The sequence below is a fragment of the Bubalus kerabau genome, chromosome 14 (assembly GCF_029407905.1).
Source record: "Bubalus kerabau isolate K-KA32 ecotype Philippines breed swamp buffalo chromosome 14, PCC_UOA_SB_1v2, whole genome shotgun sequence".
Lineage (NCBI taxonomy): Eukaryota > Metazoa > Chordata > Mammalia > Artiodactyla > Bovidae > Bubalus > Bubalus kerabau.
The window spans coordinates 19,775,229-19,847,317 of record NC_073637.1 but is presented as its reverse complement, the minus strand read 5'-3'; the positions used below and the strand labels follow the sequence as shown (position 1 = coordinate 19,847,317).

At 38.4% G+C, this 72,089-nt stretch overlaps 1 pseudogene; it reads right to left on the bottom strand.

Annotated features, from left to right (window-relative positions):
* Window positions 1–39,333: 39,333 nt before the first annotated feature.
* Window positions 39,334–57,244, bottom strand: LOC129626881 (metalloendopeptidase OMA1, mitochondrial-like; annotated as a pseudogene).
* Window positions 57,245–72,089: the final 14,845 nt, after the last annotated feature.

The window sequence follows — 72,089 nt, the reverse complement described above, 5'->3', positions numbered from 1 at the left end:
AATGGCACATATCAAACTAATAAACACTTTAAATTAAAAGTACAATGTAATAAAAATTATGCTGTGAAATCTCACAATATATCAAATAACCACAGTAGAAAACACTCTAAGTTATACAGGGGCTTGTAGGCAAGGCACTGGGGAAAATGTCGGCATTAGTTAAGTGAAGTGGAAGCGATGGACATAGCCTGACCCTGTGTGTCATAGTTCAGAGACCTGAGACCATATGACCTAAGAGAAAAGGTTTGAGCAGTCATCCCTTGGTAGCTGAGGGGGATTAGTTCCAGAACCCGTTTAGGTACCAAAAGCTGAGGATGCTCAAGTCCTTATATAGAATGGTGTATTAATTGCATATGGACTTGGCCAAGTGGCTCAGTGATAAAGAATCCACCTGCCAATGCAGAAGACGCAAGTGACACAGGCTTGATCCCTGGGTCAGGAAGATCCCTTGGAAGATGAAATGGCAACCCACTCCAGTATTCTTGACTGGAACATCCCGTGGGCAGAGGAGCCTGGAGGGTTACTGTCCATAGGGCTGCAAAGAGTCGGATAGACCTGAGCAACTGATCACACACACATACATTATTTGTATACAACCTGTATACATTCTCTCACATACTTTAAATTATCTCTAGATTATTTATAATACCTTACACAATGTAAATGGTATCTACGCAAATAGTTGCCAGTGTGCAGAAGATTCACATTTTTGAAAGTTTCTGGAATATTCTTTCAAATATTTTAAATCTAAGTTTGGTTGAATCCAGGGATGAGGGCACAGTGGGTATGGAAGAAGGTTGACTGCAATCTGGTTTGGCTGGAGGAAAGCAAACATGTAAGAAAAAGAGATAGCAACTTACCCTGTTATTCAAGGAACTTCATGTAGCATTCTCCTATTTTATCTTATAATTTATCCTAGTTTGAAGTTAGGTACACTTATTTTTGCTTAGTTCCTTTCTATCTTCATCTATGATAGATATTATAAAATATTTATTCATTTGAACATTTCTTGAGTACTTGCTGTATAGAAGAGAGCTAAGGCTTATGAAAACATAAATCTTATAAAATCCATATTCCCTGTTGTCTACATTTTATTATATAAGAATCTCTTCTTGAAGTTAAATCTAGCTTAGTCAACAACAATTTATTGAGTTTCTGTTATCTGTCAGGCCACATGAAAGGCTCTTGGAGTACAAAGATAAATACACTTAAGTTTTTTCATTTATATCCATGGATTCTATTTATCAATGTTTTATCTTTTCTTTGAGTCAGCCCTGAATTCTTCATGGACATCTTAAGTTACATATCTCTGAACAAGATACATTGCTCTCCTCAGTGTCTAATAAACAGAATTTATTACCAATACTTAACACTAGTTGGATTCAATAAACACTTATTGAACAACTCTATGTGTGAGGCAACAAAGTACACAAGGGATGTAAAGATAGAGAAGAGGCCATCCCTTCTTTATTTTAAAATATGAAAGAATAAAATGATGGCAGGGAGATTTCTAACACTTATTCCCTCTAGAAACATCAACTTAAATAACTATCCACATGCAATAATATCCTCTCAAGAGGCAAGGATTCCAGGTGAGAGATCACAGCACCTGGATGAAGCACAGAAATGAAAAGATGCATTGAGGAGAGCAGAAAAGACAGATTCACACTAGTCCATCATTCTTCCCCCAAGACCAGGCAGCCCATCTTCCAGTGGGAGACCGAGAGTGAATTTAGCACCTTATTTCACCACTGATCCTGCGACCAGCTTGCCCAGCACCAAGTTGACCCCTGCAGTTCTCAGTGACTCCCTATGTGCTCCTGCAAATCCAGACCCCCAATCACTTCACCACTTACTGGCCCCAGTGGTCCTAGTTATCATCCTTGGCACAAGATTCCCAGCAGCTCCTGTGGATCCAGGACCCCAGCCTAACTAGCCCCTGCCATCTCCAGCTGAACCAGGCAACTCTAGCAGCCCAGGCAGCTCCTGTGGCATCAAGCTCCCAGAGGGCTCCTATGAATCCAGGCCCCAGGATTGATCCAGGACTTGCAAGCTTCAACAGACCCAGGACAGTTCCACAGCTCCCAGGGGTTTCCTCAGCCCTAGGTTCCCAATTCACCTGAGCACTGGCCACCTCCAGGAGCCCCAGAAGGCTCCTGAGATCCCAGGCAGTTTCCAGGGACACTGGGGTCCCAGCAGGCTCCCATAAACTCAAGTTCCTGGCCATTCTAGTGCCAGCCAGATCCTACAGCCCAGGGTAGCGTCTGTAGTGGTAGGATCTCAATCAGCACCCAAAAACTCATGTTCCAGGTGGGCACCAGAGAACCAGTCTCCCACTCAGGCCCTCTACTAGGCCAATTACCATAGATGCACACTTTAAACCCATAGCCCGAAGTTTCATGCCTAACCCTATGTCAGGCTGGCCACATTGACTTCGACTTCAGATAACTCTGATGACCCAGGTTCCCAGCCAAATCCATCACTAGGCCAAACCCCCAGTGGCCCCAGCATCAGACTGGCCCCTGCACCCCCTGCCCCCCACCTCTAGGTCTACCCCTCAGCCCCTAAGTTAGTGGCCTCACTTTTATCATCTAAAAAAGGGAATTGGACACAGAACCTCTTTCTCAGATAAACTGGTTGTGCAACAAGCTACTATAGCTAAAGATTTTTAGAATGGCATTTGGTACTAGTAGTCTAGAGTGAAAGTCACTCAGTCGTGTCTGACTCTCTGTGACCCTATGAACTGTAGCCCACTAGGCTCCTCTGTTCCTTGAAATTTTCCAGGCAAGAATACTGGAGTGGGTTGCCATTTCCTTCTCCAGGGGATCTTCTCAACCCAGGGATAGAACCTGGGTCTTCTGCCTTGGGGCCAAAGTCTTTACCATCTGAGGAAGCCCTTGGTACTGGTAAAGGTTCAATGAAAGTTGGCTATTATAATTAATTTATCCTAAATATTTTTTCAAATTGAAAGATTTACAGATGCAGGATTATGATTTTTAAAGAAATACATGTCCACATTGTTTTTATTGTTCTCAGAGACTTAATAGTTTCATCCATTTTCCTTATAAGGACTGTAAGTTCTTAAAAAAGCATTTGCTCTTGGCCCGGAGGTGAGTAACAGAATATGGAACAACATATGAGTGTTGAAGACCTTAGAGGTTGTGAATCATATTGCCTAGAGGAAAGTTTCTGGGCTATGGATTTGTGGTGATTCACTTAACTTGAAGGAGACAGGAGTGGCTCATTCCCTGAGTAACAAAGATGTGTGACCACACATGTGACATAAGTTCAGGTACTATGGCACAAGAATATCTGGGTACTCAACAGTTAGAAACTGGGTTTTGGGAGCTTCAGGAAAAGTTTCAGTAGCCAATTGGCATGGACAAAGTGGTTTCTGTGGGCAGCATAGAAATGGCACATCAAACTGCAAACAGGCCAACAAAGCTTTGACAATGCTATTTTTATGTCAGCAAAATGGATAGAAAACTGTAGAGGCTTTCCCAAGAATGTTCTGCATTGCATAACCCCCAGCATATATGTGTTTGCTGTGAATCAGAATCATAGAGAGAGCCTGAGTCTCCAATGCATGGATGAAATACAATGTCCTGCCAATCCTGAGAAAGATTTGGTTTGATAAAGTACAATAATGTGATTTGTTTTGAATCTAAGAATTGTGGAGTATAATTATTCCTTTTAACTACCTAAGGGCTTGAGGAAAATACTCTATTAGACCCAGACCAACGTCATGTTATAGACTATGGCTTGCTTCACTTTGTGTGTCTGTTCTTTATTGTGATGATTGGGTAGATGAATGGAAATGAGACTAATAACATCAAATGTTCTTTCCACAAACACCAAAACAGAGATTCAATAAATTGGAACCATGTTGGGTCCAAGGTCATGCTTAATTAGAAGGAAGGAAGCCCTGGAGAATGAAAAAGATCCTCATACAGATGAGTAATTCAAAAATTAAATGGTCACATGTGAAAAAAAAATTGACAGCACCAGCAGCCATGTTGTCATATTGCCCCAGGAAAAGTTTTACCAACTAGGTTTAATAGAGAAGTCTATAGATGACGCATTGAATTTTGAATGTGCACAGGTGGAAGCTGTTGCAGAATACCAGCATTTGAGAGTCTGGAATGAGTTTGAATCCCAACTCTACCATGTATTAGCAGTGCATATTTAGGTAAAACATTTTATCATATTCAGTGTCCATTTATTCTGCAGTAAACACTGGGATAATAATGACCAATTGGGCAGAATTATAAATAGTTACATAACTAATTCACATAGGAAAGTCCCTCACTTGGTACTGGAAACTATTCATGAATATATATTCATAGATCTATAAAGGAAAAAAAAATCATGACTTTTAATAAAGAAAGGAATCTCTAGCCTGTGAAATGAAACTTCATAGTGAAACAAAGAAAATATTTAATATTAAAGAATTTTGTTCATAATTCACCTTGTGAAAATAGAACACACACACATATGTATCATTTTTCACATCATTTTCAAGTTACTAGAGCTAAATTTAGTTGAATAATTTTGAAAAAACAATAGAAAATAATTATCCAGAAAAAAAAAAACACGGAAAAAATCAAATGGAACATTCAAAGTGTTAAGAAAAATACTATCAACCTGGAATTCTATACCCAGCACAATTCTATACCCAGTATATCTACATCTGTACATGTATGAATACATATTCATGAATAGTTTCCTTCTTTTAATTTGTAACTGACATAAAGTAAAACATATAACAGACTGGGATGAGACTGAGCAATCACAATTAGCCCACCAAGCTTCTTTGTCCTTGGAATTTTCCGGGCAAGTAGATTGGCATTTTCTTTTCCAGGAGCTCTTACCCCCTCAGGGATCAAACCCACGTCTCTTGCATCAGCAGGCAGATTCTTCACCACTACACTACCTGGCAAGGATTAAAACTTGTTCACATAAAAATAGTGTATGAATTGTTATCTTCCCAACCCAGGGGTTGAACCTGGATCTCTTGCATCTCCTGAATTAGCAGGCAGATTCTTTACCAACTGCACCACCTAGGAATCAATAGCCAGTATATCTACATCTATAGATCTATGAATATATATTCATGAATAGTTTCCATCTTTTAATTTGTAACTTCATAAACTAAAACATATAACACAGACTGGGATGAGACCCTGAGCACTCACAGGTAGGAAGAGGGCTGGATTAAATATGCTAGAGGACAGAGAGCAAGATAAACATAAATAGAACATAATCTTTGGTGAAGAAATAACGATAGAATGAAGAAGACATGGGATAGTACTATAGAGCTGTAAAAGTGGTTGTGGGAATATGAATTCATAAGCGGTTATAAAGAAGAGTGAAATATATATGATGAAATTAATAGAGAAAGTAAAATACAAATATATATTTATACATGGGTTTATATAAGCAAAATAGATATGTTCCAGAAATAGGCAAAGTTTTAAGTACTGTTTGAAAAAGTGAGAGAAAACTGAAAGGCTTTTCTTGGTAAGTGTGATTATGTTTAGGGAAAAACATGACAAAGCAAAGCTATTGAAATTTGAGTAGAGATCCTCCAAGGGGCAATGATATTAATAGCAGATATTCTCTGCAGTGGCTGAGGGAATCCAACAGGAAGTCATGCAAAATAAAATTGGAGACGAGAAAGGGCTAGAATAGAGGACCTAATGGCTGCCCAACAGCAAGGTTTTAAGAGGAAGATAGAAATATGAGCAATAGAATAATGCAAATAAGTCATGTTAGAGGAAATTTATTCTCACTGCTGTTTCACAGATTTAGAAGTGAATTATTATACCATAAAAGTTGATCAAGTAACATTTTGGATGAGGGACTTTGGTGGGTAGCTTCCTCTCCCTTGCAATATGTTTTCATAGTGAGGGAACATTTATTACTGCAATCCCCTGGTCTCCTTATCTACTTTCCATGGAAAAGATGATTTATTTGATTAGTGAGGTTTATAAAAGGTACTGAGCATGCATGGCTGAATTCCTTTTTCCCTTTGGTATTCATATTATAAGAAGCTCATCTCTGACTCTCCATAGTACATGTTTATGTGAGTGGACCTCTAGGAAGGGATTTGTGTGAGTGGGTATATATTTAAATTTGAGCTTTAATACTGGGCAAGCTATAGCTACCATACTCCATCTGCTTGACTCCTACATTTCTCAATATTTTTGAACTTTGATGAGGAATAGGATCCTTATTTACTATCTCCATCAAGTCCTAGGACAAATGAATTAAAAATGAAATATAGGATATATCTTTTTCTTTTTTAATAATCCCACAATAACCTGGGATTCTTTATTTTTTATTTTTTGAGCTATAATTCACATACCATACAATTCACTTGCTCTACTTGTACAATTCAACAATTTTTGGTATATTTAGAGTTGTGTAACTATCACTATAGACATAGAGTTCTTGCTTTTTGTCTGTGGCCACACAGCATACGGGATCTTAGTTCCCTGACCAGGGATGGGATGCCACACTCTCTACTTTGGAAGCACAGAGCCTTAACTACTGGACTACCAGGGAAGTCCTTAGCCTCTTTCATAAAATACTCCCGTTTTAGCTTCAGTCTTGAATGTCTATTAATCGGCAATATTCTGGAAAGATGTTAGCATTAGTTACGTAAACTGGGGAGTCATTGCTTATTTTATTTCTCCATTTTTCTCTTTCAGAAGTCATCATGTTCTAATGGTGGTATATAACTTGTCCTAGTGAAGAGATGAATAAAGAGTCGAAAATTTTTTTTAAATTAAGAGTTCACTATACTAAGACAATATTAGCTGCCTCTTGAGAAACCTATATGCAGGTCAGGAAGCAACAGTTAGAACTGGACATGGAACAACAGACTGGTTCCAAATAGGAAAAGGAGTAACGTCAATGCTGTATATTGTCACCCTGCTTATTTAACTTCTATGCAGAGTACATCATGAGAAATGCTGGGCTGGAAGAAGCACAAGCTGGAATCAAGATTGCCGGGAGAAATATCAATAACCTCAGATATGCAGATGACACCACCCTTATGGCAGAAAGTGAAGAGGAACTAAAAAGCCTCTTGATGAAAGTGAAAGAGGAGAGTGAAAAAGTTGACTTAAAGCTCAACATTCAGAAAACCAAGATCATGGCATCTGGTCCCATCACTTCATGGGAAATAGATGGGGAAACAGTGGAAACAGTGTCAGACTTTATTTTTTTGGGCTCCAAAATCACTGCAGATGATGATTGCAGCCATGAAATTAAAAGACACTTACTCCTTGGAAGGAGAGTTATGACCAACCTAGATAGCATATTAAAAAGCAGAAATATTACTTTGCCAACAAAGGTCCACCTGGTCAAGGCTATGGTTTTTCCAGTGGTCATGTATGGATGTGAGAGTTGGACTGTGAAGAGGGCTGAGTGCAGAAGAATTGATGCTTTTGAACTGTGGTGTTGGAGAAGACTCTTGCAAGTCCCTTGGACTGCAAAGAGATCCAACAAGTCCATCCTAAAGGAAATCAGTCCTGGGTGTTCATTGGAAGGACTGATGCTGAGGCTGAAACTCCAATACTTTGGCCACCTGATGCTGGGAGGGATTGGGGGCAGGAGGAGAAGGGGACAACAGAGGATGAGATGGCTGGGTGGCATCACCGACTCGATGCACATGAGTTTGGGTGAACTCTGGGAGTTGGTGATGGACAGGGAGGCCTGGCGTGCTGTGATTCATGGGGTCACAAAGAGTCAGACATGACTGAGTGACTGAACTGAACTGAACTGAAAACAATATTTGGAGTTATGAGTGATTCAGTTTGTCCAAAAAGGAGATCTGGAAGATAAGAGGACACAGAGAAGAACTTTGCAGTTGAAGTCATGGACTGAGGGGCAGGGAGTAAACATAGGAAGTGTCTATTTATAGAATGGAAGAAAAGTGGGATGCAAAGGACATTAGGGGTACTAAGGAAGTAATAGAAATGGGAGAAAAGATGAATAGGTTAAAAAAGTCATCTAGGCATGGGTGTGTATGTGTTTGTGTGTGTGTGTGTGTGTGCTTAGTCATGTCCTATTCTTTTGTGACCCCAAGGACTGTAGCCTGAGAGGCTCTTCTTTTCATGGAATTCCCCAGGCAAGAATACTGGAGTAGGTTGCCATTCCTTCTTCAGGGGATCTTCTGAACTCAGGGATCTAACCTCCATTTCTTGCATCTCTTGAATTGGCAGGTGGATTCTTTACCACTGTGCCAATCTAAGCATGCACATATTTAAATGTAGACTAATTCAGAGTGAGGCTTAGGTAATGGATATGTTCCTTGAAGTAGTCACTGGAGTAGAGTGATGGTAACAACGACTGGTGTTGAGGAAGACCACCACTGGTACTAAATTAATGAGTTATCTCATTTACATCCTTTTAATTCAGGATGATGGCCAGATTTTTGTGAATTGTTTAGATCTTAGCTATATTTAGTTATGATCTTGTTGTTGTTCAGCCACTAAGTCGTGTCTGACTGCAACCCCATGGACTATAACATGCCAGGATTCCCTGTCTTCACTGTCTCCTGGAGTTTGCCTAAACTCACGTCCATTGAGTCAGTGATGCCATCCAACCATCTTATCCTCTGTCACCCCCTTTTCCTACCTTCAATCTTTCCCAGCATCAGGGTCTTTCCAATGAGTTAGCTCTTTGCATCAGATGGCCAAAGTTTTGGAGCTTCAGCATCATTTAGCTATGATCTTAAAGAATGATTAACAGTCACCATATTTCAATTGAGCTTTTGCTAAATGTCAAACACTATTCTAAGGCACTCTTTTTTTTTTTTTTTTAATTTTATTTTATTTTTAAACTTTACATAACTGTATTAGATTTGCCAAATATCAAAATGAATCCGCCACAGGTATACATGTGTTCCCCATCCTGAACCCTCCTCCCTCCTCCCTCCCCATTCCATCCCTCTGGGTCGTCCCAGTGCACCAGCCCCAAGCATCCAGTATCGTGCATCGAACCTGGACTGGCATCTCATTTCATACATGATATTTTACATGTTTCAATGCCATTCTCCCAAATCTTCCCACCCTCTCCCTCTCCCACAGAGTCCATAAGACTGTTCTATACATCAGTGTCTCTTTTGCTGTCTCGTACACAGGGTTATTGTTACCATCTTTCTAAATTCCATATATATGCGTTAGTATACTGTATTGGTGTTTTTCTTTCTGGCTTACTTCACTCTGTATAATAGGCTCCAGTTTCATCCACCTCATTAGAACGGATTCAAATGTATTCTTTTTAATGGCTGAATAATACTCCATTGTGTATATGTACCACAGCTTTCTTATCCATTCATCTGCTGATGGACATCTAGGTTGCTTCCATGTCCTGGCTATTATAAACAGTGCTGCGATGAACATTGGGGTACTCGTGTCTCTTTCCCTTCTGGTTTTCTCAGTGTGTATGTATGGCACTCTTGAATCAACAATAAACCAGGCTGACAGGATTCCTGATTTCCTTGAGCTTATATTTTAAAGGAAGAAAGAAATATTGTGAATAAACAAGAAAAATGTCATATAGTGATCTTTCCAAGAGGATAGTTTATAAAGAGGGATGTGATGAAAGTGACAGTCTGAGTTCTTTAAACTGGTACTTAGAGAGGCCTCTGTTCATGTAAGGTTGTCCTTTAGGTGGCCAAAAGATAGTGATGGGTTGGGCAGAGTGTGGCATGAGCCACAAAGGAAGATGGGTTCTGATCCTCCAGTCCTGCTGTGCCAGGCATCATCCACAAAAAATGTTTCTTCCTTTCCCTTCTAAGAAGGCAACCAGCAAAAGCTTCTTAATTTGGTCTTGTTTAGTTGTAAGCCAATTTCTCTATATACAATTATGTTCCCAACAGAGGAGAACTAGATGAGCACATACATTAAAATCAGAAAGAGGAATAATTATTCCATCTTTTTAGAATACTAGATGCCTGTATCATAGCAAGTTATATATTGTAGCTTAAGTTGGGCATTTTTTCCATTAACTTTGAGTTGAGGAAATTGAGTCCTTGGGAAAAAAAAAAAAAATGAGGCATTTAAGGCTTCATGTTGATTCTGGGGCTCAGCCCAGGGCAAGGTTAAGTCTTCTGATTCTAGTTTAAAGCTTTGGAATAGTCAAACTTCTCTAAGTTGAAATGACACTGTTGGCTAATTTTGTATTACATATTGAATGCCTATATTGTAGTGGCCACTGGATGGATTGACAAAGAGAAATTAGACAGGCTTTTAGAATATCCAATGACTGACTAACCACTAAAATAGATTCAAGGAAAACAATGTCAAATACTCAGAAATATGCAATTTGGACTACATTTTAAAGGCATGTTGTGGGCACATCTCAGAGAAACAAAATGGCAGCTCATCAAAAGCATACTTATTTGGGCTTTAGCCACAGAGAAAAATCTGATTCCAAAGGCAATCACTCTAAGCACATATGGGTTTGTTTGTTTTCTTGTTTCAAACCCTTCCTGCCTTTTGCTCAGTTTTTAAAGGTAGCCTCCACCAGCAAAGAGGAAATCATCAGAATCATGTTTTCCAGATTATTTAAAGCTAGCGAAAGCAAAGACTATCTTTGTTTCACCAAAGTCCATAAGTGCATCAGGAAAATTTGTCATCTCTGCTGAGAAAGTGGATTAATTAATGATCTGAAAGTCTGGCAGAGACTTAGATAATGATAGAAAGCATGGACTCTTGATGCTTATTTATACAGATTACAAAGAGGGCTTGAAACCACTGTATGAGGATTTTGATGGGCTTGAAACAAAAAATAAAAAGCAGGATATTGGGTATTATGAAGAGTCCTTCACTGTTGAAGAGAAAGGGTGAAAGATTTTGGTAGAAGATATTTCATTTGATTCAGAGAAGGCAGCTGATAATCCCAACAAAAGGAAAGGAGTGGGAACTGTTCAGCAAATGCATATTTAAAGCATATTGTGTGTTTATCTGAGGCACCATAACAAACAAAAACTAATTAGATGTGATCTGTGCTCTTAAAGTGTGCAGCCAAAAGGAGATAAGGAGATATATCATAAGGAGATCTATCTTCTCATAGGGAGACATAGCAAATAAAAGATGGACATGGGAATAAGAGAAGATTGCTGAGGTTAAGGAAACAGAGACGGCACAAAGAGAAGTCAGGGAAGATTTACTTAGGAGGTTATGTATTAGCAAGAGTTTGTTAATTTTTCCTCAAATTGCTTTTTTAAATTAACTTTTATTGGAGTATAGTTGATTTACAATGTCATGTTAGTTTCTGCTGTACTGAATTGCTTATGCATACGGAATGAAGCAGGGCAAAGGCTAATAGAGTTTTGCCAAGACAACGCACTGGTCATAGCAAACACCCTCTTCCAACAACACAAGAGAAGACTCTACACATGGACATCACCAGATGGGCAACACCGAAATCAGATTGATTATATTCTTTGCAGCCAAAGATGGAGAAGCTCTATATAGTCAGCAAAAACAAGACTGGGAGCTGACTGTGGCTCAGATCATGAACTCCTTATTGACAAATTCAGACTTAAATTGAAGAAAGTAGGGAAAACCACTAGACCGTCATGTATGACCTAAATCAAATCCCTTATGATTATACAGTGGAAGTGAGAAATAGATTTAAGGGACTAGATCTGATAGATAGAGTACCTGATGAATTATGGATGGAGGTTCGTGACATTGCACAGGAGACAGGGATCAAGACCATCCCCATGGAAAAACAATGCAAAAAAGCAAAATGGCTGTCTGGGGAGGCCTTAGAAATAGCTGTGAAAAGAAGAGAAGCCAAAAGCAAAGGAGAAAAGGAAAGGTATAAGCATCTGAATCCAGAGTTCCAAAGAATAGCAAGGAGAGATAAGAAAGCCTTCCTCAGTGATCAATGCAAAGAAATCGAGGAAAACAACAGAATGGGAAAGACTAGAGATCTCTTTGAGAAAATTAGAGATACCAAGGGAACATTTCATGCAAAGATGGGCTTGATAAAGGACAGAAATGGTATGGACCTCACAGAAGCAGAAGATATTAAGAAGAGGTGGCAAGAATACACAGAAGAACTATACAAAAAAGATCTTCACAACCCAGATAATCACGATAGTGTGATCACTGACCTAGAGCCAGACATCCTGGAATGTGAAGTCAAGTGGGCCTTAGAAAGCATCACTATGAACAAAGCTAGTAGAAGCGATGGAATTCCAGCTGAACTATTTCAAATCCTAAAAGATGATGCTGTGAAAGTGCTGCACTCAATATGCCAGCAAATTTGGAAAACTCAGCAGTGGCCACAGGACTGGAAAAGGTCAGTTTTCATTCCAATCCCAAAGAAAGGCAATGCCAAAGAATGCTCAAACTACCGCACAATTGCACTCATCTCACACGCTAGTAAAGTAATGCTCAAAATTTTCCAAGCCAGGCTACAGCAATACGTGAACCGTGAACTTCCAGATGTTCAAGCTGATTTTAGAAAAGGCAGAGGAACCAAAGATCAAATGGCCAACATCTGCTGGATCATGGAAAAAGCAAGAGAGTTCCAGAAAAACATCTATTTCTGCTTTATTGACTATGCCAAAGCCTTTGACTGTGTGGATCACCACAAACTGTGGAAAATTCTGAAAGAGCTTACTCCCTGGAAGAAAAGTTATGACCAACCTAGATAGCATACTGAAAAGCAGAGACTACTTTGCCAACAAAGGTCCATGTAGTCAAGGCTATGGTTTGTCCAGTGGTCAATTATGGATGTGAGACTTGGACTGTGAAGAAAGCTGAAAGCCAAAGAATTGATGCTTTTGAACTGTGGTGTTGGAGAAGAGTCTTGAGAGTCCCTTGGACTGCAAGGAGATCCAACCAGTCCATTCTAAAGGAGATTAGCCCTGGGATTTCTTTGGAAGGAATGATGCTAAAGCTGAAACTCCAGTACTTTGGCCACCTCATGCGAAGAGTTGACTCATTGGAAAAGACTCTGATGCTTCGAGGAATTGGGGGCAGGAGGAGAAGGGGACAACAGAGGATGAGATGGATGGATGGCATCACCGACTCGATGGATGTGTTTGAATGAACTCCGGGAGTCGGTAATGGACAGGGAGGCCTGGCATGCTGCGATTCATGGGGTTCCAAAGAGTCAGACACGACTGAATGACTGAACTGAACTGAACTGAATAATTAGAGATTTTGAACATCTTTTCATGTGCTTTTTGGCCATCTGTGTGTTTTATTTGGAGAAATGTCTATTTAGATCTTCCATTCGTTTTTGATTAGGTTGTTTGTTTTATAAAGTAAGTTAAAGTGAAATCATAGCATCCATGAGTGTTTATAATAGGAAAGACTCTTAAAAATCATGTATTGTTCCCAGATCAGAGAGGTTTAATTCATGAGTCCGGGTGACAGTGACAATAGCCAATATAAATTGAACCATTACATAGTATGTGAAGTTCCAGACACATTTTCACAGGTCCCTGGAGGGCAATCAAGCTAACTGCTTAGTAATGCATTTTGTTTGATTAAATTTCATTAACAAATGAAAGTCAGTGAAACTAGGGAATGAGAAAATCATTCCACCACTCTAAAGGTGGGCTTTCAATATATACTAGGACAACTTGACTGTATTTAAAATGTAAAATTGTCTTTCTTGTTACTCCAAGACTGTCCTTAACTGCAGCCCTCAAAACTGATTTCATTCAACCTCATTGATTTAAATGTCTATTGAACTCCCCAAGCCTCTCAGTCAACAAATAAATTTGGGGCATAGCAAAACTTTTCCTCAACCGATCTTTAGTATAAGAAGAGAGAAAAGCTTTGCATATTAGTTCAGAAACAATTGAAAATAGACATATAAGTACACATGTATTCTCCATACATTAGTTCTCAGAGGATTATACAAATGTGTTTAGTATTTAAATTTCAGAATCTGCTAGGTATCTGCTTCCTCCTAATAGGAATAAAGAGTTCCTCAACTCAAGTGCTCAGGTCCAGTAGTTTGGTAAGAGTTGCATAAATGCAGGAGGACTTACATTGACCTTACTAAACGCAGGACTTACATTGACCTTAAAGGTAAATTTTTTTGAGTTTTTAGCTGGTTTTTGACTTTTGAAACAACTAAAGAAAAATTCTTTTCATACATTGTGTTGGTTTCATACTGGTGTTATAATGAATTATCAAAAACTTAATGGCTTCAATCAATGCAAAGTTTAATCTTACAATTGGAGCATCAGAAATCTGAAGTGAATCTTGGGTGTATGTTAAGTCATTCCAGTGGAGTCCGACTCTGCAACCCTATGGACGGTAGCCCACCAGGCTCCTCTGTTCATGGGATTCACCAGGCAAGAATACTGGAGTGGGTTGCCACATCCTCCTCCAGGAGAACTTCCCAACCCAGGGATGGAACCCGCATCTCTTATGGCCTCTGTATTGGCAGGCTGGTTCTTTACCACTAGCGCCACCTGCTGCTTTTGCTGTTTAGTCGCTAAGTCATATCCCACTCTGCGACCCCAGGGACTATGACCTGCCAGGCTCCTCTATCCATGGGATTTTCCAGGCAAGAATACTGGAGTGGTTGCCATTTCCTTCTCCCACACCACCTGGGAAGCCCCAAAATGAGTCTTACACAGCTAATATCAAGGTGTCAGAATTCTGCTTATTCTGGACGCTCCAGGACAGAATCTGCTTGCCTTTTCCATCTTCCAGCCTATCGTCCTTTCCTCATGGCCCTTTATCACTCCAACCTCTGCTTCAGTTGTCGTCACATGTCTCTGTCTCTGACCCTCTTGCCTTCCTCTTTTAAGGACCCTTGTGATTACACTAAATCCACTCAGATAATCTCTTCATTTCAGCATCCTTAATTAATCACATTTGCAAAGTCATTTTTTTTGCTGTGAAACATAACATTTTTGAGGCTTGACTGTGCGCTTCTTTGGGGATCCATTATTCACACTACCATAGACATCAAAAGCTAAAAAAGAAATAAATAAATAACTTTCAAGAAAGTAATAATTTTGAAAGTAATAGCTTTTTTTTTTTTTTTTTGGAAAGCAACAGCTTTCAAAGGACATGTTTTTTGTTCCCCTTTTTTCCAAAAAAATAAAAACCCAAGGCATCCGAATATCTTTATAACTAACCCAATATGAACACAATATAAAATAAATGTAAGATTTTAAGCTTCTTCCAGAAAGTAAATGAACTTTTGCCAAGTAAGTCACAGTTTCTAATTTCTAATGTGGTCAAGGACAAAAAAAAAAAAAAAATCTACTGTGCTTTATGGAGAAGCTATTTAACACACACATAGAGAGGAGTTCATTTTAAAACACATTATCTGCCAAAATAAAATTGCAATTTTAACCTACCAACCTGAAATTACACAGAAATTTCAAAAGTAATTTAGAATCATGAGCTGGAAGGGATTACGGGCAACATAATACCCTAAATGTGCATGACAGATGCTTATTTGTGCCAGAGGTCAATGCTCAATTATATGCTGTATGTCATCAGCTGAGCCAAAGAGGGGATGCTCCAAGGGGAAAAATGGATTGAATGAGGATGATCTGATATTAAGATATATATATATATAAAAGAATAAAAATCAAACAAATTTTAAGAATCTCTTAAAGAAATGATAAAGAGGAAGAAAAACAAAACTATAAATAATTTTCTACAGGGCCAATTCCTAAATATACAAAAACAGGTAAGGCACTGATGTTTGTTGAGCATTCTATTGTGTATTTGACACTATCATCCACTATTTAATTCTTTTGGAAACTCTGTGGGGTAGATACTGATACTCATTTTATAGATGAGGATCCTAGGAAACAAAGCTCTATTGATGGAATGAAGGTCACAGAGCAAATTTGGCAGTGGCCAAAAAAAAAAGTCCCAAATTGAATCTTTGTTTCCAATGCCCTTTTTAGCCTGTTATTCCTGCTAGTTTCTGCTGCTTTAAATTTCCTGGAAAAATGCTTCTTCATTATGTTTAGTGTTTTTTTTTTTTTCCTACATTAGAAGACATGACCAAGACATAGTATTTTTCTCAAGGTAACTAAAGTCATGTTTTTTAACTTTTTAGAAATGATATTGTGATGGGTAGATAGGGTACCTAATATGTTATGCTTCCCTGGTGCTCAGTCAGTAAAGAATCTGCCTGCAGTGCAGGAGACCCAGGTTCCATCCCTGGGTCGGGAAGATCCCTTGGAGAAGGAAATGGCAACCCACTTCAGTATTCTTACTTGGAAAATCCCATGGAGAGGAGCCTGGTGTGCTACAATCCAACAAGAGTTGGACACGACTTAGCAACTAAACCACCAACATGTTGAAAAAGCTAACTTTTGCCTGTGTTCTCAAAACAAAAATATTCAAGAATAAAACATCAAAAATCTCTACCAAGAGCTTGTCACTGCTCTAGGAGTTAAAAATCCACCAATGAACAGGGTGGGCAGAGTCCATGCCTATATGAGGCTTACTGTTTAAGTGGGGAAGAAAGGCAACTGATTCTATCAAAGTTGAGACTATGGGGAGATGAGTATTATGATAAGACAAGTTGAGTTAATATGGGTAGGCAGAGTAAGGGCACCTAACTTAGTTTCTAAAAAATTAGAATAGGGTTCCCAGAAGAAATGGCATTTGTACTTAGACTCAAGGGACAGTTAGGAATTAGCTAGGATTATTCTGCTTTATAGCAGTTAATCTTAAAGGAAATCAATCCTGAATATTCACGGGAAGGACTGATGCTGAAGCTGAAGCTTCAATACTTTGGCCGACTGATGTGAAGAGCCAACTCATTGGAAAAGACTCTGATGCTGGGAAAGATTGAAGGCAAAAGGAGAAAGGGGGCGGGCAGAGGAAGAGATAGCTAGATAGCATCACCAACTCAGTGGACACGGATTTGAGCAAACTCTGAGAAATAGCTTCCCAGGTGGCGCTGGTGATAAAGAATTCACTGCCAATGCAGGAGACAAGAGACACAGGTTCGATCCCTGGGTCAGGAAGATCCCCTGCAGGAGGGCATGGCAACCCACTCCAGTATTCTTGCCTGGAGAATCCCATGGACAGAGGAGCCTGGTGGCTATGGTCCGTAGGGTTGCAAAGAGTCTTCAGGACAAGACTGAAGCGACTTAGCACACACACACAGGAACGAAGTGAAGGACAGGGGAGCCTGGTGTGCTGCCGTCCACGGGTCTCAAAGACCCGTGGGCACAACTTAGCGACTGAACAACAACAATAGCAAAAGTAAAGATTGGTTAGGGGATATTATCTAAGGAATCTTTATATTTCAAGCATCGTTAGTTCAGTGCCTGAAACATTTAGGTTCAGTGAGCACTTGATAAGCTGATTTTAAGAAGGAAATTTAAAACAATGAGCACTATTCATGGTGGCAGTTAAGAAGGTTTATGATTAAAACCTGCATGGATGTTGAAGCTGTGATAAAAGGAAATGCAAATTCTCACTTATGTCTTTCTATAATAGAACTGAGTAGGGCCTGGTACAAGAAACTCTGAAAATAAAGATCACTTTTTGATGTTTAGCAGCATTAAGAAACTATCAACTTTGAAACACTATAGTAGGCTCAGTAAGATATGTTTTATTTCTTTTTAAATTCCCAGGGCATAACAAAATCAAGTCATTTGTAGTGATGTGGATGGACCTAGCCTCTGTCATACAGTAAGTCAGAAATAGAAAAGCAAATATCATATATTAACACATATACGTGGAATCTATAAAAATGGTACAGATGAACCTATTTGCAGGGCAGGGGGAGAGATGCAGATGTGGCAAACAGACATGTGGAGGTAGCTGGGGAAGGGTGGGTGGGCTGAACTGGGAGAATAGCATTGACATATATAGACTGCTGCTGCTGCTGCTAAGTCACTTCAGTCATGTCCGACTCTGTGCGACCCCATAGATGGCAGCCCACCAGGCTCCTCTGTCCCTGGGAGACTAGCATGTGTAAAATAGATAACTAGTGAGAAGTTGCTGTATAGCCCAGAGGGCTCGGTGCTCTGTGATGACCTAGAAGGGTGGAATGGGGTGGGGTGGAAGGGAGGACAAGAGAGATGGAATCACCCATATAACTGATTTGCTTTATTGTATGCAATATTATAAAGCAGTTATACTCCAAGAAAAGATATAAATATGTAAACAAATAAATAAGTCAATTTCCAGAGCATACCCAGCAATTCACCCAGAATTTAACTAGTGTCCCTGTGGCTCTAGAAGAGTGTTGTCCAGAAGTTGTTGCCAGGATGGAAATGTTCTATAAATCTGCATTATCCAGTATGGTATTTGCTGGCCACATGTGGCTATTGAATCCTCAAAAAGTGGCTAATGTGACTGAACAGCTACATTTTAATTTAATTTTCAGAAATTTTAACAAAAATCTAAACAGCACAGACCTATAGCATGAAGGGATAATAAAGTATATTATTTCTAAGAGAAATCTAAGGTGAAAATGTAAATGCATTCAGATGACTATATGGTATTATTGCTAACAAAGGCTTTCCTGCTGGCTCAGATGGTAAAGAATCTGCCTGAAATGCAGGAGATCTGGGTTCAATCCTTGGGTCAGGAAGATCCCCTGGAGAAGGGAATGGCAACCCATTCCAGTATTCTTGCCTGGAGAATTCCATGGACAGAAGAGCCTGGTAGGCTACAGCCCATGGGGGTCACAAAGAGTCAGACGCCACTGACAGACTAACACTTTCACTTTCACTCCATGTTGAGTTCAAGGGAGCTATCATGTTGTCTCACAATAGACTTCTAAGTGTCAGAGTCAAGGACAGAATATTACCTAGAAGACAGCAGGTATACAGTCCTGTGGTATCGTATGAGGACTAGCCTTTATCTAAGTGACAGTAGTATACAGCCACCTTGGATTAACCTTTATACAGACCCTGAATATCTATAGATTTTTGATAAATCTTACAATCTCTTTGAGTGTCAGTGCCATAACTTGAAAAATGGGGATATTAATAAATACACACAAAAAATACCGTGTATTGTTGGGCAAGTTCAGTATCTGTCATATATTAAGCTCTTAAGAGAAAGGAGTTGATTACCCTTACCAGAAACATCTAACTCATTTGGAAGAATAACATGAACTTTGGGCCTCATTTCATATTGAAGATTCATTTACGAGTACTTTCTGACAAGTCAATGAAACTCGAATAGGAGTGACTATTAAGATGTAGACTGTGAAGAAAAGAATAAGACAACTGGTTAATTTCAGACTATCCCAAAGAGCCGAAATGGAACAATAACTGCATTATCTATTACAAATCATGACTGAAGTTAAGCTGCTGCTAATCCTTAGAACTATTCAGACTTTCCAAGGGCCGGGAGGTGGGAGGATAAAGAAAGAAAGAGAAAACCCACTCAGCTCTAGGTAAAACTTTGCAACTGTTTACAAGACGAAAAGGAACTCTCTATAGAAACCAAATATAAACAGCATATGTTATTAAACTCAAAACACATGAAAGAATAAAAGAAAGTTACGTATATTTTCTCAGTGTGACAGAGTCTGAGGCAAGTCTTGGGGGAAGTTGAGTAAGGCCACAAAAAAGGCTTTAGCTTCTTTCAAAAATCATTAAAATAGCCCCATCCCCCCATAAAAGGATTTTGCCTCTTTAATATATGGATGCCACTCAGAAGCCCATAGAATACATTAAGCTCTTAGAGCATACATTCATTATCATGTGGTGGAAAGCAACGATAGCTGCATAACGTGAATTCATAATTGGATAATGAAGCTCTTTCCTGATGAAACCCTGGAAACAGATGGGAATTGTTCCCTGGACTAACTTTTCATTTTAAATGTTTCATTACAGTTTCATTTAAGAGGATGGTGGTGGTTTAGTCTCTAGGTTAGTCCGACTCTTGCGACCCCATGGACTGTGGCCTGCCAGGCTCCTCTGTCCATGGAATTCTCCAGGCAAGAATACTGGAGTGGGTTTCCATTTCCTTCTCCAGGGGATCTTTCCAACCCAGGAATTGAACCCGGGTCTCCTGCATTGCAGGCAGATTCTTTACCGACTGAGCCATAAGGGAAGCTAAGAGGATAGTGAGTGGCATTTATTTTGGAATTGGGCTGTTTGAAAAAGTATGTATCATCCTGAATATTGGTCTGCTACTGGCTGGATGGCATCACTGACTCGATGGACGTGAGTCTGAGTGAACTCCGGGAGTTGGTGATGGACAGGGAGGCCTGGTGTGCTGCGATTCATGGGGTCGCAAAGAGTTGGACACGACTGAGTGACTGAACTAAACTGAACTGTTAGCACAAATTTGAGGGGTTTGAAGCAACACCATTTATTAGCTCAGAGTTCTGTAGGGTTATCTGCTTGGGATCTCACAAAGCTGATGCCAGGATGTTTGCTGACTGCACCATATCTGGGGTTTGGGGTCCTCTTCCAAGTCACTCCTACTGTTGACAGAATTCAGTTTCCTTACCAGCTTCTGCTAAGGGCCTCTCTCAGCTTGTTTAAGCTCTCACATTTCTTCTCCAGTGATTCCCTCCATCTTCACACCAGAAACAGTGAGTCAGATGCTTCTCAAGCTTTGAATCTCTGTGACTTCCTCTTTCTACCACTGGCCAGAGAAAACTCTCTGCTTTTAAAGTGATTCCTGTTGGGACTTCCCTAGTGGTCCTGTGGTTAAGACCCCATGATCCCAGTGCATGGGCATGGGTCCGATCCCTGGTCAGGGAACTCAATCCTGCATGTTGCAACCGAGAGCCCACATGCTACACTACGACCTGCTGCAGCTGAATTAAAAAAAAAAAAAAAAATCAGTTGATAAAGTGTCTCATTAGATTAGATTAGGCTTGCTTTTATCATAAGGCTGACTCTGCTGTATGATATAACATAGTAACCAAAAAGATATCTTACATTTAATGTGTTCCAGGGATTAAGCCATTTCTGGGGAACTACTTCTGGAATTCTTCCTGTCACACTGTGTGTCAGATTCAAAGGGCATCTTCTGATGAATACAAGAAGTATCAGCAGCATTAAATACTGCCCATAGAGTTTGCTCTTTTAATTAAGTAAACAGGACAAAATATAACCCATTTTCCTGTACCACATCACTCCTAGAAGACTGGCTTCTGGGTTAGTTCCTCTAATTCTGAATATATTCATTTAGACAAAACTCTATTTAACAACACTAGGGGACAAGATATGTGCTGATTTCTCTAGCTATCAACTAGAAGAAGACAAGGTCTGTGGCCCATAAAAAGTTGCATTTTAATGCAAGAAATGGATACACGGATCACTATGTTAAAATGTGCTAAGTGTTTTACTGAAGGACTGAATGAAGAATCACTGCCTAGCTGCTCCTCATAGGTGAATAACAGTATCCTGGATGCAGTGTGCTGCTACTGCATGCGTGCATAACCCTTTGTGTTGTGTGTAACCCTTTGCGACCCCATGGACCGTAGCCTCCAGGCTCCTCTGTCCACGGGATTATCATGGCAAGAATACTGGGGTGGGTTGTTGATGATGGAGTGTAGAAAGCATACAATTTTTGGAGACCACAGAGGGGATTCATAGTTAATTCAACCTTGGGATGTTTGCTTAACAAATATTTTGTGGCACTAACTGAACATACTTCATGCATTTGTTGGAGGATTATAAATAAAATAACATATGAAGGCATGCATGTAGCTCATAGCATTTAAATGTCTTTTTCTCTTTCAGAAGTCTCTATGACCTCTACCTTAATGCAAACCACAGAAATTCAGACAGAAAGTGACTTAAACAAATAAATTTATTTTCAGGCTCTTGATTGTCTAGGGGAAGATCTTCCCCAACCATTACCCTACCTTTTGGCCCCTCAGGCTTCCATTTGTGGTATTTTGACTAAGATTCGATGCTCTACAAGTTAATATCAGTATCATATGGAGCAATAAATACTCACATTGTTTTGCCTTTCAAAAGCTTTCAGATTACTCACAGATAATAACCGCCTAGCATGTCATGACAATTATCTTAAAATAACAAAACACCAATTAACAACACAGTTGTTGGAAAGGGACTTGAAAACAGTAGGTCACTTCTTGTATGTCAGATATCTCATGAGAACTCTTATTTTCACTACAGATTTGCTTATCAGATTTTTCTTCACAGGCAGATAAAAAGATTCATGTCACATAGAATGTTTGAATGCCTCCAGATTCTAAATTAATGGTGCCTGAATCAGTAAGATATTCATCAGTATGCATGTTCCTTCAAGTACTTTTCCACTAGGGTTGTTTGCGAAATTGCAGAATTCATCCCACAGAAGACCATGGGAGGCTTACTGCTGAGAACTATGAACTTCCTGTGTTTATAGTAAACACTGGGAATTTGAGAGGACTGGGCTCTTTGACAGTCTCATGATGAGTGACTTTGAAAAAGGTGAACAGATCCAAATGGGAGATAAAGCCAGGAGGGTTGGATCATGTATTAGTTGCCTAAACTTTGTCAATTCCTGAGATTTTACTGTGAAGGTAATTCACAGCTAACCACAGTGGGATGCTTGCAGTAATTGACTGATCCTGGATTTAGAAAGAACCTTGATTAGACAAAAAACAAAAAACCTTATCATATTTCAATGTTTCATTTTTCATCATATTGAAAAAACAATTTTTAAGGCAGCATATACATGACATATGGATCACATGACTGTGTGGATCACAATAAACTGTGGAAAATTCTGAAAGAGATGGAAATACCAGACCACCTAACCTGCCTCTTGAGAAACCTATGTAGGTCAGGAAGCAACAGTTAGAGCTGGACACAGAACAACAGACTGGTTCCAAATAGGAAAAGGAGTACGTCAAGGCTGTATATTGTCACCCTGCTTATTTAACTTCTATGCAGAGTACATCATGAGAAACACTGGGCTGGAAGAAGCACAAGCTGGAATCAAGATTGCTGGGAGAAATATCAATAACTTCAGATATGCAGATTACACCATCCTTATGGCAGAAAGTGAAGAGGAACTAAAAAGCCTCTTGATGAAAGTGAAAGACGAGAGTGAAAAAGTTGGCTTAAAGCTCAACATTCAGAAAATGAAGATCATGGCATCTGGTCCCATCACTTCATGGGAAATAGATGGGGAAACAGTGGAAACAGTGTCAGATTTTATTTTTGGGGGCTCCAAAATCAGATGGTGACTGCAGCCATGAAATTAAAAGACGCTTACTTCTTGGAAGGAAAGTTATGACCAACCTAGATAGCATATTCAAAAGCAGAGACATTACTTTGCCAACAAAGGTCCGTCTAGTCAAGGCTATGGTTTTTCCAGTGGTCATGTATGGATGTGAGAGTTGGACTGTGAAGAAAGCTGAGCGCTGAAGAATTGATGCTTTTGAACTGTGGGTGTTGGAGAAGACTCTTGAGAGTCCCTTGGACTGCAAGGAGATCCAACCAGTCCATCCTAAAGGAGACCAGTCCTGGGTGTTCATTGGAAGGACTGGTGCTGAGGCTGAAACTCCAATACTTTGGCCACCTCATGCGAAGAGTTGACTTATTGGAAAAGACTCTGATGCTGGGAGAGATTGGGGCAGGAGGAGAAGGGGACGACAGAGGATGAGATGGCTGGATGGCATCACCACCTTGATGCACATGAGTTTGGATGAACTCCGGGAATTGATGATGGACAGGGAGGCCTGGCGTGCTGCAATTCATGGGGTCACAAAGAGTCGGACATGATTGAGCAACTGAACTGAACTGATACATGACATACGAGTTCCACTCTTGATTTTCAAAGCTCCCTGCCCTTCACAATAATCCCACTGATCTCTTTTATTTTACTTAATAGATGATCAATAAGGGTTTAACACAGAGCAGTTGAAGAAGATATGAAAGTTTCCATCATTTTCATTACCTGGGGAAGACTGTTAATCCACCCTTTGTCTTTCCATATATATGGATATATATGTATGTGTATATATATACATATATGTGTATATATATATGATATGAAAGAAAATGAGGTTTAAAATATATCTACTTCTTCCATGATTCTTAAAGGATTAGTCTGTGCTAAACTATGTCCCCACTGTTTCTGAAAGCAATTATGTTTTGTAGCTTATTTTGAATTATTTCTTGGTTGGAGTATCTCTCCTGTAATTCAGCAAACTCATCCAGGATCCATGAAGTTTATATTTAGAATTCTACTACAAGCACATAGCCCAGGACCTTGTGTAAAAAATGTGCATTGAACTGAAATGAAATTATGGTCAGAGTTGTTAGTAGTAAATTCATGTATCTGAGTCAATCAACCTTTCAATATATACCTGTTCCTTCTAGGAGGCCCAATTTATTGATACATCTCTGGGTCTAAAATAGAAAATAAAACATTAAAATTGCTAATTTTAGTATAAAAGCCTAGAAAATATGTTATCTTAGTTGAGGCTGAATTTGTAGAGGAAAGTATCTATAGTGAGCATAGATACTTTCTATTATCAGAGATTGAAAGTATCATTTATAGCTTCTTGCTTTTTCTTTTCAGCTTCACACATGATGGCCACTTCTCTGATAAGTAGTTTTTTCCCTAAGTGGTAAATACAAAGTAGTAAAAATATAAACTATTTTATGAAGACAATGACTTTAGCAATTAAAATATACTAAGTAATTTACCTATGATATGTTTATTTAGCAATACCACAGATTCTAGAGCTACATTAACAAGAATAAGAACATAAGTCTGAAAGTGCATGTTACCCTTTGAAATGGAACCAACAAAAAAGATGTCCTTGTCAAAATTTCTGAGTCTTCACAGGGCCTTTTTTTCTCGTTCTTGTTTATTTTTTAAATTACAAAAGTATAATAACACATTTAAAAGGTAACACTTGGAAAATATAGAACAAAGTTGCATATAGTTTCACTATATATTGCAATTATTTTTTTAAGTCAATAAATTAAGATTTTTAGTTGTAGTTTCAGTATCAAACTCTCAAAAATTAATAGAATGAACATACAGAAAAATAGAAGGATATAGTAGACTTGAAAGCATTGTGAACCAATTCAACATAATTAAGATTTATGCAATTTTCACACAACAGTAGGATATAAATTCTATTCAAGTTCCTATAGAGTATAAACTAGGAGACACTGGAATAAATCTAGGGCCATAAAACAAGGTGCAAACATTTCATGGTCTGAAGGCATTGAAATTATACAGAGTCTGTTCTCTTATCACTGTGAAATTATGTTAGCAATCAATATCAAAAGCTATTTGAAAATAACCCACATATTTTCAAGTGCAATGTGACATTTACCAAGAGAGATCTTTGACTTAGACATTAAAAGTGTCATTAAAGTTAGAAGACTGAAAAAACACAGAGGGTGATTGCAGAGAAGAAAGCATTTAAATGAGAAGTTAATATCAAAATGAGAAATTCATATAAAAGATACTTCATGTATTTGGAAATTAAATATCTGCTTTTAAAGATGGGTATATCTAAGAAGCCATAAGAAAGAAAATTAGAAAATATTTCACAGGGTCTTTTTATTGTAATAGGATGTGAGATGGATCTTGTGGTTTCAAAGATGTGTCAGAGGTGAGCTCCTTGACTCTAGAAATGAAGATGCTAGGCACTTGGCATCTTGTTATTTCATATCAAGACTGGCTCTTGAGGAACTTTGGAGATATGAGCAGGATGAAGAGGGGCTAATGACTGTCCTCCAAGAAAGATACCCCCCCTCCCCTGCCCATGGTTAGGTGGGATAGTAGTTTGCTTTATAGATTTAGATCTTTTTATTTTAAAAGATTTTAATGTTTATTAGATTTCTAAAAGGAGTCACCATTTTTTTTTTTTTTTTTTTTTAGGAGTCACCATTTTTTTAAATTTTTCATAGAAGTTTTATTAGGCAGCTTGTTGTGATTGAGCATTGTGGGGGAGGGGCTGCAACTCTTTTCTCTTAACTCAGCCCAACTTCCCATTGCTTATTTTTTAGAAAGCCCTACGGACTTGCTAGTCATCAGATATTATTGAAACCCCATGTAAAATAACCAGAACATTTGTATTTTGTTTCCCTATGGATTATGCAAGTGTTTCCAAAATAATGCAAAATGTATTTGGCTTGCACTTTGTGAACCTAACATGAAAAAAACCCACAAAATAGTTTTTTTTTTCCCCCACAATATATGAACCTAGAACACAGCTGGTTTTGTCAGTTAGGCCACTAATAAGGAAATGATAGAGAACCAAAAGCCCAAAGAATGGATCTTATTTACAAACAAACAAAATGCCCATCTATCAAGTAGAATGATTATAGTCAGAGAAGTGCTTGTAAAACAATATAGTGTAGTCAGTGAGGCCTGTGCTTGAAAGCAGACAGACTGGGGCTTCAGAGTTGCTTCACCTTTCCCTAACCATACTACTGGCAAATTATTTGTCCTTTCCAAGCACTGCTGTTTTTCTTTCAGGTATAAAAAGAGGAATAATGGCAATTTTCATTTATTTATATTCTCCATGTGTTGAGCGCCTATTACAAGCTATTAATACATACTCTCCTGGGGCCAAGGAAATAGTGGTGAAGAAAACAGATGAAAATCTGTCTTTGTGGAAAGCACCTTTTAATGAAGGTGAAAAAAGATAAGCAGAACAATTTAATAAATACAGAGTGTACTGAATGATGACAAAGAGATAAGTCTGTAAGATAGGAAATACTAGGGAAAGTTATTTCAAGTAGTGTGGTTAAAACACCCTATCTATAATAGTAACAATTGAGCAAACTATTTTAAAGATGAGGGAATGAATAGATCACAATGGGTGAAGACACTTCAGGAAAACAGAATGTGGGTCTGTTTCTTTTGGCCACTAAGCTGCTGTTCTCCAAAATAAGAACACTTTGCTCCTGTTTGCAATGTCCCATTAGAATCAACTTGGATGTCAACTTCAGTGAACCTGGATTCAAGGTTATCCTTCCCATAAGGGACAGAATTAGAGGTTTCTCCAAGGGGGTGGTGTTGGAATTAGTAGAAAAATATATGGACTATAACCAAGATCCATCATATGTGTTGTAGGATAGAAACAGTTGAGAAATGGAGAAATGGAATTTAAAATTCTTAGACTGGTAATTCTCCTAATCTATAATCAATCATGAGAGCAGGAAAGAAGAAGAAGAAAAAAAGTGTCAATGGTGTTCTGAATACATGTTTAAAAATTAAACAGAATCACAAACACTAGGCTCTGGAGATTCATTTTCCAGGTGTTTTCCTTCACAAATAATGCTTTTTTTGATTCTCTAGAAAAAATCATGCTAAGAAAGACCATATACTGGAAAGTCTAATTTAATATCAATACTATTAAGTTAATATTAAGTCAATTTATTAAATATTATTAAACTTATACTACTATTGAGTTGAATATTTAGTTGATTATTAAATATCAAATTTGGTTAGAGCCTACAGGATAACCTTCATTTTTGATTTGTAGGAAAAGCTTATCAAATACCCCCTGCCTTACTTATAGGCATCCGATAAACTTCTCTGGTTATTTATCCACTGGTTATTGAATGGGAACCTGCTATGAATCACTTTGTAAAGCAAATCAAGTGCTCTGAATGCTTGTATATTTATATATTGGATTTTTCCAGAATGGGGAATATCTGTTTCTCCAGCAAGAAGGACAACTCAGTGCTACAAAAAATAAAACTAGTTACTTCATTTCTTTGCTTCACTCTGTCTTGCTCAGGTTAGTTCCTGTGTGTGGTCCAGGGAAGACTGCAGCTAAAACCACTGTTAGAATGCATTGCACCCATCACTGGGGAAGTGAGCGAGGACTGGCCTGTTGTTTGCTTTGTTTCAGTTTTCTTTGCAGTTATCCTGGTGAACCAAGAGGCTGGATAAGTAGCCCACGTTAAATAGCTCGTGTTCAAACCATGACCCTGGGAAGCCTGTTCCACCTCTCTGTCACACAAGAATCCAGGTGTGTGCGGCTTTTGCTCTTTGCTTTGCTGTGAATTTCTCTTCCACCTGTCCCCAGTATTGTAGCTTTTCCCTCCAAAGCATGAATACTTGATCCTGTCCTCCAATTTAGCCGAACTCACTTTCCCTGTGCAAGCTACAATAGAAGGAAGCTCTGTTGTGTGTGCAACATAGCAGAAGCAAAAGCATGCTGAAAAAAGAGGCTGTGGAGAAAAAGGACTCCTATACTGCTGGTGGGAATGTAAATTGATGCAGCCACTCTGGAGAACAGTAGGAAGGTACCTTAAAAGAATCAAAAATAGAGTCATTATATGATCCTGCTATCCCTACTCCCAGACATATATCCAGAGAAAACCATAATTTGAAAAGATACATGTACTTCTATGTTCATTACAGTACTATTTACAATAGCCCAGACAAGGAAGCAACCTAAATGTCCATCAACATATGAATGGATAAAGAAGACGTGATATATATGTATATATATACAATGGAGCATTATTCAGCCATAAGAAAAAATGAAATAATGCCATTTGCAGCAACAAGGATGGACCTTGAAATTATCATACTAAATGAACCAGATGGAGAAAAATAAATATCATTTGGTGTCACTTATATTTGAAATCTGAAAGAAAAAAAAGAAACAAATGAACTTATTTCCAAAGCTGAAAGAGACTCAGACACAGAAAACAAACATTTGGTTACTAAAAGGGAAAGGAGAGGGAGGAATAAATTAAGAGTTTGGGATTAGCAGATATAATCTACTATATATTAACTAAACAGGAAGAAGTTCCTGTTATATAGAACAAGGAATTATACTGAGTATCCTGTAATAAATCCTAATGAAAGGAATAGGAAAAAGAATCTATGTTTATTATATACATATAACTGAATCACTATGCTGTATACCTGAAACTTATGTAATATTATTAATCAACTCTACTCTCAATTTAAAAATTGTTTAAAAAAGCAGAGGCTTTCAGTTTTGTGCTGGACCATTTGTTGCCCCATTTGTATCAGTTCAGTTCAGTTCACTTCAGTCACTCAATTTTGTCCAACTCTTTGTGAACCCATGAATCGCAGCATGCCAGGCCTCCCTGTCCATCACCAACTCCCGGAGTTCCCTCAAACTCACATCCATCGAGTCAGTGATGCCATCCAGCCATGTCATCCTCTGTCATCGCCTTCTCCTCTTGCCCCCAATCTCTCTCAGCATCAGGGTCTTTTCCAATGAGTCAACTCTTCGCATCAGGTGCCCAAAGTACTGGAGTTTCAGCTTTAGCATCAGTCCTTCTAATGAACACCCAGGACTGGTCTCCTTTAGGAGACCACTCTCCACTTTCACTTTCAACAAGAGGCTTTTGAGTTCCTCTTCACTTTCTGCCATAAGGGTGGTGTCATCTGCATATCTGAGGTTATTGATATTTCTCCCGGCAATCTTGATTCCAGCTTGTGCTTCTTCCAGCCCAGCATTTCTCATGATGTACTCTGCATAGAAGTTAGATAAGCAGGGTGACAATATACAGCCTTGACGTACTCCTTTTCCTATTTGGAGCCAGTCTGTTGTTCCATGTCCAGTTCTAACTGCTGCTTGCTGACCTGCATATAGGTTTCTCAAGAGGCAGGTCAGGTGGTCTGGTATTCCCATCTCTTTCAGAATTTTCCAGTTTATTGTGATCCACACAGTCAAAGGTTTTGGCATAGTCATTAAAGCAGAAATAGATGTTTTTCTGGAACTCTCGCTTTTTTGATGATCCAGTGGATGTTGGCCATTTGATCTCTGGTTCCTCTGCCTTTTCTAAAATCAGCTTGAACACCCAGATGTTCACAGTTCATGTATTACTGAAGCCTGGCTTGGAGAATTTTGTGCATTACTTTACCAGCATGTGAGATGCAATTGTGCGGTAGTTTGAGCATTCTTTGGCATTGCCTTTCTTTGGGATTGGAATGAAAACTGATCTTTTCCAGTCCTGTGGCCACTGCTGAGTTTTCCAAATTTGCTGACGTATTGAGTGCAGCACTTTCACAGCATCATCTTTCAGGATTTGGAATAGCTCAACTGGAATTCCATCACCTCTACTAGCTTTGTCAATAGTGATGCTTTCTAAGGCCCACTTGACTTCACATTCCAGGATGTCTGGCTCTAGGTCAGTGATCACACCATCGTGATTATCTGGGTCGTGAAGATCTTTTTTGTACAGTTCTTCTGTGTATTCTTGTCACCTCTTCTTAATATCTTCTGCTTCTGTTAGGTCCATACCATTTCTGTCCTTTATCAAGCCCATCTTTGCATGAAATGTTCCCTTGGTATCTCTAATTTTCTTGAAGAGATCTCTAGTTCCCATTCTGTTGTTTTCCTCTATTTCTTTGCATTGATCACCTGGAATAACAGGAAAATTTAGCCTTGGAATATGGAATGAAGCAGGGCAAAGGCTAGTAGAGTTTTGCCAAGAGAACGCACTGGTCATAGCAAACACCCTCTTCCAACAACACAAGAGAAAACTCTACATGTGGACACCACCAGGTGGTCAATACTGAAATCAGATTGATTATATTCTTTGCAGCCAAAGATGGAAAAGCTCTATACAGTCAGCAAAAACAAGACTGGGAGCTGACTGTGGCTCAGATCATGAATTCCTTATTGCCAAATTCAGACTTAAATTGAAGAAAGTAGGGAAAACCACTAGACCATTCATGTATGACCTAAATCAAATCCCTTATGATTATACAGTGGAAGTGAGAAATAGATTTGAGGGACTAGATTTGATAGACAGAGGGCCTGTTGAACTATGGATGGAGGTTCGTGACTTTGTACAGGAGACGGGGATCAAGACCATCCCCATGGAAAAGAAATGCAACAAAGCAAAATGGCTGTCTGGGGAGGCCTTACAAATAGCTGTGAAAAGAAGAGAAGTGAAAAGCAAAGGAGAAAAGGAAAGATATAAGCATCTGAATGCAGAGTTCCAAAGAATAGCATGGAGAGATAAGAAAGCCTTCCTCCGTGATCAATGCAAAGAAGTAGAGGAAAACAACAGAATGGGAAAGACTAGAGATTTCTTCAAGAAAGTTAGAGATACCAAGGGAATATTTCATGCAAAGATGGGCTCGATAAAGGACAAAAATGGTATGAACCCATTTGTATAGCTCTCTGTGCATTCATACTTAACACTTATATCTGGCCACTTTTAACAGAGGATGCACCATAAATAGCATGTCAGCCTGGAAAACTCAGAATTATGAGTTACTATACAGAATGTGGGCTGATGCCCCTTACTCCCATCCACCACCTCCATTTCTTGGTCTTAAAAGAGCCACCATGATAAAGCCACATTCTATCTGTTGGTATGGTCTTTAATTTTTTTTTTAATTAATGCCTTAATTTCACCTGCCACAAAGTTCACTTCCTAAAAATAGTGAATTTTCTGAATAATTTTTATAATGATGGCTGTAAATATGGTAAAGCATAAACTATTAATATTCACATACAAGGGTTAACTATATAAGGGGATTCCTTGGAGGCTCAGACAGTAAAGAATCTTCCTGCAAAGCAGGAGACCCGGATTCAATCCCTGGGTCAGGAAGATCCCCTGAAGAAGGGAATGGCTATCCACTCCAGTATCCTTGCCTGGAGAATTCCATGGACAGAGGAGCCTGGTGGGCTACAATCCATGGGGTCACTAAAAGCTGGACATGACTGAATAGCTACAGAGTTATAGGGATTTGCAGTAAGCAGATATCCATGTGTAGAAGTAAATTTGAGATGATATGAGTGAGGCACATTTCTTTCTATCTTAATGCTATTGTCCCACTCATGTCCACTGCCACACCAACTCCCATGCCAGTAATCTCTAGATTACTTAGAAATTTAGGAATGCCTCCATCAGGGCTCAATAGTGTACCCTATGTAGAGATGCTGAGATGCTTCCTTCAGCTCCCTGAACACAGTAGTCTCTGTCAGGTGGAGAAATGGAGAAAATAATATTTCTACAAACTCTGTACCCCCACGCCCCAAATTGTTATGATTTGAAACCCTCCTACCAGATCCACCCAATAATCTGTTGGGAGTTGAAGTAATAAAACATCTGGTGAATTAGAAACCAGTAGAATAAGCATCTTCCTTATTGAAGACCCCAGAGACTGAGAACTTCCTTTCCATACAGTTTTGACAGCCTCCTTTGAAACAACCTCTGGTCAAAATACAGCAGCCCAGGTGTGTGGCTTAATCATGGAGCAAAGTATTTCATATTAATTTTAGATTTTAAAAAATGGAAATGAGAATTTGCATTAACTTTCCAATTCTTTTTCTTTTCTTCCTTCTTGTAAATTGGGATTGGAAGATCAGAGGTCCCTGTCTCTCTATTCCTTGAATTGGCATTAAATGGCATTCTGCTAAAAAGCTCAAGGAAAATTCTGTGGTTGTCTTTTCAAATGCATCCCAAGTTGACAGTGTATTTTTTTTTTAATTTTATTTTATTTTTAAACTTTTTAAAGCAGACAAAAATTTAGTGATCTGAGTTCAAGCCACAATCTGACTTCAAATCACTTCACCTTTCTAAGAGTCAAGTTATTTATCTATAAATCAGATAAAGGTAACACTCTTGCAAGATAGTTGAAAACACTAGATGATGTGTTTCAAATGTGTTTAGAATATATATATATATGTATATTTATACACACATACATATATATATGGACTTCACTGGTGGCTCAGGTGGTAAAGCGTCTGTCTACAACGCGGAAGACCTGGGTTCGATCCCTGGGTCAGGAATATTCCTTGGAGAAGGAAATGGCAATCCACTCCAGTACTCTTGCCTAGAAAATCCCATGGATGGAGGAGCCTGGTGCAGGCTACTGTCCATGGGGTCGCAAAGAGTCGGACAGGACTGAGCGACTTCACTTTCACTTTCATATCTATACATAGAAGTTTATTAGTTCCTCCTTTAGTTCTTGAACTGTCTTTGTTTACCTAAAGTAAATAATTTAACCTTATAGCTATTGCATCTATAAAAATGAATTGGATTATGTTAGTGGTTCTCAACTAGGGCAAGTGGTCATTTGTCATTGTCTGAAGACAGTTTTATTTGCCACAATCGGAAGAAGCGTGCCACTGTCATGGAGTGAATTGAGGACCAGAAATGTTGCTGAACATCTTACAATGTATAGGAAAGCCTCCCACAACAATTATCTGGGTCAAAATGTCAGTAGTGCCAAGACTGAGAAATCCTGGATTAGATGACCACTGAAAATGTGTAATAACACTAAGACTTTCCCCTGACCCCCTCCCAAGATGTTATTGCTTCAATTACAAATAGTTGTTGAGTAACAATGGCCTCTCATTACAGATGAAGGAAATCTAAAAATCTTGGCCATGACCTACAAAGTTGTATGTGATCTGGCCCTGGCCTGCTTCTGTGGCCCCATCTCAAGCTACTTTCATCAGTAGTCACTCTGGTCTACACACTCTGGCCTTAATGCTGTACCTTCAATATAGCCCACTGTTGAGGGATTTAAATGTTCATTATACTAGAAATCTTGTCCTCTGGTTTCTGCTTTTTCATCTTATTTAGTTCACAGCTCTGCTCAGATCTCACTGTATCTGACCTTCTGATGTGAAATGCCACCATGTTTCAAGTTTATCCACCTATGTTTTGACTACTTTATTTTTGTTAACATAGTCATTCCTGGTGCTGACTATGGAAAAGGTGCTCAAGAAACACGTGTCAAGTGGAAAACTTGGGGTCTTATGTCAGACACTTTTGGTCTATGTTCTTTGAAATCTTTTCTACTTTTAAATACTGGTTTTAATTTTGTAATTGTAACATGGAAGATGTCAGACATTTTTCACACAAATAACAGTTAAAGGAGAAAAGATCATTTAAGGATTACAAAGGTTATTGATTTTCTTCTCACAGAGGTAAAAGGAAATAGTGCTTTTCACATAATTATCATACCACAAAGATAATATAGTTTAATTAGGGAGGTAGAAGTTTATAGGAAAAGGTTCAAGTTTGTAGTATTTATTTGGGGAACTAATAATTTACAGAATAATACATTTTGTGTGCTTTTTTTGTTTGTTTTATTTTGCTTTGGTTTGTCTCACAGTGCAAGTGTTTCTCTAACCCTCTCTCTCTCTCTCTAACATAGCATGTTAGGATCCCACCACCTACTATGAGAGCAAGGCCAGATATTATATCTGCTTGTGTTCAAATTCTTGTCACTAGGGCAAAGATTTCACAGCATTTATTAATTTAATAACCATCTGAATCAGTGTGATTCATTTGGTGTTTTCTTTTATCTGCCTGTTTATTTATATGAGTACAATAAGAGTTGCTGATTAATACACAAAGAATTTCTTAGTGTGTGGTTAATAAAATGGTCCTAAATTATACTGAGATTCAGGGGCTTCCCTGGTGGCTCAGACGGTAAAGCGTCTGCCTGCAAAGTGGGCTACCCATGATTGATTCCTGGCTCGGGAAGATCCCCTGGAGAAGGAAATGGCAACCCACTCCATTACTCTTGCCTGGAAAATTCCACGGACAGAGGAGCTTTGTAGGCTACAGTCCAAGGGATCACAAAGAGTCAGACACGACTGAGCAAGTTTACTTCTTCAGAAAAATATTCTATTTTCAGGAGATCTTATATATCCTCTGGAGTTACAACTTTTATGTCAGAAATATCTAATTGTCTCTATCAGTTTGCCAACAGATATCAAGAAACAATCATTACTCAGTTTACTTCTCCAGGTTTAGCTTGACCATTGCAGGAATATTCTTTTAATTCTGAGATCTCCTAGTTTGTCTGTATTCCTGGCCTACCAGAAGGGAACATTACTTAGATTCCTGTAAAGCTGAGAGTTCTTTGGTGATAGACCAGATAACAAGACAATTACCACAGGGGACATTTTTGGTATCAATTGTGACATCTAAATTTTCTATATTACTCCAAATTACTAAAATGAACCCAGGTTTCTTCTGCACACAGAAAGCATACATAGGGACTTCTCTGGTGGTCCAGTGGTTAGGACTTTGCCTTCCAACACAGGGGATGAAGGTTTGATATCTGATCAAAGAGCTAAGATCCCACATGCTTTGCAGGGCCAAAATACCAAAACATAAAAGAGAAGCAACAAAAACTTTTATATATAAAATTAGAAAAAAGATCAAGAGAATGAGAAGACAAGTCACATACTAGGAGAAAATGTTTACAAAAGACATATCCAATAAAGATTGTTACCTAAAATAGGGAAAGAACTCTTACAATTCAGTGATAAGAAAATGAACAAACCTGACCCCAAAAATGGGCAAAATCTATAAAATGATATCTCACTAAAGAAGATATACAGATGGCAAACAAGCCCATTTAAAAATAGCAATAGGATACCACTACATAGGGTCACACAGAGTCAGACACTACTGAAGCAATTTAGCACATGCACATACTTCTTAGATTGGCCAATACCTGGAGCATTAACAATACCAAGTCTTGGAGAGGAGATGGAACAACAGAAACACTCATTTATTGCTAGTGGAAAAGTCAGATGGTACAGCCCTATTAGAAGGTTGGTTGTCAGTTTCTTGCCTAATTAAACATAATCTTACATCATTCTATCCAGCGATCACCATCAGTCAGTTCAGTCACTCAGTCGTGTCCGACTCTTTGCAACACCATGAATTGCAGCACACCAGGCCTCCCTGTCCATCACCAACTCCCGGAGTTCACCCAGACTCATGTCCATCGAGTCAGTGATGCCATCCAGCCATCTCATCCTCTGTCATCCCCTTCTCCTCCTGCCCCCAATCCCTCCCAGCATCAGAGTCTTTTCCAATGAGTCAACTCTTCGCATAAGGTGGCCAAAGTACTGGAGTTTCAGCTTCAGCATCACTCCTTCCAAAGAAATCCCAGGGCTGATCTCCTTCAGAATGGACTGGTTGGATCTCCTTGCAGTCCAGGGGACTCTCAAGAGTCTTCTCCAACACCGCAGTTCAAAAGCATCAGTTCTTCGGCACTCACCCTTCTTCACAGTGCAACTCTCACATCCATACATGACCACAGCAAAAACCATAGCCTTGACTAGACGAACCTTTGTTGGCAAAGTAATGTCTCTGCTTTTGAATATGCTATCTAGGTTGGACATAACTTTCCTTCCAAGGAGTAAGTGTCTTTTAATTTCATGGCTGCAATCACCATCTGTGGTGATTTTGGAGCCCCAAAAATAAAGCCTGACACTGTTTCCACTGTTTCCCCATTTATTTGCCATGAAATGATGGGACCGGATGCCATGATCTTCGTTTTCTGAATGTTGAGCTTTAAGCCAACTTTTTCACTCTCCTCTTTCACTTTCATCAAGAGGCTTTTTAGTTCCTCTTCTTTTTCTGCCTTAAGGGTGGTGTCATCTGTATATCTGAGGTTATTGATATTTCTCTCGGCAATCTTGATTCCAGCTTGTGTTTCTTCCAGTCCAGCGTTTCTCATGATGTACTCTGCATAGAAGTTAAATAAGCAGGGTGACAATATACAGCCTGGACGTACTCCTTTTCCTATTTGGAACCAGTCTGTTGTTCCATGTCCAGTTCTAACTGCTGCTTCCTGACCTGCATATAGGTTTCTCAAGAGGCAGGTCAGATGGTCTGGTATTCCCATCTCTTGAAGAATTTTCCACAGTTTGTGGTGATCCATACAGTCAAAGGCTTTGGCATAGTCAATAAAGCAGAAAAATGATGTTTTTCTGGAACTCTCGCTTTTTTGATGATCCAGCAGATGTTGGCCATTTGATCTCTGGTTCCTCTGCCTTTTCTAAAACCAGCTTGAACATCTGGAAGTTCATGGTTCACATATTGCTGAAGCCTGGTTTGGAGAATTTTGAGCATTACTTTACTAGCGTGTGAGATGAGTGCAATTGTGCAGTAGTTTGAGCATTCTTTGGCATTGCCTTTCTTTGGGATTGGAATGAAAACTGACCTTTTCCAGTCCTGTGGCCACTGCTGAGTTTTCCAAATTTGCTGGCATATTGAGTGCAGCACTTTCACAGCATCATCTTTCAGGATTTGGAATAGCTCAACTGGAATTCTATCACCTCCACTAGCTTTGTTTGTAGTGAATCTTTCTAAGGCCCACTTGACTTCACATTCCAGGATGTCTGGCTCTAGGTCAGTGATCACACCATCGGGATTATCTGGGTCGTGAAGATCTTTTTTGTACAGTTCTGTGTATTCTTGCCACCTCTTCTTAATATCTTCTGCTTCTGTTAGGTCCTTTATCAAGCCCATCTTTGCATGAAATGTTCCTTTGGTATCTCTGATTTTCTTGAAGAGATCTCTAGTCTTTCCCATTCTGTTGTTTTCCTCTATTTCTTTGCATTGATCGCTGAAGAAGCCTTTCTTATCTTCTTGCTCTTCTTTGGAACTCTGCATTCAGATACTTATATCTTTTCTTTTCTCCTTTGCTTTTCACTTCTCTTCTTTTCACAGCTATTTGTAAGGCCTCCCCAGACAGCCATTTTGCTTTTTTGCATTTCTTTTCCATGGGGATGGTCTTGATCTTTGTCTCCTGTACAATGTCACAAACCTCATTCCATAGTTCATCAGGCACTCTATCTATCAGATCTAGGCCCTTAAATCTATTTCTCACTTCCACTGTATAATCATAAGGGATTTGATTTAGGTCATACCTGAATGGTCTAGTGGTTTTCCCTACTTTCTTCAATTTCATTCTGAATTTGGCAATAAGGAGTTCATGGTCTGAGCCACAGTCAGCTCCTGGTCTTGTTTTTGCTGACTGTATAGATCTTCTCCTTTTCATGTCCATGAAAAGACATGAAAGAAACTTAAATGCTTATTACTAAGTGAAAAAGCCACATCCTGTATGATTCCAAATTTATGACATCCTGGAAAAAGCAAAAGTTTGAAGCCTAAAAAAAAGTCAGTGGTTGGGACTTCCCTTGTTGTCCAGGGGTTAAGACCCCATGCTCCTAATGCAAGGGACCTGGGTTGATTCCAGGTCAGGGAACTAGATTCCATGGGACACAACTAAGAGCTTATGTGCCATGACTAAGACTTGATATAGTCAAAAAAAAAAAAAATCAGTGGTTGCCAAGTGTTAGGGGGTCTGGAGCAATGACTGGACAGAACACAGGATTTTTAGGGCCGTGAAGTTATTCTGTATGATGCTATGATGGTAAATACATCATAATGTACTTGTCAAAAATGCATAGAATGTAAACACCATGAGTGTATCCTAATATAAACTGTGAATTTCTGCTATAATGTTGCATAGGCTCAATGATTATAACAAATATACCACTCCAATGAGAAATGTTGATGGTGGGGAAGGCTGTTTAGGGGGCCTGGAGTGGAGGAGTAGGGGAAATAATAGAAATTCTGTACTTTCTACTCAGTTTTGCCTGAACATAAAACTGCTCTAAAAATAAGTTCTGTTACAAAAAGATAAAGAAAAGGTGTAGGAATGTTGGTTCCCATTCTGGGCACAGCATTTGAGATAGAATAGCTACCATCCACTGAAAAGTAATGCAAAAGGAATTTGGCATAGACATAAAGAAAGATAGAAAGAAAAACAGGTTCTGGTAGGATCTGCAATTAAGTGATAAATATGGCCCTTGAAGGAGTGTGTTTTAACTGACATGGTCTGCTAATTGATCAAAAGATTTAACATTGAATACTTTCTTAAATATCAAGCCAATATCCCAAGGTATCTTTAGCTTCTCCTCCATTCTTGGGCCAGGTACATGGCATCTTCCAAATGAAGGTGAAGGCTGAGCTGCTTGATTTTTTCCAGTAACAGGGTTTCTGGAAGGATGGATTGATTTCTGGATCACTTTTCCCCACAGGCTTAGAGTGACCACTTGTACACAGTAGAGATGAAATTAGTAATTTTTTAAAAGTGTAATATGAATTTATTCTGTGACATTTTCCTCATTGCAGATATTTTTAAATGAATTGAAATAATCAGTGTTTCATAAAAAGTAAATACATTAGAAGAATCTAGATAATACCTGTAATACAGATGGCTTTACTCTGAGCATCCACTTTTGTTTTCACTGCAAACATCCTTTTTTAAAAAGTTATATAAAAATGATAGATTGCTGCATTCTACACGTCCTATGTCTCGTCTGGGCTCAGTTATGTCCAACTCTTTGCAACCCCATGCACCACAGCCTGCCAGGCTCCTCTTTCCATGGAATTTTCCAGGCAAGGATAATAGAGTGGGTTGCCATGCCCTCCTCCAGGGGATTACCCCAACCCAGGGACTGAACGTGCGTCTCTTGTATTGGCAGGAGTATTCTTTTACCATTGCACCACCTGGGAAGTGTCATGTGTCATGTTAATTTAAACATTTTAAATTAACTTCAAGCTTTTCCTTCAACTCTAAATGTTAATGATATTTGCTTCTGTTTTTAAATGGGAAGTGTATACATTTTTAAAAACAGTGATATTTAGGTCTTCTCTGCCTGATTCTTCAAAGAAAAAAAAAATGTTTCAAGCTGAGTTTGAATAGCAACTGAGGGTCTGGTCCAGAAAGTGGTAGGTCATTACAGAGAACCAGCGGTACACATCTGTCAGCTCAATTTTCATGAAAAGGGTATTCCATACCCTTTCTGGCAACTTGAGAAGACCGTGGAGGCTACCTGCAAATTCCATCTGCTGTCAAAACACTGGCCTGGCCCTGACATCCACACAAGGCTTTGCAGCAAGCTGTGGTCCAATTTTGTCAGTTTCAGCCTCCAATGTCTTACTGTACGGTCAATCAAACATATGCTCCTGCAATATAGATTTTCCCCAAAGTGTCAAACTATCTCAAGGACAAATGGCCCAGCTCACTGTGTGAAAAATCAAACCTAAGAAATCCAATAAATCAGCCAAGCTAGTCTTTTAGTGCAGGCTGCCCAAGTACTGCATGTTCTATTTCATAGCCTGGAAGGAAGAAAACTTGATGAATACCAGTTACACTATGTAAAAACCTAGTGAAGATAAATATTTGTCCATTTGGAATTACAAAAGAAGTGCTGACTTTGGCAGCACATATACTAAAATTGGAATCACGAAAGTTTTTATCTGGGGAATCAACCACATGAATAATCCAGTTGATCTCAGAGATCCCTAGAATATCTTTATCACATTCAGTTACATGATAAACCGTGTCTTGTCCTTAACGGTGAAGTATTGTGTGTCTTTCTTTTTTTTTTCTTTCCTATTTTGTTGAAGTATAGATGATTTACCATGTTGTATTAATTTCTGCTATACAGCAAAGTAATTCAGTTATATAAATAGGTTCTTTTTCATTTCTTGTCCATTATGATTTATGACAGGATACAGAATATAATTCCCTGTGCTATACAGTAGGGCCTTGCTAGTTATTCATTCTATATATGCTAGTTTGCATTTGCTAATCCCAAAAACCAAAGGGGAGAAGGCGGGGGAAAGAAGGATTGAGAGTTTGGTCCTCTTTCTCAGCATATCATTTTAAAATTCTTCCATCAAAATATTCCAGTTCTGATATAATTCTGAGATGTTCTTTCCCCAGTTATAGTAGCTTGCTGTTTCCCATGATTGGACTTACTTTCAGTTGAGTGAAATAAAGCCATTACAAGTAGTAACCCAAATAATAACTTCCATTTTTGTCTTCCTTACACATTCTTTAAATAGTTCCTTCTTGTTAGGAGGAAACGTTTGCCACCATTTCCTTATACCCAAGAATACTTACAATGATTACAAGTAGTTTCTACACTGATTTAAGAATTATCAAGAGAGGAATTGGACAAGTTGAAACCGTGAAATGAGGAAACTCCTGATGTCTCTTATGGGAGAACAATTTGGAGGAGACAATTTTGAAAGAGCACGGATGAACACAACTTCTTTTATCTGTGGCTGCCTTGAAAAAGAGTCATTCAATGCAGTAATTTTTGGGTAGTCCTCCAAATTTCCTTGCTTTTGGTACTCAAGAGGCATACTGTTCTTTTGTTACTGAAAGTCCTATAGAAATAAAAATTTCCAAGCAGAAAAGGAAACTTATCACACTGATTTATTCCCAGGCCTCGGTACTTGCTGTATGGTTTGTTGTTCAGTCGCTAAGTCATGTCCGATTCTTTGCAACACCAGGCCTCCCTGTCCTTTACTATCTCCTGGAGTTTGCTGAAACTCATGTCCATTGAACCAGTGATGCCATCCAACCACCTTATCCTCTGTCGTCCCCTTCTCCTCCTGCCATCAACCTTTCCCAGCATCAGAGTCTTTTCTGAGTCAGTTCTTCCCATCAGGTGGCTGAAGTATTGGAGCTTCAGCTTTAGCATCAGTCCTTTCAATGAATATTCAGGGTTGATTTCCTTTAGGATTGACTGATTTGATCTCCTTGCAGTCCAAGGGACTCTCAAGAATCTTCTCCAGTACCCCAATTCAAAAGCACTGATTATAGCTAGTGTGTTACATTTTCTCCAGTTGGTCAGTGGATTAAATCAGAAGAAAGCACAATTTATCAGACTGCAGTTCACAGGTGCAGTTTACAGGTGCTTATCTTTCTTTTTTGATCTTTAAAAACTGTATTTGGCTTCATCAGGTCTTAGTTGCAGCACACGGGCTCTTGTTGCAGCATGTAGGTGTCTCTCTAGTTGTGGACTGCAGAGAGTTCAGGCTCAGTTGCAGGCTTAGTTGCCCCACAGCATATGCGATCTGAGTTCCTGCGGGCATGTGTGCTCAGTCACTTCAATCGTGTGTGAGTCTTTGTGACCCTATGGCCCACCAGTCTCCTCTGTCCTTGGGATTCTCCAGGCAAGAATGTTGGAATGGTTGGCCATTTCCTCCTCCAAGGGATCTTCCTAACCCAGGGATGAACCCATGTCTCCTGCATTGCAGGCAGATTCTTTACTTCTGAGCCACTAGGGAAGCCCTTAATTCCCTGATCAGGGATCAATCCCATGTCCTCTGTTTTAGAAGGCCACATCTTAATCACTGGACCAGTCTGAAGCATACCTTCTTTTGCTTGATTTATCCAAACAGTGACAAGAGTGATGAGTCCCTCCAATTAGTAGTTGTGTTTGTTTATGTGCTCTTCTCAGTGAGATAGTAAGCTTTGTAATTGTCTCTTTTTCTCCCTTAGTAAAAACTCAATGAAATAAAGAGGTTTGGCTTAATTCCCATTATAACACCAACACCAGACACAATACCTGCAAATAATAGATGTTCAGTAAATATATTGGAAGAAAGAATGTATGAATGAGGAAAGCTGTTTCTTGAATGCCCATTAAAGCACTAAGGCATAGTCAATAACCCCTGAACCAGAAATTAAATGCTCAGATTCAAGGCACAATTCCATCTGTTTTCATTATCTATCCTTTCATAAATCTTGAAAGCTCTGAGCCTCAATTTCCTATTTGAGAAACAAGCAGCTATCTATTTCATGAGCTACATCTCCTAAGACTTGTGAGGCTCCATCAAGATAATGCAGATGAAAGCACTCTGAGCTTTAAGCTGGTTTATAAATACATGATCAGACATGGCATGTCACCCTGACATCAATCAGGGAAATAATTTAAAAAGTGAGTGGGAAGTGTAAGGAGGTAAAGAATGCTTGATTTGCCAGAATTCTCAGGGCAGTATGAGACATAATTGGAAGAAACATTTGATAAGATAGGAAGTAAGATCTTTTGCCATTCCCATTCCAAGAGCCATATTCTACTTTCAAATCATATTCAATAAAACTTTCCTCTAAGAAGGTCTACACTTAATGACAGATCTTTTGAATATAGAGTGCAATAGAAGTATGGAGCCAGAGGTATGTTGCCTGAGGCACAGAGGATGAATTTTTTCCAGCAACTTTCCTTAGAAATTAATCAAAGAAACAATATTTTATTTCTTTAAGATAAAACTTTAAGATGATACCTGTCTACCAAAGATACCAAATTAAAAGGCTCCCTGGGATGTACACATACTGTCATGGTCCAATCACATATATAATCATATCAGAATCATACTAGACTATATCAGATTTAAAGAAAATATGATCTTTGTCCTATAAATCTGAATATATTAATGTAGATGGAACCAAGCTCAATCTTGTTAGGTAAAAATGTTAATCTCACATAGCAATATGGGGACAAAGTCAAAGTCAGAATCCAGTTTTCTCCATCATGCTGTAGCAAATGTTTTATAAGTGATTATATTTTAATTATTGATTCAAAAGCATTGAACAGATCAGTCCTTTGTATTGTGTTTTTCCATTCCCTCTCTCCAAATGGATGGCCTACATTTAAACTAGACAGATGAAAACTGGTAACAGCTTGCTAATGGATGTCAGAATCTAAGCTCATTTTATTCAAGGGTCCCTTCATTTATTCTTTAATTCATCAAACATGTATTAGATGCCTAAATGGTCCAAGCATCTGGAGTTGCATAGGGAATTACAGTAAATACAAACAAACATTGTGTGTATGTGTGATCTGAAATGTTTACTAGTTGTGGTCTGAGAGAAGAAACATACCATTAAAATAAAACATTTGGCTCTTGGGCTAATTTCCAAGATAAGTTTGAAAGAAAAGTTCATTTTCTGTGTTCCCTCTTTATGACTGTTGAATTGGGAATATAAAGCCACTAGACATTTGACTGCAATATTTCATTTCTCTTGTACAAATTAAATAGAATACTGACATTCAAATTATGCCCACTCTCATCTTGATACTTTTCCAAGATTACCTGAAAACTTTAAAACAGTTTGAAACATACTCTCCTTTACAGTAATTCATGCATTCAGCAACCATTTATAACACCCATCATGTGCCTGGCACCGTGAGTAAGTGCTGGGACAGGGGCACTAAGACACAACTGAGACTGCTCCAGAAGAACTCACTGTTGTACATAAGCAGCAATTGAACAGACTGCAATTCAGAGTGATAGTACGAAGGTTTCAATTCTATCAAGATACAGATGATACACAGAGGCACATGGAGGAGACTGAAGTTAGTTGGACATGGGTGTTCAGAGAAGGCTTCCTAAAGAATGCTAAGTTACATTTGGAAAGAAGAATACAGGTTGAGGATAAGAGACGGTTATGTCAAAATGAAGGTTTAGCATTCACCAAGGAAAAGAAGCCTACAACAAACTGTGTTCCCTGGGAACACAATTTATGACTGCTAGGGCAAAAAAATGCAAAGTAGTTATGGTAAAGTTATTTTAGATATGACTAACTTGAGTACAACAAACCCATCTTCTTTTGATCTACTAGCTGAAGTTTGCATATAGTTGTCCACATTCTCTGTTTCTCCTTTAGACTGTATTGCCTTTGTGATCATACAGTTATAATGTGGCTAAAAACAACAATGTGCAGGTACAAAATAAGACTAACTTAATTTAGAATTCACTGTATGAGTACCAAGATAGACTAGGAGAGGATATTTTTATGGCTATGAAAAGTTTTGTTCAAGATCTTTGGCCGTCTTTACAATTCCCCCCCTAGTATCTTATTTTCTAATACATTTTCCATCTTTCCTCTTCTTTCCTCTTCTCCTTCCTCTCCTCTTCCTCCCTTTTGTTCTCTCTTCCTATTTCTTCTTTCCTTTTTTTTTTTTAATGGATGACCGTCTATGTCTGTGACTATATACCAAAGCTATATACTATATATAGTATATATACTATATACCAAAGACTTTCATTTGACTGAGTAGTTTTAAATCTGTGTTCCCAGAATTCTTTGGAACTTCTTGTGGAGAAATCATCCTGGGGATGACTAATCCAGTGGCATTCAGGCTCACTTTCTTCACCTGGTCTCAGGCAGCCTCACAAAAATCTGCTTTTTAAATTGGGGCTTTGAGAAAGATTTCATTTGAAAAGAGAGTTCTTATGCCTCTTTAAATCACTCTTTCTTGTCTAGCTGTCATCTTCTGAGGATAAGCTGAGGCAAACAGAGAAGTGATAGTATCAATACTGCATAGCGACCTAGACAGAACTACATTTAAACATGGGTCTTTTTCCCAGGGATCTCATCCCTTTAGGTGACTCCAGGTGAGGATTCTCCTGTGCCACATGGCCCACTTTAACAGACAATATCTCTTTGAGGAGTGTAATGAAAAGGATGTCACCATGTGCTATGTGTTTTCCCTTAAGTGTAGATTTAACTGCCTCCTAACCTCCTTTGAGCTTTATTTAAAAATACTTATTTATTTGGCTGCATCTAGTCTTAGTTGAGGCATGTGGATTCTAGGCTCAGTAGTTGTGAAGAACAGGCTTTGTTGTCCCCTAGCCTGGGGGATATTAGTTCCGCAACCAGGGATCAAACCTACGTCACCTGCCTTGGAAGGTGTTGGAAGGTGGATTCTTAACCACTGGACCATCAGGGAAGTCCCTTCCTTGTAGCTTTAATAAGAAATACTCTAACTCAATTTGGAAGATATGAACTATGAATTTATTAAATTAACTATGCTGAGTCATGGAAACTATATATATATATATATATATATACACACACACACACACACATATATACATATGTACATATGTATACACATATATACCTATATATTTCTTGAAATGGAGTTTCTTATCAACTTCTTTGGGGACTGGGGACACAAACAGGCAAGCATCTGAATTTTTCAGTGCAACCAGATGTGGAGTAGTCTTGTTGCTATGAGTTGAATTATGTCCCTCAAAGGATAAGTTGAAGTTCTACTCCTCATTACCTCAGAAAGTGAATTCAAGTCTGTTGGAAATAAGATGGTCTTAGATGTGACTTATAAATTAAAACCAGGTCATGCTGGAATAGAGTGGGGCCCTAACCCAACACAACTGGTATCCTTATAAGAAGGTGGCCACATGAAGACACAAGAGACACAGAGAGAACACCATGTGAAGATGAAGCCTGAGACTGGAGTGATGCAACTATAGTCCAAAGAATACAAAAGATTGCAGCCATCATTAGAAGCTAGAAGGACATTGGAGACTAGACTCTTCCTCAAAGTCCTTAGATGTACCCAAACCTGATTTTGAACCTGGTCTCAGACTTCTAGCCTCCAGAATTGTGAAACAACAAACTATTGTGTTAAGAACCCAGTTTGCAGTATTTTACTACGGCAGCCACAGGAAACTGATAGACATGCTAGAGTTCACAGATGAATAAGACATCATCAACCTTGCTGGGTGTCTGGCACACTGCTGGGAGTAGGTGACATCTGAGTTGGGCACTCGGGAGTGAGTCAGAGTCAGGCAAAAGGAAAAATGCATTCATAGCAAGGAAGAAAGCAGGAGCAAAGGATAGGCTTTGGAAAGGTCTTCTCGTGTTTGAGTAATGCTGAGTAGCTCTGTAGAGCTCCAGTGTGGAACATGGGGTTTGGGCAAAAACTGATGCAATGCCTTTTTGCAACAGGAGAGTTTACTTAAATCAAGAAAAACTTCAAGTTTTGGAATCACTGTGTGTTTCTGTCTGTGTGTGTGTTTAAATATATATTTATCCCCAGATGGTTTTTCTTTCTTTCTTTTAATTTCTTTTTAATTATGGCAGCTATTCTCCAAACATGTTTTTGTTTATCTCAAACTAAGTATACAGTTTCAACATATGGAGCATATTTTGTTTTACTTCAGTTTATCTTAAGAAATCAGCTTTCCTAACTCTTATTGGCAGTGAACCCAAATGATTTCTTACGTTTTCTTTCCCGCTCTACTTTCTCCTCTTTGTCTTTTTCTTTTAGTTATGATTTCTCTCTATCTTCATCACTCTCACTTTCTCTCCATTCCTCTTTCCCTCCTTTTCTTTTTCCCTTCCTTCCTCCTTTCCTTGATTTCCTTTTCTTTCTGGGAGGTCACAAAAGATTTCCCATGTTGATGAACTAGGGCATTTAGTGGCATGAACCAATAGTTCCTTGGCTTGTGGACATTTAATCAGCCTAGAAAATACACAAAATGGAAATAATGTTAATAAACAAGTCAGGGATATTATTTGCTTTTTCATTTATAGTATTATGAACCTGGAATTTGAGTCTGTTCATAATCTAGCCCAAACAATTTTATCAGCCTTGTTTTGTATAATGCATTTTCAAACCTCAGTGTATTCAGCTCTCCTATCGTTCTTTGCCTTAAAAAGCTAGTGTTCATCCTCTCAGTCTACAACACTCTGCTTACCCTTCAAGATCCAGCTCAAATATTCCTTCCTTTTGACACATTTTATGATGATTTCTGGCAGAATTAATCTTTTTCTTCCCTGGATTCTCTAGAACTTTGTATGTTCCTCCAGTCTTGCTTTCTTATGATTGGTTTTTATTTTCATACACATCTCCTTCATTAAACTGATGTCAAAAATGGTTTCTCATTGTCCCCGAATCTGCAGTGTCCAATATACAGAAATTCAGTTCAGTCACTCAGTCATATCCAACTCTTTACGACCCCATGGACTGCAGTATGCTGGGCTTCCCTGTCCTTCACCAACTCCTGGAGCTTGCTCAAACTCATGTCCATCAAGTCAGTGATGCCATCCAACCATCTCAATCCTCTGTCATTCTCTTCTCCTCCTGCCTTCAATCTTTCCCAGCATCAGGGTCTTTTCCAATGAGTCAGTTCTTCGCATCACGTAGCCCAAGTATTGGAGCTTCAGCTTCAGCATCAGTCCTTCCAATGAATATTCAAAGCACTCCATAAATTCTCGCTGAAGACACACTTGAGTGAAAGAGATTGTAATCCTCATACCAGAAGCAAAAATCTTGTCTTTAATATCCATGCAACTCTTTCTTAAAGTCATTTGCAGACTTCACAATGTGAAAGGCACTAGAAATGTCAGAAATTGGGCATTTGTGGCAGGAAGCCACTTAGGATGCCAAATATAAGACTGATAGGAGAAAAAATAAAATATTTTTAGAGAACTTATCCTTTCTTGGTGTGTATATTCATGTAGCAGAAACTGGGCAATCCAGTGGACTTCAAAAACAATGCAGGAACACAGTAATATAGTCATGAATGTTTCTGCAGTGACACTGGAAGAAAGTTTTACCATTTAAACCAACGGTGTAATCAGTTACACTATGCTGAGACAGATTTTGCCAGCACTGTTCTGTAATTGACTCATGAAGTCTGCTATAAGAATGAAAGTAGTAGTGGCATTTATGTCATGTGTACTTAATATGGGCTTCCCAGGTGGCTCAGTGGGCAAAAATCCACCTGCAGTGAAGGAGATGCAGGAGACATGGGTTCAATCCCTGGGTCTGGAAGATCCCCTGGAGGAGGACCCAAAGGGTCGCAAACAGTCAGACATGGCTGAAGTGACTGAGCACATACGTATACTGAATATGTCTGTGAAAGTGAAAGTCACTCAGTTGTGTCCAACTCTTTGCGACCCCATGGACTATACAGTCCATGAAATTCTCCAGGCAAGAATACTGGAGTGGGTAGCCTTTCCCTTTTCCAGGGGATCTTCCCAACCCAGGGATTGAGCCCAGGTCTCCCACATTGCAGGCGGATTCTTTACCATCTGAGCCACAAAGGAAGCCCAAAAATACTTGAGTGGGTTTCCTATCCCTTCTCCAGCAGATCTTCCTGGCCCAGAAATCCAACCAGGGTCTCCTGCATTACAGGCAGATTCTCTACCAACTGACATATCAGGAAATCCCAAATATGTCTGTACTTCCCTAAAACAGAGCCTATATTTTTTTTTCTTAAAACCCTCAGCACATTATTTAACACATTGAATATGATCTAAGCAAAGCTTTTGAAGGAATGAAGATTGTCTAATCTAACATAAAGCAGGAACGGCACAGTCACCAGCTTCATGGTTACGTGTGTATTATGTTAATTCAGTCGTGTCTCTCTGTGCTACACTATGGACTATAGCCTGCCAGGTTTCTCAGTCCATGGAAATCTCCAGGGAAGAATACTGGAGTGGGTTGCCATGCCCTCCTCCAGGGGATCTTCCCAATGCAGGGATTGAACCACGTCTCTAATGCCTTTTGCATCAGCAGGTGGATTACTGTACAACTAGCTGTCAACTAGGAAGCCCTGGATATATTATATACTTACGGGTAATTTGAGTTGTTATAAGGCAGAAACCAACACCATTCTAAAGTGATCATCCTCCAATTAAAAAAAAATTTTTTTAAGGAAGGAGACAAGTCTCTATCTCCATCTCTGGCACTGGGGAGAGGGTGTGGTGCAGTCCTCACCAGACAACAAACCTGGGAGGAAGGTGGGCAAGATTTTCAGGTAGAAAATTCTTTCCTACTTATTGCTGTTCAGTTGCTAAGTTGTGTCCCACTCTTTGCAACCCCATGGACTACAGAATGTTGGGCTTCTTTGTCCTTCACTATCTGCTGGAGTTTGCTCAAATTCATGCCCAATGAGTCAGTGATACCATCCAACCATCTCATCCTCTGTCACCCCTTTCTGTTCTCAGTCTTTTCCAGCATCAGGGTCTTTTCCAATGGCTCTTTGCATCAGGTGGCCAAAGTATCAGAGCGTCAGCTTCTGCATCAGTCCTTTCAATGAATATTCAGGGTTAATTTCCTTTAGGATTGACTGATTTGATCTCTTTGCTGTCCAAGGACTCTCAAGAGTTTTCTCCAGCCCCACAGTTCAAAAGCATCAATTCTTCAGCATTTAACCTTCTTTGTTGTCTAGCACTCACCTCCGTACATTACTACTGGAAAAAACATAGCTTTGACTAGACGGACATTTGTTGTCTTTTGCCACAGGAACACTCACCTACCAAACCATCAGTCACCAGCTTACACGTTTCTCTCCTGTTCTTCCTTCACTTAGCAGTGGGGAGAATTCTTCTCTGTCCTCTGTCTTATGAAACAACTGGGTTTCTCTAGCTCTCCCCACTTCAGCTAAAGAAGCCCACTTTTATAATCATCAACCTACAAATGCACAATCGTCATTCGGAGGGTAGCCTCTTTAGAAACAGCCAGAGGCTGCATATTTAATACTTTGAAGCATATTTTCACCACAAGTGTTAAGCTGATGTCTGTTAAGAATTGTCTCCAGCTCTGTCACTGTGGAAACAGAAGCTCCTCCATAAACCCCAATTTCACGCCCTGAAAAGATTCCACTCAGTGCTAAGACTTTAAGAATAGTTTAGGGGAAATGTTATAGTCTTTTAAAATAAGAAATCAGCAAACTTCCACAAATCTTCACGTCAACATAGTGATTTCTCATCTACAAAGCACTTTCCGCTGGTTAGCTTTGCCTCTGTTTGACTTTAAGCCACAGAACAACCACATTGGTTAGAAAGAGTTTGTTGAGGGAACCTCTCTTATACCTCATCCAGTTCCATTGACAAAGCTCGGGTCCTTGAAAAAACCATGCTCCTCTCACCACCAGTACCTTCTCCCATTGTTTTCTCTTTCAGGACTTCCCAAGGGGAACTTGCCCACCCTCTCCCCCTTTGTTTAGTTAATTTCCTCTTATGCTCCAGATGTGAACTGAAAAGCAAATTTTTCAGGAAAGTCTTCCCTGACCATCCCTATTTCAAATATTTCTTGTGTACATGGGGATAAAACATAGAATCACATTTCTCTCTTCCAGAATATCTGAAATCAGTTTCTAGCTATTCATTTTCAGTATGATTATGTGAATACTTGCCACCTTACTAGGTTACATGTCATTTCTGTGCTTATAACTCGGTAAAGACTTGAGAATGAAATGAGTGACCACCATCCACCTTCCTTTCCAGCTGAGAAATTTGAAGCTCAAAGCACATGTCAAAGATCATGTTGCTAATAAGGGTTTTTGATGTCAGAGAGACCTAAATTTTCCAATTTTAGCATTGGCATTACTCATTTGGATGATTTTCTTTGAGTCTCTTGTTATCTGTTAAATTCATATAATAGAAATTAAGAGAATTGTAAGTTCTATAAGAAATAAATTGCATATAGTGTCTGTGTACTTTGAATATAGTCTTAACAAATCCATTCATGTCTTTTAAGTCTACTAGTTGGGCCACTGATTCTAGTCTATGAAACTATTTTTATATTGTTCAAAATCATTAATATCTCTTCTTACAAGGGGAAAATCTGAAGCAAAGGGCAAATAGTAAGTGCTAAAAGCAATTGTTTCCCTTCTTCCTTTTGCATTTAGCTCATAATGTAGTGACAGAGAAGATTATGAGATAAAATTTTCAAGGCAATAGAAATGGAAGCAAAGCTAATATATATTTAGTTTATTTATCATCTTCCTAAATGCCTGGTATGCTTGTTGCTTTGTCAGTTATTTACATTAACAAGGATTGTTTGAAAGACAAGCTCAAGAAGGAGATACTTTGGAGAAAATGAAAAATTTCTCATGGTAAAATCAGAGAATGAAGTCAGAGTGTTTTTACTGGCCGATTTCCTAACGGATGGAGCTGAGGAAATGATACTAGTTAAAGAAGTTGCCTGGAAAGAAGGCTTATGCAGTTTTAAAAATAAGAAAAAAATGAAAAGAAAAGGAATATAGAGAAAAAAGAGAAGAAAGAAAAAGTAAGCATTGTAATAGCAAGAGTTACTTCACTCAGATTTCTTGACACTTAATCTTGTGTTTGATCCACCAGGCCACCTGGGGTGCTCTGTAATATCATGATATCCAATGTATAATTTATATCTTCTATATTATATTCCTAGACTATTAGAGTTAGAACACAGACCAAGGATATTTATAAAAATTGTAGCATAGAAAAAGCAAGGGGATATAAAAACATTCTACTTCAAAGATTCTATTTCAGGCTGAAAATGAAAGGATATTGCAAAATCCACACATATATGACTTAATATATATTTTCTAGTTCATTTAATTTTAAAACTGCTTTAATACAGCTATATTAGAAGCAGCAATTATCCATATTTAAAATTTTGGCTGGAGAAAGCTCAAAGCACTGACATAGGTAGCAAGATGTTTGTGTATGAGAACATGCAGGGGAATTGAAATCAAAGGAACTGGGATCAAGTTATAGCTATGCCACTTATGATCTCTGCCACATTAAAGTTAGAAAATGAAATATAAGTTAGTAATACCTACATTATAGGATAGATATGATTAAACAAGATTAAAAATAATATGAATAACTTTTATACACTAATACTTTTAGTCTTGGAAGAAAAGTTATGACCAACCTAGACAACATATTAAAAAGCAGAGACATTATTTTGCCAACAAAGGTCCATCTAGTCAAGGCTATGGTTTTTCCAGTGGTATGTATGGATGTGAGAGTTGGACTATAAAGAAAGCTGAGCACCAAAGAATTGATGCTTTTTAACTGTGGTGTTGAAGAAGACTCTTGAGAGTCCCTTGGACAGCAAGGAGATTCAGCCAGTCCATCCTAAAGGAAATCATTATTGAATATTCATTGGAAGGACTGATGTTGAAACTGAAACTCCAGTAATTTGGCCACCTGATGTGAAGAACTGACTCATTGGAAAAGAACCTGATGCTGGGAAAGATTGAGGGCAGGAGGAGAAGCAGACAACAGAGGATGAGATGGTTGGCTGACATCACCGACTCAATGGACATGAGTTTGAGTAAACTCAGGGAGTTGGTGATGGACAGGGAGGCCTGGCATGCTGCAGTCCATGGGGTCACAAAGAGCCAGACACAACTGAGCAACTGAACTGAACTGAACTTTTAGTCTAAATTTAATAAATACTGTTTGCTTTTTTTAAAAAAACAGGAGACAAAAGATAAAGCATCTTTAAAATACTAAATGATGTCCAGCAGCATAGCTGCTGGAAACAAGAAAATAAATGTGCTTTTCTTATCAGCAGGTTCCACTGTCATCCACCATGCACCATTTTCTTTCCTTCTTTACCTTTACCTCAGCTATTTAAGGAAAAACATAATAATGTTTCATTTCATTTTACCCAATAAGGGTGAGGCCAATGCCAACCTTATTCTAAAGAAGACTGACTATCATACGTGCACATCTAAACAAGCTGGTGATCTTCAGGGAAGAGAAAAATTAAAGCTTTTTTTTTTTATTCTATATATATATATATATATATATAGTCACTCAAGTCATTATCTTTTTCTTCACTGGCTAAAACATCTATTACAATATTGAATAGAAATGATAAGACTGAGTATCTTTGTCCATTCCTAACTTTAAAGGAAAATAATTTGAATATTTTATCATTAAGTGTGGTATGAATTCTATGATTTTCACAAATGCCCTTTATTAGACTAAGGAATATGACTTCTGTTTCTAGATTAATGAGACTCTTTTTCCAGGAATTGATACTGGATTATGATACATTTTTCTCTACACCTACTGAGAGAGTCATATTTTTTAGCCTCTTAATGTGGTTAATTAAATTGATGAGGTCAATTATTAAAATAGTAAACCAATCTGGCATTAGTGTGATAGAACAATTTTGATCATGATGTATTATCCTTTTTATATGTGATTTGACTTAACAAAACTGCATTAAGAATCTTTGGATATATATTCATAAGAAATGCAAGCCTGTAATTTCTTTCTCTTATAATCTGCTGGATCATAGAAAAAGCAAGAGAGTTCCAGAAAAACATCTATTTCTGCTTTAGTAACTATGCCAAAGCCTTTGACTGTGTGGATCACAATTAACTGTAGAAAATTCTGAAAGAGATGGGAATACCAGACCACCTGACCTGCCTCTTGAGAAATCTGTATGCAGGTCAGGAAGCAACAGTTAGAACTGGACGTGGAACAACAGACTGGTTCCAAATAGGAAAAGGAGTACGTCAAGGCTGTATATTGTCACCCTGCTTATTTAACTTTTATGCAGAGTACATCATGAGAAACGCTGGACTGGAAGAAACACAAGCTGGAATCAAGATTGCCGGGAGAAATATCAATAACCTCAGATATGCAGATGACACCACCCTTATGGCAGAAAGTGAAGAGGAACTAAAAAGCCTCTTGATGAAAGTGAAAGTGGAGAGTGAAAGTTGGCTTAAAGCTCAACATTCAGAAAATGAAGATCATGGCATCCGGTTCCATCACTTCATGCGAAATAGATGGGGAAACAGTGGAAACAGTGTCAGACTTTAATTTTGGGGGGCTCCAAAATCACTGCAGATGGTGACTTCAGCCATGAAATTAAAAGACACTTACTCTTTGGAAGGAAAGTTATGACCAACCTAGATAGCATATTCAAAAGCAGAGACATTACTTTGTCAACAAAGGTTCGTCTAGTCAAGGCTATGGTTTTTCCAGTGGTCATATATGGATGTGAGAGTTGGACTGTGAAGAAGGCTGAGTGCCAAAGAATTGATGCTTTTGAACTGTGGTGTTGGAGAAGACTCTTGAGAGTCCCTTGGACTGCAAGGAGATCCAACCAGTCCATTCTGAAGGAGATCAGCCCTGGGTGTTCTTTGGAGGGAATGATGCTAAAGCTGAAACTCCAGTACTTTGGCCACCTCATGCGAAGAGTTGACTCATTGGAAAAGACTCTGATGCTGGGAGGGATTGGGGGCAGGAGGAGAAGGGGATGACAGAGGATGAGATGGCTGGATGGCATCACTGACTCGATGGACGTGAGTCTGAGTGAACTCCAGGAGTTGGTAATGGACAAGGAGGCCTGGCATGCTGAGATGCATGGGGTTGCAAAGAGTCAGACACGACTGAGCGACTGAACTGAACTGATAATCTTTGTCTGGCTTTGGCATGCAAAGTACACTATCTTATAGAATGATTTGGATGCATTGTTTCTTAAATATTCTGGATGAATTTTTAAAGAATTATGCTTTTTCTTTCTTAAATGCTTGGTATAATTCACTATTAAATCAGCTTGGCCTAAAGTTCTCTTATGCAAAGGTTTTTTTTTTGTTTTTGTTTTTGTTTTTTTTTTTACTACAAGTCAATTTTTAGAATACGTATAGTACTATACTTGTTACTTATATCTTCTTTCATGAGGTTTGGTATTTATTGTCTTTCAAAGGATGTTTTCATTACATCTAAGTAATTGAAGTTTGCGAACATTTTTAATTACCAAATATAAAAAGTACTCATGAAAAGTAACCTGAAGGATTTTGAAATTTATAAGGAAATAGATCATGATATTTTACTGCTTAAATCATCGTAATATTTCCTATTGGACTCCCTACTGAATTCAAATTTCACTAGAATCATACAATGTGGCCTATTAAATATCTTAAAAATTGAAGGTTCTCCATGATGTTGTCTTTCTTCCCTTGGCACTTGGGCTTTATGTTTCCTATACCTACAAAGTTATCTCCAAAGACAGAGCTTCACATAAGTCATTTCTTCTGCTGTAATATTTTTTCTATGATTATTATATGACTGCTTCCCAGAATTCAAGTTTCAACTCAAATATGACTTTCTAGGAAGTCTTTCTTGGCTATGCTTGTTAAAAGTTATGGGCTTACCTCTGCAGTAGTCAGAAATCTAAGATGACTAACAATTACTCATATCCATGTATAAACCACTCTCTTTGAGGGTGGATAAGATCTGTGAATATATTAGAATATCACTGTCAGGATTCATGCCATGTTATTTGGCACAAGGGAGAACGTAGATGTAGGCTTCCCAGGGGCGCTAGTGGTAAACCCCCCCTGTGCCAATTCAGAAGATATAAGAGATGTGGATTTGATCCCTGGGTTGGGAAAATCCCCTGGAGAACCCACTCCAGTATTCTTACCTGGAGAAACCCTTGGACAGAGAAGCTTGGTGGGCTACAGTCCATAGGATTGCAAAGAGTCGGACAAGACTGAAGCAACTTAGCACACACAGTATGCAGATATAATTCAAGTTTCTAAAAAGTTGACTATAAATTAATCCAAAGGTCAATTATTCTGGGTGGCCTTAACATAATCAAGCAAGTTCTGTGAAAAGCAGAAATATCCATCTATTTATATGGAAGAAACAAAAATCATTTTGTAAGAGAGTCTACAGAGATTGTCAAATGACATAAGCCTCAGGGTGGCCTCCACGATGCTGAGATTACCTCTGGCCAACAGCCAGTAAGAAATTAGGACCTTAGTCCTACAATTGCAAAGAACTGAACTCTGCCATCAACAATAATGTGTTTGGAAGAAGATCCTGAGCTCCACATGAGACTGTACTCTAGTTTGCATCCTGATTTCAACTTGATGAGACCTTGAACAGATTGCCCAGTTAACTCATGCCCAGATTCTGGATCTAGGAAAATTATGAGTTGATAAATCATGTTATGTTAAATTGCAAGATTTCTGAGAATTTGTTATGCAGAAATAGAAAATGAATGCTCTCAATTCTCTATTACAGTCTCTATTACACTGCATTATTTTATTTCCTTCATAGCTTAAAACTTTGAAGTTATCTTACTCATTTTCTTGATTGTTTCATTGTTTATTTCAGTATTTACCCCCAGAATATACATTCTATTAGAAGAACAATTTTGGTTGTCATTCTGCCATGTTGATCCTTGCCATTCTGGCTGTTTGAGAGGTAGATTGGAAAGAGTTATAAATCTGTTTCTATTTTTCTGTGAAAAAAGAGAGTAATACATACTGTATAATACTGAGATTTTTCTCAGTGGGACAAAATCTTTCTTTGGTATTCTTCAATTTTCTAAATAATTAAATATGAGGGAAAGTCTAAAAATTCTTCAAAATGAGAGAAACGCCAAGCCAAAATTTCCCATAAATCAGAGGCATCCTGCTCTGTTATTTTTCAAATAAGCTAAGCAACATTTCAGTACAGAATTTTATTTTGCATAATGAATATATATATATATATAATTTTTTTTGTATTTCCCCTTTTTTGTTATTGTGACCACATGTGGTAATGGTGCCAGAACATTCCTCCCTTCTGTGTTTCATGCCCAAAGTGATCTTCATACTCAGAGTTTCCAGCAGATTTGTCTATTTTGTGAATTCTCACTATTGCTATCCTGAAAAGGTAATCAGAAACTGGCTGAGCCAAAAGGAGGGACAGAGAGCTACAAGATTGTCTTTTGTCCTGCTACAGGAAGAATTTAACTCCTTCACTGAACTCACAAGTAGAAAATACACTGATTAATTATTTTAAAATCATCAAATTTTCAGGTGATATATTCCCTTCAGGCAAAAATTCAAGTCCAGAACTTTGTGGCTCACTATATTTATCTTCAAAATCTTACAACTAAACAAAGAAATGTCACATTGGCTATCACCTTGAATTCAACAGCGTTGCCACATCCAACCTTTACTCTTCCTCAGTGTCTAATTTTGTGGCTGTTAGCAGCTGTAAACTTGTGACATAGGATATGTCACCTTCAAATTCCAGGTCTGCAGAATGTCACAAGATTACGTTAGATAAACATCTTTTGCTTTCAACCAGTCAAGCTGCTGGGTGTAAGCCCCAAATCCCAACTCTCCATTTAAACCAGTTTCAGTAACACCATCATAATCCATTCCAAGATTTTAAACATGGCAAACATCTTCAAGCATATGTCTAGAAAAGAAGTACTAATATCTTTCTTGTATGAGTTAAAGGATTCTAGACATTACCCTATTCAAAATAAATGTATTTCCCATTGATCTTCATTGTACCTACAATTTTACCATTAAATTAAAAAAAAAAATTGTGCCCAAGATTTACTGCTTACAAAATGATGAAAATAATATACCAAATCCCTCATATGTTTGCAACTTTGTTTCCTGCAACATAAATCTAGCCTAATCTGGTAGGTAGAAAAGTATATTGGGAAGAGAACAGGCAGGTAATCCAGGTTTAAATCTTGTATTTATTTCTTATTGAAATGACAACTTTTGGACCAGAGTATCCTCACATGTTAAAACTTAATAAAATAACACTTGCCTTACAAGGCTGTCATTAATATATTACATAATGTAAGAAAAAGACCAACACAAAACATGATTATCAGTAGTTATTATTGTTTTTATTTTAGTGCTAGTTGTCCAGCCATGTCCTACTCTTTATGACCCCATGGACTGTAGCCCACCAGGCTCCCCTATCTATGGGATTTCCCAGGCAAGAATACTTACATGGGTTGCCATTTCCTTCTTTAGGGGATCGTCTTGAACCTGGGTCTCCTGCATTATAGTCAGATTCTTTACTATCTGAGCCACCAAGGAAAGTGACCTGTTAAAGTATTTATTGTGTTCTGTATAGACAGTTCACTATAGATACATGGAGATAGAATGGGCTTGTTTTATGTGACTTCCAGGACAAAATAAGAATCAAAGAAAACTATAGGAAGAAACAAAGTTTACTTACTTCTAAAGAAAAGAAAAAATAAATTATTAATCATTTTAGTATTGTTGTTGCTATTATTTATTGACTGACTACTTTCTCTGGGGAAGTTATTGTGCTAATTGCTTACATGTATTATCCTATTGGGCTTCCCAGGTGGTGCTCGTGGTAAAGAACCCACCTGCCAATGCAGGAGGTTACCTTCTGTGGGTCAGGAAGATCCTCTGGAGAAGGGAATGGCAACCCACTCCAGTATTCTTACCTGGAGAATCCCCGTGGACAGAGGAGCCTGGTGGGCTACAGTCCATAGGGTCACAAAGAGTCAGACATGACTGAAGCGACTTAGCAGCAGCAGCACTATCCTATTAAATCTTCACAACTCAGTTATTACCATTTTATATGAATCATACAAAATTCACAAAAAGCTTTGGAACTATGATCTAATCTCAGATATGTCAAATTATGGGAAGTTGTCGACCAGAAAAGCCAGATGATTCTCCAGAAAAGGCAAGTTTATTCAGAGAATTGCTATTTGGGTTCTACAACCATGGTGTGCTTACTCACTCAGTCATGTCAGACTCTTTGTGACTCCATGGACTGTAGCCCACAAGGCTCCTCTGTCCATAGGATTCTCCAGACAAGAATATTGGAGAGGGTTGCCATGCCCTCCCCCAGGGGATCTTCCCAACCCAGGGATCTAACCCAGGTCTCCCGCATTGCAGGCGGATTCTTTACCATCTGAGCCACCAGGGAAGCCCTTGTCAACCATGGTGAGACATGTGCAAGTCCAAAAGGAGGAAAGGAGAATGTTTTTATAGAGAGGAAAAGGAAGTTAGGAGAGCTATATTAAACAGACAGCCTATGGCTTTTCATTGGATGAGGTAAGTCGTTCTTCTTCTTGTGGGCTTTGCTATGTTCATAGGATGTGAGAGCACCCCCTTATGGTCTTCCAACTCTGTTTAATTGGATGTCTTTTCATTATTTTTTTTCTAAAGGGAAACAATGAGATCTTTAGGACAGCTAACTTGGATGTACAAGGTAACTGTCAATTAAACTTTGTATAACCCCACTTTAGGAACCTCACAAGTTGCTAAAGATTTATTAAGGTATGGAATCTAGATTCAATGTTATGAAGGTCTTACCTGATACCATGACATTTATTTCAGATGGACATTTGAGAAGTTTGAGGATGTCATATTAATCACACAGTGCTAAAATTTGAGAGTATTTTGTGCTATTGTGGTTTATTTGGTCTTTGTTTGCTTTTCTGGCACAGAACTCTTTAAAAATTTTTGGAATTTCCTAAATGATAAGAGCAATAAAGGTGGTTTATGTTATGTTAATGAGGTGGCTTTTGGAAGGCACTTAAAGAGGACAGCTGGTCACCAGTGGATCCAATCATATGATTATAGGGTTGGAGCTTTCAGTCCTGTCACTGACCTTTAGGAAGAAAGGGAGGCTAGAGACTGAATCAAACCATAATGGCCAATGATGTAATCCATCATGCCAATGTAATGAACCTATGTAATGAAGCCTTAATGAAAACCCAAAAGGATAGAGTTTAAAGAGCTTCCTGGCTTCTGAATATGTGGAGTTGGGCAGAGTGGTACATTCAGAGAGATCATGAAATCTCCATACCCTTTTGCTATAGCATGCCCTAGGCATCTCCTTCATCCGGCTATTCCTCAGTTACATCCTTTTATAATAAACCTATAGTCTAGGGAACTGCTCTAGCAAATAATTAAATCCAAGAAAGGAGTTGTAGTAATCTCTGCTTTACAGCCAGTTGATCAGAAGTACAGGTAGCAATCTGGACATGGGAACTGGTGTCAAGTGTGTGGCTGTGGGAGGAAGGGTATTCTTGTAGGACTAAGCCCTTAACCTGTGGAATCTGATGCTCCACATCAGGTTTTATAGTGTCAGAATTGGGTTGAATTCTTGGCCACCCTGCTGGTGTCCTAGAATTGCTTATTGGAGGTGTGAAGGAAACCCACCATTACACCGTATCAGAAGTGAGCCTTAGAACACCTAAATAATTTTCAAAAATAATTGAAGATGATAAGAAAAGATATAGCTATGGATCAGAAGATGACCACAGACTGCAAAACTTGCTATAAATATATATTTAATAACACTTAAACATCCTATGAGATTAGTTTTAAAATGATCTAGAAAATGTGAATAATATTATAAAAATTATAATGTCTCTAATATATAATGATAAATAAAAGTATAATGTCTCTAATAGAGTAGTAGTAAAGAATGTTCAAACTACCACACTATTGCACTCATCTCACACACTAGCAAAGTAATGCTCAAAATTCTCCAAGCCAGGCTTCAACAGTATGTGAACTGTGAACTTCCAGATGTTCAAGCTGGATTTAGAAAAGGCAGCAGAACCAAAGCTCAAATTACCAACATCCGCTGGATCATCAAAAAAGCAAGTTCAGTTCAGTTCAGTTGCTTAGTCGTGTCTGACTGTGATTCCATGAACTACAGCATGCCAGACCTCCCTGCCCATCACCAACTCCCAGAGTTTACTTAAACTCATGTCCATTGAGTCCATGATGCCATCCTACAATCTTATCCTCTGTTGTTCCCTTCTGCTCCAGCCTTCAATTTTTCCCAACATCAGGATCTTTCCCAGTGAGGCAGTTCTTTGCATAAGGTGACCAAAGTATTAGAGTTTCAGTTTCAACATCAGTCCTTCCAATGCACACTCAGTACTGATCTCATTTAGGATGGACTGGTTGGATCTCCTTGCTGTTCAAGAGACTCTCAAGAGACTTCTCCAACACCACAGTTCAAAAAGCATCAATTTTTCAGCGCTCAACTTTCTTTAGAGCCCAAGTCTCACATCGATACATGACTACTGGAAAAACCATAGCTTTGACTAGATGGACTTTTGTTTGCAAAGTAATGTCTCTGATTTTAATATGCTGTCTATGTTGGTCATAACTTTCCTTCCAATAAGTAAGTGTCTTTTAATTTCATGTCTGCAGTCACCATTTGCAAGAGAGCTCCAAAAAAAAAACATCTATTTCTGCTTTATTGACTGCTCCAAAGTCTTTGACTGTGTGGATCACAACAAACTGTGGAAAATTCTTAAAGAGATGGAAATACTAGACCAGCTTAACTGCCTCCTGAGAAATCTGTATGCAGGTCAAGAAGCAACAGTTAGAACTGGCCATGGAACAACAGACTGGTTCCAAATAAGGGAAAGAGTATGTCAAGGCTGTATATTGTCACCCTGCTTATTTAACTTATATGAAGAGCACCTCATGCGAAATGTTGGGCTGGATGAAGCACAAGCTGGAATCAAGATTGCCAGGAGAAATACCAATAACCTCAGATATGCAGATGATACCACCCTTATGGCAGAAAGCAAAGAGGAACTAAAGAGCCTCTTGATGAAAGTGAAAGAGGAGAGTGAAAAAGTTGTCTTAAAACTCAACATTCAGAAAACTAAGATCATGGCATCTGGTCCCATCACTTCATGGCAAATAGATGGGGAAACAATGGAAATGAGGAGAGACTTTATTTTCTTGGGCTCCAAAGTCACTGAAGATGGTGACAGTAGCCATGAATTTAAAAGATGCTTGCTCCTTGGAAGAAAAGCTATGACCAACCTAAACAGTATATTAAAAAGCTGAGACTTTGCCAAGAAAGGTCCATCTAGTCAAAGCTATGGTTTTTCCAGTAGTCATGTATGGATTTGAGAGTTGGACTATAAAGAAAGCTGAGCGTTGAAGAACTGATGCTTTTGAACCATGGTGTTGGAGAATACTCTTGAGAGTCCCTTGGTTTGTGAGATCAAACCAGTCAATCCTAAAGGATTGACTGAGTGTTCATTGGAAGGACTGATGCTGAAGCTGAGACTCCAATATTTTGGCTGCCTGATGTGAAGAACTGACTCATTGGAAAAGACCCTGATGCTGGGAAAGACTGAAGTCGGGAAGAGAGGGGATGACAAAGGATCAGATGGTTGGAAGGCATCACCAACTCGATGGACTTGAGTTTGAGTAAACTCTTGGAGTTGGTGATGGACAGGGAGGCCTGGTGTCCTGCAGTCCATGGGGTCACAAAGAGTCAGAGACAACTGAGGGACTGAACTGAACTGAACTGAATAGAGTAGTTACATTAAGGGGATAAATATTATATGGAAGATGTTTTTTAAAAGATATCACGTGGCATAAGATCTAGAGTTATAAGACTTCAATTAGAAAATTTATTTAGATATCTATGTTATGCTAGCTTGTGCTCAGTTGCTCAGTCATGCCCCACTCTTTGCAGCCCCACAGACTGTAGCCTGTCAGGCTCCTTTGCTCATGGAATTTTCAGGCAAGAATACTGGAGTAGGGTGCCATTTCCTACTCCAGGGGATCTTTCTGACCCAGGGATCAAACCCACATGTTGCATCTCCTGCATTGGCAGGTGGGTTCTTTACCACTAGCTCCAACTGGGAAGCCCCATTATGCTACAGATGCTAGATTATATCTATTTTACTCATCTTTGTGAACGTAGACAATCCACTCACCTACCTTGAATATGTTTTCCCTGTAAAATGGAAACATTATCTTTACTAATTTATGTAATTATTGACAGGGGGAAAAAAAAGATGATTTATATGAAGATACTTTATAAATAACCCAGTGATCTGCCAATTTATGAAGAGTTGACAATGTTGATGATCATAGTGGAGGTGATGTTGCTGCTGCTGATGGTAGTGATAAATAACAATTCAAATTAGCATGACCCAATAAAATAAGTTTGTTGATCTGCAAATGTATTTATCTATTGTGGTCTATCATCATCTGGGGGACTAGAAAGGCTAATATGAATGTCAAAGATTCATACAATCTTTGATTAGAACTGATTCTGTCCAGTAAATATTTAGTAAAACTTTAGCCAAACTTTATCCATAGAGGGCAAGCAATCACCCCTGAAAGGATACCTATGAAGGTTAAATTTGAATGATGTGAGTTGGGTACTTTTTCTTGATAGAATTTGTGAGTTTTCACATCTTTGGCAGATTTGGCATATGCCCAACAGGTATGGCTTTAAATACCCCAAGATGAACCCATGTGCTGTAGACAACCTTCTGGTCTTCTGACATGGTGGTTTAGAGGCTATATTAATGGAACCTCAATAAAGACAGATCTGCTTGATTATTCTTCTGGTTACAAACACAGAGATTTAATTGTTCCTTTCTAAAACACAATTTTTAATGAGAACAGAAAATGAAAATATTTCATAGAGAAGAGAGAAGAAGAAGAAGGGAGTTAGCACTTTCAGAATGTAGGTATTATTCCTACAAAGTGGAAAATAGATACTTGAATCTGAAAGCAATTGGATTCAATTCTAAGATTCAATATGGTGTAAATTCCTAAATTTTAGGATTTCTTTAGATGAGGTAATCCATCAGAATAAACACTTCCATACTTATAAAATGTGCATGTGTGCTCAGTTGAGTCCAACTTTTTGTGACCCCCAGGAGTGTAGCTTGCCAGGATCCTCTGTCCATAGAAAATTTCCAGGGAAGAATACTAGAATTGGTTGCCATTTCCTACTCCAGGGGATCTTCCCGACTCAGGGATCGAACACACATTCAATACATACTTCATAGAATTTGTGGAGATCAAGTGAAATAGTATATGAGAATTACCTTCTGCAAAATGTTGTTTATACTACTTTATCCAAGTTAACTTATTTTCTCTCAATTCTGCCAAAGTGTCAGAAGTTACCTTTGTGGGGCTATCATTGTTTTAGCATACGATCTTAATTAGGTCAGTAATTTTCATACTTATACTTACTATAAATATATTTTATTTATCATATTTTTCTATGTTAATATATTTTATTTGTATTGCTATCATTTAATTACTAAGCATTTATTGGTTCCATTACTAGGAATTGTTGCAGTTGCATGTGAGTTTAGAATGGGAGAATAGGACATAAAGCATGTGCATTTAGAATGGGAGAATAGGACATAAAGCAGGAGGTGTGTTTTAGTTTGATGGTCAGATAATGACTGAAGAGTACTCTTATGGCTTACATTTGATATTTAATTAAAGAATAATCCGAGTCCCTTGGACTGCAAGGAGATACAACCAGTCCATTCTAAAGGAGATCAGTCCTGGGTGTTCATTGGAAGGAATGATGCTAAAGCTGAAACTCCAATACTTTGGCCACCTCATGCAAAGAGTTGACTCATTGGAAAAGACTCTGATGCTGGGAGGGATTGGGGGCAGGAGGAGAAGGGGACGACAGAGGATGAGATGGCTGGATGGCATCAATGACTTGATGGACATGAGTTTGGGTAAACTCCGGGAGTTGGTGATGGACAGGGAGGCCTGGTGTGCTGTGATTCATGGGGTTGCAAAGAGTCGGACATGCCTGAGCAACTGAACTGAACTGAACTGAATCTAATACATATTTTTTTCCAATGTGACATTTTTTGGCACGATCTGTGAAAATATACCAAGTCATGAAATTTTGGATTTTAAACCTGAAAGACACTTAAGGAAACAGATTATGTAATCCTGCAATTTATAGGTGAAGAAATCTGGGCCTTATATTTGTAGATAGTGTCTATTATTCCAGCTATAAGATAGACTATAGAGTATGCTATATCTTATGCATAAATAAACATAAATAATAATCATCTGGAAGATAATAATGCATTAGTTGACCTCAAAACTATAATCAGGAATATTTTCCCTCACTCCTCCTTTCCATTCTTTAAACAAAAAGCAATAAACAAAAACCTCTTCTTAGTTAAGATTTCTACTCAATTGCCATTCTTTAGAGAGGTCCCTGAACCTTCCGTCTACATTTAATACCCACCCCTTTATGTGGTCTATGGAATGGAATGCAAAGAGGACTTTTCTAATGTCAGGTTTTACATAACCATTTGAAAAATAATTGTGGGTAGAACACTTAATTTGACACCTACCTTCTTAGCAAATATCTAGGTGTACAATATATTATTGTTTACTAGGGGCATAACATTGAACAGCCTATCTCTAGAGCTTATTTATTTTTGCTTGATTGAAACTTTTATGCATGTGGATTATAATTTCATCTTCTCATGTATTATTCTCTCATTAATATCTCTGTCCTTACTATGCCATATGCTCCAACAGAGCAAAGACACTGCCAGATGTTTCTCACCATTGAATTTCCAGTCTTAAACATAAATATTGGCTCATTGTAGGTGCTCAATCAATATTGATTGCATTAACAATACAAAATAATCAAAAGGAAATCACATATCGTTTTGAAAATATCCTAAGAATTCTAGAGTTTCCAGAACAATTTTTCCGACTACCATTGTCATTCTGGTAGTCTCTAGAATCCTGTCAGTCCCCACTTTATTCCTAATCATAAACATTTCTGAAAGAAATATGAGATACCTTTTCTTTCTTACTGAGCAATTGCATGTGTGTATGTGCTGAGAGAGAGAGAACAGGAAGGAGAGTGCAGGAGGGAGAAGAAGAAAAACTAAAGCATTAGGAAACAGGGATTAAATTTTTGCATAAAAAAAGGGAAACAAATTCAGTAAGAGAAGAAAATAAAAATCACTTATGGTAAAACAGGGTCTTTCCTGGTGGCTCAGTGTTAAAGAATCCACCTACAATGCAGGAAATGCAGGTTGGATTGCTGGGTCGGGAAGACTCCCTGGAGAAGGAAATGGCAACCCACTCCATTATTCTGGCCTGGAGAATCCCACGGACAGAGGAATCTGGCAGGCTGCAGCTGGTGGGGCTGCAAAAAGGAGACATGACTTAGCAACTAAACCACTACTACCACCATCCCCATAGTAAACGTTAATATTAAAGACATTTCAACTTAATATATGGGGAATAGATGGAGAGTAGTCATTAACTTTAGCCCCATACATGAATACGGAGGGCATGGCAACCTACTCCAGTATTCTTGCCTGGAGAATACCATGAATGGAGGAGTCTGGCTGGCTACAGTCCAAAGGGTCACAAAGAATTGGACAGAACTGGACAGCACAGCATGCACATATGTATACATTCTTAAACTTATTTAATCTTCATGAAAATCTTTATAATATAGGTATTTCTTTTAATTATCCTGATGTAGGATTGAATCTTAGGTAAATTTAGTTTAGTGTCACAAAACTACATAGTTGCTTACTTTAAATACTCTTTCTGCCTCCTTCCCACCTCCTGTGGGAAATGTAGAATGGCAAGAATGGAAGAGCCTCTGTAGAGCAGAGACAGTGCAAGCCTGGATCCTTGGATAACCCTGTGGAATGGAAACATTTACTCACATTGGAGCACCCACCTAATTGGGGGCTGTTACCTCCAAGAGAAAGAATTTTTAAATTGTATTTAATGCATTGTATTTACAGAACATTACCTTGTGCTCTAACAATAACAACAACCAAAAAACCATGGTTTCTACCAAGTATACTTGGGGAAGGCTAAAAATTCCTAAACCTGATAGAACTGAAGTTTCAGTTAAAGGAAAATCCTTGTGAGCAGTGTCATGGTCTTGTTACAATGGCAAAAATCATGGCTTATCATTTCTATAAGGAAAAGGTGTATACTCTATTGAGTATATCTTGTCTCAGAATCTCAATATTGCAGTCTCATATAAAATGGACTAAGATCATGAGACTGATGCATAAAAATAATGTCAATTTTTGAGTTTACAACAAGAAGTTATTTTCACACAACCAGAGATACTCAAGTTCATGTAACCCCTTTATTTTCTTCATACATTCAAGATAAACAGAATGCCAAGTTATAATCAGAAGCTACTGCAGCTTTATGAGAACTGGATATACTCTCTCTATATAATCAGCCCCTTGAGTCCCTATAGGCAGATACATGTGGGAGGCCAATTTTAATCAGAAGCTGCTTCATGGCCATGAAATCAGATGTAAGGATTTTGATGATTCATAACTCACATGGTACATCTTGCAATGTGATTCCCTAGGCAATAGGAGCAGCTATGCTATTGTTCATCTTTAGCTAAAATCATAGCTGTGAAAAGAAGAGAAGTGAAAAGCAAAGGAGAAAAGGAAAGATATAAACATCTGAATGCAGAGTTCCAAACAATAGCAAAAAGAGATAAGAAAGACTTCTTCAGTGATCAATGCAAAGAAATAGAGGAAAACAACAGAATGGGAAAGACTAGAGATCTCTTCAAGAAAATCAGAGATACCAAAGGAACATTTCATGCAAAGATGGGCTCGATAAAGGACAGAAATGGTATGGACCTAACAGAAGCAGAAGATATTAAGAAGAGGTGGCAAGAATACACAGAAGAACTGTACAAAAAAGATCTTCACGACCCAGATAATCACGATGGTGTGATCACTCACCTAGAGCCAGACATCCTGGAATGTGAAGTCAAGTGGGCCTTAGAAAGCGTCACTACCAACAAAGCTAGTGGAGGTGATAGAATTCCAGTTGAGCTATTCCAAATCCTGAAAGATGATGCTGTGAAAGTGCTGCACTCAATATGCCAGCAAATTTGGAAAACTCAGCACTGGCCACAGGACTGGAAAAGGCCAGTTTTCATTCCAATCCCAAAGAAAGACAATGCCAAAGAATGCTCAAACTACCGCACAATTGCACTCATCTCACATGCTAGTAAAGTAATGCTCAAAATTCTCCAAGCCAGACTTCAGTAATACGTGAACCGTGAACTTCCAAGTGTTCAACCTGGTTTTAGAAAAGGCAGAGGTACCAGAGATCAAATTGCCAACATCTGCTGGATCATGGAAAAAGCAAGAGAGTTCCAGAAAAACATCTATTTCTGCTTTATTGACTATGCCAAAGCCTTTGACTGTGTGGATCACAATAAACTGTGGAAAATTCTTCAAGAGATGGGAATACCGGACCACCTGATCTGCCTCGAGAAATTTGTATGCAGGTCAGGAAGCAACAGTTAGAACTGGACATGGAACAACAGACTGTTTCCAAATAGGAAAAGGAGTACGTCAAGGCTGTATATTGTCACCCTGTTTATTTAACTTATATGCAGAGTCCATCATGAGAAATGCTGGACTGGAAGAAACACAATCTGGAATCAAGATTGCCGAGAGAAATATCAATAACCTCAGATATGCAGATGACACCACCCTCATGGCAGAAAGTGAAGAGGAACTAAAAAGCCTCTTGATGAAGGTGAAAGTGGAGAGTGAAAAAGTTGGCTTAAAGCTCAACATTCAGAAAACGAAGATCATGGCATCCGGTCCCATCACTTCATGGGAAATAGATGGGGAAACAGTGGAAACAGTGTCAGACTTTAATTTTGGGGGGCTCCAAAATCACTGCAGATGGTGACTGCAGCCATGAAATTAAAAGACGCTTACTCCTTGGAAGGAAAGTTATGACCAACCTAGATAGCATATTCAAAAGCAGAGACATTACTTTGCCAACAAATGTTCGTCTAGTCAAGGCTACGGTTTTTCCAGTGGTCATATATGGATGTGAGAGTTGGACTGTGAAGAAGGCTGAGCGCTGAAGAATTGATGCTTTTGAACTGTGGTGTTGGAGAAGACTCTTGAGAGTCCCTTGGACTGCAAGGAGATCTAACCAGTCCGTTCTAAAGGAGATCAGCCCTGGGTGTTCTTTGGAAGGAATGATGCTGAAGCTGAAACTCCAGTACTTTCCCCACCTTATGCGAAGAGTTGACTCATTGGAAAAGACTCTGATGCTGGGAGGGATTGAGGGCAAGAGGAGAAGGCGATGACAGAGGATGAGATGGCTGGATGGCATCACTGACTCGATGGACGTGAGTCTAGTGAACTCCAGGAGTTGGTGATGGACAGGGAGGCCTGGCATGCTGCGATTCATGGGGTCGCAAAGAGTCAGACACAACTGAGCGACTGATCTGATCTGATAGTCACAATGGTAAGCTATCTGCGTTTCCAGATTTGGAGTGGCTTAATCTTGAGGATACAAAAAACTCAGTGAAAACAAAGGCTAACAGTTTCCCTTCACTTCTGTCTACTATTTGCTTCCATTTCATGTTTTCCCTCCTTTTTCTTTGATTCCTCTTCTGGTCTACTTATTCTATTTTTAGCTCTTGCTACCTTACTCTGAACTAATCTTCCATACTTTTGCTACAGTCAAATGAGCTGATTTACTGCTTAGTTATCAAAGGGTAATCTTTCAATCATTTCTGCATTTTGAGGGCCCATTAATAGAGCACCCAGGTATTCACAATAAAAGAAACTTTTTCAGAAGTTAATTTTTCAAAGGAAAATGTTAAGGTCAGGTATTGTGAATTACCAGAATTTTATCACTCCTTGACCTTATTCTGCGATTTGACATTATTTTCTTTTAGCTTTCTTATGACATTTGACCATGTATTGCTTTATAATTTGGAAATGCTATGTCTTTATAGTTCTCCTTAAGTAGCTTAAGGGATATAGCCATTGGTGATTTAACATTGCAGTTGCTCTTACACAAGACAATGTCTTTAAAAGATAGTTTCAATTAACATTTGAATAATTAGTTCAGTTAAAAAGGTAATGAAAACAATTGAGATGAAAAATGTGCTAAGTTATTTTTGTTCATATCCCATAACTAGAGGAGCTCTGCTAACAGGGTGACAATATTTCTTATCCAGTAAACATCACTTTATATAAACACATCAAATTACTCAGAAGATAATAAAAATTCATATGATTATGTATTACCCATCACATGTTAATGTTACCATTATGATAATGGACTAAAATAAGTACCTGGAATATGCATTAGCTCAGTAATTTTATACAAATGTTTTAAATATAGTATTATTATTCCCCTTTTCAAATATAGAAACCAAAGCATAGAAAGAAGTCATACAAAGTCCCCTAACATGCTGTTCTTTTCTCTTTTTTTTAATTGATATACAACTGACCCCCAACACTATGCTGATTCCAAGGGCACAGCATAGTGATTCAATGTTTCTATACATGACAAAAGGAACACGATAATAAACCTAGTTACCACTTGTCACCATACAAAGTTTGTACAGTATTATTGATTGTCTTCCCTATTCTGTACATTTCATCCCCATGACTCATTTTTCTTTTGTGTAACTAGAAGTTTGTTTCTCTTAATCTCCCTCACCTGTTTCACTCATTCCCACTATCCACCTTCCTTCTGACAACCATCTGTTTGTTCTGTGTATCTATGAGTCTGTTTCTGTTTTGTTGTTCGTTCATTTGTTTTGTTTTTAGATGCCACATATAAGTGAAATTATACACCATTTGTCTTTGACTTATTTCACTTAGCTTTGTACACACCGGGACTATCCAAGCTGTTGCAAAAGACAAGGTATACTTTTTATGTCTGAATAATATTCATATATATGTATATATGCATAGTATCCAGCCATAATATATGAATATAATCATACCTTCATATTTATATATATGTTTATTATGAATATTATTCAGCCATATATATATATGTATATATATAAAAGATGTGGTACACCACATCTCCTTTACCCATTCATCTATAGATGGGCACTTAGGTTGCTTTTATATCTTGGCTATTGTTAAAAAAAAATGCTGCAATGAATACAGGTGTGCATATATCTTTTCTTATCAGTGTTTTCATTTTCTTTGGAAAAGTAACCAGAAGCAGATCAAATGGAAATTTTATTTTTAGTTTTTTTGAGGAAACTCCATACTATTTTCCATAGGGGCTGTACCAATTTATATTCCAACCAACAGTGCATCCTTTTTTTCCACAACCACAAGTAGTATGGGTTGATTCTTTTACATGTAGCTGTCCAGTTTTCCTGACATCCTTTGTTTGAGAGACTGTCTTTTTCCTATTGTATATTCTTGCCTGCTTGGTCATAGTTTAATTGACCTTGTAAATGTAGGTTCATTTCTTGGCTCTCTATTCTGTCCCATTGATCTATGTGTCTGTTTATGTGCCAGTACCATACTCTTTTGATTACTGTCACTTTGCAGTATAGTCAGAAATCAGAGAGTGTAAAATCCTCAGCTTTGTTCTTCTTTGTCAAGATTGTTTTGGCTATTTGGGGTCTTCAGTGTTTCAACACAAAATTTCAAATTATTTGTTCTAGTTCTGTGAAGAAGTGTCATTGGTATTTTGATGTGAATTGCATTGAATTTGTAGATTGCCTGGGATAGTAAGTTCATTTAAAAGTATGTATTTCTAAAACAAACAAAAAAATGTGCTCCTGTATGTAATGCAGTCTCTCCACAAGAGAAGCACTTCCTTTCCCGTACTCCTTAGCTTTAATAAAAACTATTCTTTCCACCATATTAAACTGATTTATCATTTATATATATTTTTTGTTGGATTTTAAGTTTCATGAGGACAGGATGAAACTATGTGGCTTGCCTGTTATTGTTTCCCAGAAAAAAAAAAATCCCACAGTGCCTGAGGCATACTAGTAACCTAAAAATTGTTAAATGAATCAATGCATTTAGAGTTTCAGACAAGTTTTAACAAGGAATATTTTATCCATTTAAAAATTGATTTGGAAAGAGTAAAACAAAAGATGTAGTAGATAGTTATATTATTAGTTAATATTTGTGTTAGAATGCTTCCATAGAGTTATAAATTTACATTATGAATAATTTGGATTTCTCATAAAATTGTTATGCTAGATCATTAAATTTAATTATAGGCAAAGAATCTGAGAGGAAATAAACTGCCTTTAATCTTCTAGTCTGTAACACTGACTCTTACTGTGGCTGGAATAAAAAAAAAAAAGAATTGCATAGTGTTGGATATTATCAGATATATTTTCCTTATAGGAAACAGGCAAACAGGTTTGGAAACTTCAGTAGGAAGCTTCTAGCAAAGATTTGCTGCCATATGAGATCTGGGAAATGAGGACATTGGGCTAATCATTGTCTGATATTTATGTGGGTGTCCTTATAAGGGAGGAAGGAAATGAACTTTATCCACAGCTGAATTCCAGATGTATCTAAAGGAACACATTTTATTCCTACTGATGTCAACTGTCTCCTAACTTCTTTCACTAATTATTACAGATTGGAAATTGTAAACTCATGTC